This window comes from Narcine bancroftii, assembly GCF_036971445.1.
Source record: "Narcine bancroftii isolate sNarBan1 chromosome 14 unlocalized genomic scaffold, sNarBan1.hap1 SUPER_14_unloc_1, whole genome shotgun sequence".
Classification (NCBI taxonomy): domain Eukaryota; kingdom Metazoa; phylum Chordata; class Chondrichthyes; order Torpediniformes; family Narcinidae; genus Narcine; species Narcine bancroftii.
In genome coordinates, this window is record NW_027211810.1 from 378,353 (window position 1) to 450,441 (window position 72,089).

The following is a 72,089-nucleotide window of genomic DNA, read 5'->3' on the forward strand; positions in this document are numbered from 1 at the left end:
GAAATTACAAACATAAAGATAAATGCTTTTTTGAGAAATGATTAAACATGGTTTCACATCTATGAATTTTCATGTTTAAATATTAAGACCACGTAAAAAGTTTGAAGAAGTTGGAAAATGTACTTTACATGCAAAAAGCAAAATGTAGATAAAGAAATTTCCATTTAAATTTCAATCGCAAAACGGAAATAAATGCTAATATGGAGCTAGAAACATTGAAATAAATGTTTTTTAGCAAATGAATAAACAGTTTTCTCAGCTATGAAGTACATTGTATACAGTTTAACAGCACATGTAAAAAGTTTGTCAGAGGTTGTAAAAGTAGTTTTCTACAAGCAACTATAATGTAGACTTGAAATTCACATATAGATTTCAATTTTGAAAAGAATAATATAAATGGTAAAATTAAATTAGATACATAAAAATAAATGTTTTTTGAGAAATATTTAAACATGGTTTCACATCTATGAATTTGCATGTTTAACTATTAAGACCACGTTAAAGTTTAAAGAAGTTGGAAAATGTACTTTACACACAGAAAGCAAAATGTAGATAAAGAAATTCGCTTTTAAATTTCAATCTCAAAGCATGGAAATAAATGCTAATATAAAGCTAGAAACATTGAAATAATTGTTTTTTTAGCAAAAGATTAAACATAGTTTTCTCAGTTATGAAGTACATTGTATACAGTTTAACAGCACATGTAAAAAGTTTGTCAGAGGTTTTTAAAGTACCTTTCTACAAGAAAATAAAATGTAGATCCATAAACTCACTACTACATTGTAATTTTAAAAACAATAACTTAAATGCTAAAATGAAACTACAAACGTTAAAAGAAATGCTTTTTTTGAGAATTGTTTAAACATGGTTTTTAATCTATGAATTATCATGTTTAAATTTTAAGACCACGTTAAAAGTTTAAAGAAGTTGGAAAATGTACTTTTCATGCAGAAAGCAAAATGTAGATAAAGAAATTCGCATTTATATTACAATCTTAAAACATGGAAATAAATGCTAATATGGAGCTAAAACATTGAAATAAATCTTTTTCAGCAAAAGATTAAACTTGGTTTTCTCAGCTATGAAGTACAATGCATACAGTTTAACAGCACATGTAAAAAGTTTGTCAGAGGTTTTAATAGTACCTTGCTACAAGAAAATAAAATTTAGATCCATAAATTCACTACTACATATCAATTTTAAAAACAATAACATAAATGTTAAATTGAACCGACAATCATTAAAATAAATGCATTTTTGAGAAATGTTTAAACATAGTTTCACATCTATGAATTTTCATGTTTAAGTATTAATAGTTTTTCTAAAACTTTTAACAAAGTTTAAAATTATAGTTTACAACCTGAAAAGAAAATGTAGATAAAGAAATACACGTTTAAATTTCAATTAGAAAAAGTAAAAATAACTGCTAAAATAAATGTTCACACATTGAAATAAATGCATTTTATTTAAAGATAAAACATAGGTTTCTCATCTATGAACTTACTTGTTAATATATAAACAGTACATGAAAAACGTTCTTCAGAGGTTGTAAAGTATATTTCTACAAGCATCTAAAATGTAGACTTAAAATTCACATCCAGATTTCAATTTTGAAAAGCATAAAATAAATGGTAAAAGGAAATTACAAACATAGAAAGAAAAGCTTTTTTGAGAAATGTTTAAACATGGTTTCACAACTATGAAACAACACATGCAAAAAAGTACTTTTCTACAAGAAATCAAAAGAATAATATAAATGGTGAAATGAAATTACAAACATAAAGATAAATGCTTTTTTGAGAAATGATTAAACATGGTTTCACATCTATGAATTTTCATGTTTAAATATTAAGACCACGTAAAAAGTTTGAAGAAGTTGGAAAATGTACTTTACATGCAAAAAGCAAAATGTAGATAAAGAAATTTCCATTTAAATTTCAATCGCAAAACGGAAATAAATGCTAATATGGAGCTAGAAACATTGAAATAAATGTTTTTTAGCAAATGAATAAACAGTTTTCTCAGCTATGAAGTACATTGTATACAGTTTAACAGCACATGTAAAAAGTTTGTCAGAGGTTGTAAAAGTAGTTTTCTACAAGCAACTATAATGTAGACTTGAAATTCACATATAGATTTCAATTTTGAAAAGAATAATATAAATGGTAAAATTAAATTAGATACATAAAAATAAATGTTTTTTGAGAAATATTTAAACATGGTTTCACATCTATGAATTTGCATGTTTAACTATTAAGACCACGTTAAAGTTTAAAGAAGTTGGAAAATGTACTTTACACACAGAAAGCAAAATGTAGATAAAGAAATTCGCTTTTAAATTTCAATCTCAAAGCATGGAAATAAATGCTAATATAAAGCTAGAAACATTGAAATAATTGTTTTTTTAGCAAAAGATTAAACATAGTTTTCTCAGTTATGAAGTACATTGTATACAGTTTAACAGCACATGTAAAAAGTTTGTCAGAGGTTTTTAAAGTACCTTTCTACAAGAAAATAAAATGTAGATCCATAAACTCACTACTACATTGTAATTTTAAAAACAATAACTTAAATGCTAAAATGAAACTACAAACGTTAAAAGAAATGCTTTTTTTGAGAATTGTTTAAACATGGTTTTTAATCTATGAATTATCATGTTTAAATTTTAAGACCACGTTAAAAGTTTAAAGAAGTTGGAAAATGTACTTTTCATGCAGAAAGCAAAATGTAGATAAAGAAATTCGCATTTATATTACAATCTTAAAACATGGAAATAAATGCTAATATGGAGCTAAAACATTGAAATAAATCTTTTTCAGCAAAAGATTAAACTTGGTTTTCTCAGCTATGAAGTACAATGCATACAGTTTAACAGCACATGTAAAAAGTTTGTCAGAGGTTGTAAAAGTAGTTTTCTACAAGCAACTATAATGTAGACTTGAAATTCACATATAGATTTCAATTTTGAAAAGAATAATATAAATGGTAAAATTAAATTAGATACATAAAAATAAATGTTTTTTGAGAAATATTTAAACATGGTTTCACATCTATGAATTTGCATGTTTAACTATTAAGACCACGTTAAAGTTTAAAGAAGTTGGAAAATGTACTTTACACACAGAAAGCAAAATGTAGATAAAGAAATTCGCTTTTAAATTTCAATCTCAAAGCATGGAAATAAATGCTAATATAAAGCTAGAAACATTGAAATAAATGTTTTTTTAGCAAAAGATTAAACATAGTTTTCTCAGTTATGAAGTACATTGTATACAGTTTAACAGCACATGTAAAAAGTTTGTCAGAGGTTTTTAAAGTACCTTTCTACAAGAAAATAAAATGTAGATCCATAAACTCACTACTACATTGTAATTTTAAAAACAATAACTTAAATGCTAAAATGAAACTACAAACGTTAAAAGAAATGCTTTTTTTGAGAATTGTTTAAACATGGTTTTTAATCTATGAATTATCATGTTTAAATATTAAGACCACGTTAAAAGTTTAAAGAAGTTGGAAAATGTACTTTTCATGCAGAAAGCAAAATGTAGATAAAGAAATTCGCATTTATATTACAATCTTAAAACATGGAAATAAATGCTAATATGGAGCTAAAACATTGAAATAAATCTTTTTCAGCAAAAGATTAAACTTGGTTTTCTCAGCTATGAAGTACAATGCATACAGTTTAACAGCACATGTAAAAAGTTTGTCAGAGGTTTTAATAGTACCTTGCAACAAGAAAATAAAATTTAGATCCATAAATTCACTACTACATGTCAATTTTAATAACAATAACATAAATGTTAAATTGAACCGACAATCATTAAAATAAATGCATTTTTGAGAAATGTTTAAACATAGTTTCACATCTATGAATTTTCATGTTTAAGTATTAATAGTTTTTGTAAAACTTTTAACAAAGTTTAAAAATATAGTTTACAACCTGAAAAGAAAATGTAGATAAAGAAATACACGTTTAAATTTCAATTAGAAAAAGTAAAAATAACTGCTAAAATAAATGTTCACACATTGAAATAAATGCATTTTATGGAAATATAAAACATAGGTTTCTCATCTATGAACTTACTTGTTAATATATAAACAGTACATGAAAAACGTTCTTCAGAGGTTGTAAAGTATATTTCTACAAGCATCTAAAATGTAGACTTAAAATTCACATCCAGATTTCAATTTTGAAAAGCATAATATAAATGGTAAAAGGAAATTACAAACATAGAAAGAAAAGCTTTTTTGAGAAATGTTTAAACATGGTTTCACAACTATGAAACAACACATGCAAAAAAGTACTTTTCTACAAGAAATAAAAAGAATAATATAAATGGTGAAATGAAATTACAAACATAAAGATAAATGCTTTTTTGAGAAATGATTAAACATGGTTTCACATCTATGAATTTTCATGTTTAAATATTAAGACCACGTAAAAAGTTTGAAGAAGTTGGAAAATGTACTTTACATGCAAAAACCAAAATGTAGATAAAGAAATTTCCATTTAAATTTCAATCGCAAAACGGAAATAAATGCTAATATGGAGCTAGAAACATTGAAATAAATGTTTTTTAGCAAATGAATAAACAGTTTTCTCAGCTATGAAGTACATTGTATACAGTTTAACAGCACATGTAAAAAGTTTGTCAGAGGTTGTAAAAGTAGTTTTCTACAAGCAACTATAATGTAGACTTGAAATTCACATATAGATTTCAATTTTGAAAAGAATAATATAAATGGTAAAATTAAATTAGATACATAAAAATAAATGTTTTTTGAGAAATATTTAAACATGGTTTCACATCTATGAATTTGCATGTTTAACTATTAAGACCACGTTAAAGTTTAAAGAAGTTGGAAAATGTACTTTACACACAGAAAGCAAAATGTAGATAAAGAAATTCGCTTTTAAATTTCAATCTCAAAACATGGAAATAAATGCTAATATAAAGCTAGAAACATTGAAATAAATGTTTTTTTAGCAAAAGATTAAACAGTTTTCTCAGTTATGAAGTACATTGTATACAGTTTAACAGCACATGTAAAAAGTTTGTCAGAGGTTTTAAAAGTACCTTTCTACAAGAAAATAAAATGTAGATCCATAAACTCACTACTACATTGTAATTTTAAAAACAATAACTTAAATGCTAAAATGAAACTACAAACGTTAAAAGAAATACTTTTTTTGAGAATTGTTTAAACATGGTTTTTAATCTATGAATTATCATGTTTAAATATTAAGACCACGTTAAAAGTTTAAAGAAGTTGGAAAATGTACTTTTCATGCAGAAAGCAAAATGTAGATAAAGAAATTCGCATTTATATTACAATCTTAAAACATGGAAATAAATGCTAATATGGAGCTAAAACATTGAAATAAATCTTTTTCAGCAAAAGATTAAACTTGGTTTTCTCAGCTATGAAGTACAATGCATACAGTTTAACAGCACATGTAAAAAGTTTGTCAGAGGTTTTAATAGTACCTTGCAACAAGAAAATAAAATTTAGATCCATAAATTCACTACTACATGTCAATTTTAAAAACAATAACATAAATGTTAAATTGAACCGACAATCATTAAAATAAATGCATTTTTGAGAAATGTTTAAACATAGTTTCACATCTATGAATTTTCATGTTTAAGTATTAATAGTTTTTGTAAAACTAACAAAGTTTAAAAATATAGTTTACAACCTGAAAAGAAAATGTAGATAAAGAAATACACGTTTAAATTTCAATTAGAAAAAGTAAAAATAACTGCTAAAATAAATGTTCACACATTGAAATAAATGCATTTTATGGAAAGATAAAACATAGGTTTCTCATCTATGAACTTACTTGTTAATATATAAACAGTACATGAAAAACGTTCTTCAGAGGTTGTAAAGTATATTTCTACAAGCATCTAAAATGTCGACTTAAAATTCACATCCAGATTTCAATTTTGAAAAGCATAAAATAAATGGTAAAAGGAAATTACAAGCATAGAAAGAAAAGCTTTTTTGAGAAATGTTTAAACATGGTTTCACAACTATGAAACAACACATGCAAAAAAGTACTTTTCTACAAGAAATCAAAAGAATAATATAAATGGTGAAATGAAATTACAAACATAAAGATAAATGCTTTTTTGAGAAATGATTAAACATGGTTTCACATCTATGAATTTTCATGTTTAAATATTAAGACCACGTAAAAAGTTTGAAGAAGTTGGAAAATGTACTTTACATGCAAAAAGCAAAATGTAGATAAAGAAATTTCCATTTAAATTTCAATCGCAAAACGGAAATAAATGCTAATATGGAGCTAGAAACATTGAAATAAATGTTTTTTAGCAAATGAATAAACAGTTTTCTCAGCTATGAAGTACATTGTATACAGTTTAACAGCACATGTAAAAAGTTTGTCAGAGGTTGTAAAAGTAGTTTTCTACAAGCAACTATAATGTAGACTTGAAATTCACATATAGATTTCAATTTTGAAAAGAATAATATAAATGGTAAAATTAAATTAGATACATAAAAATAAATGTTTTTTGAGAAATATTTAAACATGGTTTCACATCTATGAATTTGCATGTTTAACTATTAAGACCACGTTAAAGTTTAAAGAAGTTGGAAAATGTACTTTACACACAGAAAGCAAAATGTAGATAAAGAAATTCGCTTTTAAATTTCAATCTCAAAGCATGGAAATAAATGCTAATATAAAGCTAGAAACATTGAAATAAATGTTTTTTTAGCAAAAGATTAAACATAGTTTTCTCAGTTATGAAGTACATTGTATACAGTTTAACAGCACATGTAAAAAGTTTGTCAGAGGTTTTTAAAGTACCTTTCTACAAGAAAATAAAATGTAGATCCATAAACTCACTACTACATTGTAATTTTAAAAACAATAACTTAAATGCTAAAATGAAACTACAAACGTTAAAAGAAATGCTTTTTTTGAGAATTGTTTAAACATGGTTTTTAATCTATGAATTATCATGTTTAAATATTAAGACCACGTTAAAAGTTTAAAGAAGTTGGAAAATGTACTTTTCATGCAGAAAGCAAAATGTAGATAAAGAAATTCGCATTTATATTACAATCTTAAAACATGGAAATAAATGCTAATATGGAGCTAAAACATTGAAATAAATCTTTTTCAGCAAAAGATTAAACTTGGTTTTCTCAGCTATGAAGTACAATGCATACAGTTTAACAGCACATGTAAAAAGTTTGTCAGAGGTTTTAATAGTACCTTGCAACAAGAAAATAAAATTTAGATCCATAAATTCACTACTACATGTCAATTTTAATAACAATAACATAAATGTTAAATTGAACCGACAATCATTAAAATAAATGCATTTTTGAGAAATGTTTAAACATAGTTTCACATCTATGAATTTTCATGTTTAAGTATTAATAGTTTTTGTAAAACTTTTAACAAAGTTTAAAAATATAGTTTACAACCTGAAAAGAAAATGTAGATAAAGAAATACACGTTTAAATTTCAATTAGAAAAAGTAAAAATAACTGCTAAAATAAATGTTCACACATTGAAATAAATGCATTTTATGGAAAGATAAAACATAGGTTTCTCATCTATGAACTTACTTGTTAATATATAAACAGTACATGAAAAACGTTCTTCAGAGGTTGTAAAGTATATTTCTACAAGCATCTAAAATGTAGACTTAAAATTCACATCCAGATTTCAATTTTGAAAAGCATAATATAAATGGTAAAAGGAAATTACAAACATAGAAAGAAAAGCTTTTTTGAGAAATGTTTAAACATGGTTTCACAACTATGAAACAACACATGCAAAAAAGTACTTTTCTACAAGAAATCAAAAGAATAATATAAATGGTGAAATGAAATTACAAACATAAAGATAAATGCTTTTTTGAGAAATGATTAAACATGGTTTCACATCTATGAATTTTCATGTTTAAATATTAAGACCACGTAAAAAGTTTGAAGAAGTTGGAAAATGTACTTTACATGCAAAAACCAAAATGTAGATAAAGAAATTTCCATTTAAATTTCAATCGCAAAACGGAAATAAATGCTAATATGGAGCTAGAAACATTGAAATAAATGTTTTTTAGCAAATGAATAAACAGTTTTCTCAGCTATGAAGTACATTGTATACAGTTTAACAGCACATGTAAAAAGTTTGTCAGAGGTTGTAAAAGTAGTTTTCTACAAGCAACTATAATGTAGACTTGAAATTCACATATAGATTTCAATTTTGAAAAGAATAATATAAATGGTAAAATTAAATTAGATACATAAAAATAAATGTTTTTTGAGAAATATTTAAACATGGTTTCACATCTATGAATTTGCATGTTTAACTATTAAGACCACGTTAAAGTTTAAAGAAGTTGGAAAATGTACTTTACACACAGAAAGCAAAATGTAGATAAAGAAATTCGCTTTTAAATTTCAATCTCAAAACATGGAAATAAATGCTAATATAAAGCTAGAAACATTGAAATAAATGTTTTTTTAGCAAAAGATTAAACAGTTTTCTCAGTTATGAAGTACATTGTATACAGTTTAACAGCACATGTAAAAAGTTTGTCAGAGGTTTTAAAAGTACCTTTCTACAAGAAAATAAAATGTAGATCCATAAACTCACTACTACATTGTAATTTTAAAAACAATAACTTAAATGCTAAAATGAAACTACAAACGTTAAAAGAAATGCTTTTTTTGAGAATTGTTTAAACATGGTTTTTAATCTATGAATTATCATGTTTAAATATTAAGACCACGTTAAAAGTTTAAAGAAGTTGGAAAATGTACTTTTCATGCAGAAAGCAAAATGTAGATAAAGAAATTCGCATTTATATTACAATCTTAAAACATGGAAATAAATGCTAATATGTAGCTAAAACATTGAAATAAATCTTTTTCAGCAAAAGATTAAACTTGGTTTTCTCAGCTATGAAGTACAATGCATACAGTTTAACAGCACATGTAAAAAGTTTGTCAGAGGTTTTAATAGTACCTTGCAACAAGAAAATAAAATTTAGATCCATAAATTCACTACTACATGTCAATTTTAATAACAATAACATAAATGTTAAATTGAACCGACAATCATTAAAATAAATGCATTTTTGAGAAATGTTTAAACATAGTTTCACATCTATGAATTTTCATGTTTAAGTATTAATAGTTTTTGTAAAACTTTTAACAAAGTTTAAAAATATAGTTTACAACCTGAAAAGAAAATGTAGATAAAGAAATACACGTTTAAATTTCAATTAGAAAAAGTAAAAATAACTGCTAAAATAAATGTTCACACATTGAAATAAATGCATTTTATGGAAAGATAAAACATAGGTTTCTCATCTATGAACTTACTTGTTAATATATAAACAGTACATGAAAAACGTTCTTCAGAGGTTGTAAAGTATATTTCTACAAGCATCTAAAATGTCGACTTAAAATTCACATCCAGATTTCAATTTTGAAAAGCATAAAATAAATGGTAAAAGGAAATTACAAACATAGAAAGAAAAGCTTTTTTGAGAAATGTTTAAACATGGTTTCACAACTATGAAACAACACATGCAAAAAAGTACTTTTCTACAAGAAATCAAAAGAATAATATAAATGGTGAAATGAAATTACAAACATAAAGATAAATGCTTTTTTGAGAAATGATTAAACATGGTTTCACATCTATGAATTTTCATGTTTAAATATTAAGACCACGTAAACAGTTTGAAGAAGTTGGAAAATGTACTTTACATGCAAAAAGCAAAATGTAGATAAAGAAATTTCCATTTAAATTTCAATCGCAAAACGGAAATAAATGCTAATATGGAGCTAGAAACATTGAAATAAATGTTTTTTAGCAAATGAATAAACAGTTTTCTCAGCTATGAAGTACATTGTATACAGTTTAACAGCACATGTAAAAAGTTTGTCAGAGGTTGTAAAAGTAGTTTTCTACAAGCAACTATAATGTAGACTTGAAATTCACATATAGATTTCAATTTTGAAAAGAATAATATAAATGGTAAAATTAAATTAGATACATAAAAATAAATGTTTTTTGAGAAATATTTAAACATGGTTTCACATCTATGAATTTGCATGTTTAACTATTAAGACCACGTTAAAGTTTAAAGAAGTTGGAAAATGTACTTTACACACAGAAAGCAAAATGTAGATAAAGAAATTCGCTTTTAAATTTCAATCTCAAAGCATGGAAATAAATGCTAATATAAAGCTAGAAACATTGAAATAAATGTTTTTTTAGCAAAAGATTAAACATAGTTTTCTCAGTTATGAAGTACATTGTATACAGTTTAACAGCACATGTAAAAAGTTTGTCAGAGGTTTTTAAAGTACCTTTCTACAAGAAAATAAAATGTAGATCCATAAACTCACTACTACATTGTAATTTTAAAAACAATAACTTAAATGCTAAAATGAAACTACAAACGTTAAAAGAAATGCTTTTTTTGAGAATTGTTTAAACATGGTTTTTAATCTATGAATTATCATGTTTAAATATTAAGACCACGTTAAAAGTTTAAAGAAGTTGGAAAATGTACTTTTCATGCAGAAAGCAAAATGTAGATAAAGAAATTCGCATTTATATTACAATCTTAAAACATGGAAATAAATGCTAATATGGAGCTAAAACATTGAAATAAATCTTTTTCAGCAAAAGATTAAACTTGGTTTTCTCAGCTATGAAGTACAATGCATACAGTTTAACAGCACATGTAAAAAGTTTGTCAGAGGTTTTAATAGTACCTTGCAACAAGAAAATAAAATTTAGATCCATAAATTCACTACTACATGTCAATTTTAATAACAATAACATAAATGTTAAATTGAACCGACAATCATTAAAATAAATGCATTTTTGAGAAATGTTTAAACATAGTTTCACATCTATGAATTTTCATGTTTAAGTATTAATAGTTTTTGTAAAACTTTGAACAAAGTTTAAAAATATAGTTTACAACCTGAAAAGAAAATGTAGATAAAGAAATACACGTTTAAATTTCAATTAGAAAAAGTAAAAATAACTGCTAAAATAAATGTTCACACATTGAAATAAATGCATTTTATGGAAAGATAAAACATAGGTTTCTCATCTATGAACTTACTTGTTAATATATAAACAGTACATGAAAAACGTTCTTCAGAGGTTGTAAAGTATATTTCTACAAGCATCTAAAATGTCGACTTAAAATTCACATCCAGATTTCAATTTTGAAAAGCATAAAATAAATGGTAAAAGGAAATTACAAACATAGAAAGAAAAGCTTTTTTGAGAAATGTTTAAACATGGTTTCACAACTATGAAACAACACATGCAAAAAAGTACTTTTCTACAAGAAATCAAAAGAATAATATAAATGGTGAAATGAAATTACAAACATAAAGATAAATGCTTTTTTGAGAAATGATTAAACATGGTTTCACATCTATGAATTTTCATGTTTAAATATTAAGACCACGTAAAAAGTTTGAAGAAGTTGGAAAATGTACTTTACATGCAAAAAGCAAAATGTAGATAAAGAAATTTCCATTTAAATTTCAATCGCAAAACGGAAATAAATGCTAATATGGAGCTAGAAACATTGAAATAAATGTTTTTTAGCAAATGAATAAACAGTTTTCTCAGCTATGAAGTACATTGTATACAGTTTAACAGCACATGTAAAAAGTTTGTCAGAGGTTGTAAAAGTAGTTTTCTACAAGCAACTATAATGTAGACTTGAAATTCACATATAGATTTCAATTTTGAAAAGAATAATATAAATGGTAAAATTAAATTAGATACATAAAAATAAATGTTTTTTGAGAAATATTTAAACATGGTTTCACATCTATGAATTTGCATGTTTAACTATTAAGACCACGTTAAAGTTTAAAGAAGTTGGAAAATGTACTTTACACACAGAAAGCAAAATGTAGATAAAGAAATTCGCTTTTAAATTTCAATCTCAAAGCATGGAAATAAATGCTAATATAAAGCTAGAAACATTGAAATAAATGTTTTTTTAGCAAAAGATTAAACATAGTTTTCTCAGTTATGAAGTACATTGTATACAGTTTAACAGCACATGTAAAAAGTTTGTCAGAGGTTTTTAAAGTACCTTTCTACAAGAAAATAAAATGTAGATCCATAAACTCACTACTACATTGTAATTTTAAAAACAATAACTTAAATGCTAAAATGAAACTACAAACGTTAAAAGAAATGCTTTTTTTGAGAATTGTTTAAACATGGTTTTTAATCTATGAATTATCATGTTTAAATATTAAGACCACGTTAAAAGTTTAAAGAAGTTGGAAAATGTACTTTTCATGCAGAAAGCAAAATGTAGATAAAGAAATTCGCATTTATATTACAATCTTAAAACATGGAAATAAATGCTAATATGGAGCTAAAACATTGAAATAAATCTTTTTCAGCAAAAGATTAAACTTGGTTTTCTCAGCTATGAAGTACAATGCATACAGTTTAACAGCACATGTAAAAAGTTTGTCAGAGGTTTTAATAGTACCTTGCAACAAGAAAATAAAATTTAGATCCATAAATTCACTACTACATGTCAATTTTAATAACAATAACATAAATGTTAAATTGAACCGACAATCATTAAAATAAATGCATTTTTGAGAAATGTTTAAACATAGTTTCACATCTATGAATTTTCATGTTTAAGTATTAATAGTTTTTGTAAAACTTTTAACAAAGTTTAAAAATATAGTTTACAACCTGAAAAGAAAATGTAGATAAAGAAATACACGTTTAAATTTCAATTAGAAAAAGTAAAAATAACTGCTAAAATAAATGTTCACACATTGAAATAAATGCATTTTATGGAAATATAAAACATAGGTTTCTCATCTATGAACTTACTTGTTAATATATAAACAGTACATGAAAAACGTTCTTCAGAGGTTGTAAAGTATATTTCTACAAGCATCTAAAATGTAGACTTAAAATTCACATCCAGATTTCAATTTTGAAAAGCATAATATAAATGGTAAAAGGAAATTACAAACATAGAAAGAAAAGCTTTTTTGAGAAATGTTTAAACATGGTTTCACAACTATGAAACAACACATGCAAAAAAGTACTTTTCTACAAGAAATCAAAAGAATAATATAAATGGTGAAATGAAATTACAAACATAAAGATAAATGCTTTTTTGAGAAATGATTAAACATGGTTTCACATCTATGAATTTTCATGTTTAAATATTAAGACCACGTAAAAAGTTTGAAGAAGTTGGAAAATGTACTTTACATGCAAAAACCAAAATGTAGATAAAGAAATTTCCATTTAAATTTCAATCGCAAAACGGAAATAAATGCTAATATGGAGCTAGAAACATTGAAATAAATGTTTTTTAGCAAATGAATAAACAGTTTTCTCAGCTATGAAGTACATTGTATACAGTTTAACAGCACATGTAAAAAGTTTGTCAGAGGTTGTAAAAGTAGTTTTCTACAAGCAACTATAATGTAGACTTGAAATTCACATATAGATTTCAATTTTGAAAAGAATAATATAAATGGTAAAATTAAATTAGATACATAAAAATAAATGTTTTTTGAGAAATATTTAAACATGGTTTCACATCTATGAATTTGCATGTTTAACTATTAAGACCACGTTAAAGTTTAAAGAAGTTGGAAAATGTACTTTACACACAGAAAGCAAAATGTAGATAAAGAAATTCGCTTTTAAATTTCAATCTCAAAGCATGGAAATAAATGCTAATATAAAGCTAGAAACATTGAAATAAATGTTTTTTTAGCAAAAGATTAAACATAGTTTTCTCAGTTATGAAGTACATTGTATACAGTTTAACAGCACATGTAAAAAGTTTGTCAGAGGTTTTTAAAGTACCTTTCTACAAGAAAATAAAATGTAGATCCATAAACTCACTACTACATTGTAATTTTAAAAACAATAACTTAAATGCTAAAATGAAACTACAAACGTTAAAAGAAATGCTTTTTTTGAGAATTGTTTAAACATGGTTTTTAATCTATGAATTATCATGTTTAAATATTAAGACCACGTTAAAAGTTTAAAGAAGTTGGAAAATGTACTTTTCATGCAGAAAGCAAAATGTAGATAAAGAAATTCGCATTTATATTACAATCTTAAAACATGGAAATAAATGCTAATATGGAGCTAAAACATTGAAATAAATCTTTTTCAGCAAAAGATTAAACTTGGTTTTCTCAGCTATGAAGTACAATGCATACAGTTTAACAGCACATGTAAAAAGTTTGTCAGAGGTTTTAATAGTACCTTGCAACAAGAAAATAAAATTTAGATCCATAAATTCACTACTACATGTCAATTTTAATAACAATAACATAAATGTTAAATTGAACCGACAATCATTAAAATAAATGCATTTTTGAGAAATGTTTAAACATAGTTTCACATCTATGAATTTTCATGTTTAAGTATTAATAGTTTTTGTAAAACTTTTAACAAAGTTTAAAAATATAGTTTACAACCTGAAAAGAAAATGTAGATAAAGAAATACACGTTTAAATTTCAATTAGAAAAAGTAAAAATAACTGCTAAAATAAATGTTCACACATTGAAATAAATGCATTTTATGGAAATATAAAACATAGGTTTCTCATCTATGAACTTACTTGTTAATATATAAACAGTACATGAAAAACGTTCTTCAGAGGTTGTAAAGTATATTTCTACAAGCATCTAAAATGTAGACTTAAAATTCACATCCAGATTTCAATTTTGAAAAGCATAATATAAATGGTAAAAGGAAATTACAAACATAGAAAGAAAAGCTTTTTTGAGAAATGTTTAAACATGGTTTCACAACTATGAAACAACACATGCAAAAAAGTACTTTTCTACAAGAAATAAAAAGAATAATATAAATGGTGAAATGAAATTACAAACATAAAGATAAATGCTTTTTTGAGAAATGATTAAACATGGTTTCACATCTATGAATTTTCATGTTTAAATATTAAGACCACGTAAAAAGTTTGAAGAAGTTGGAAAATGTACTTTACATGCAAAAACCAAAATGTAGATAAAGAAATTTCCATTTAAATTTCAATCGCAAAACGGAAATAAATGCTAATATGGAGCTAGAAACATTGAAATAAATGTTTTTTAGCAAATGAATAAACAGTTTTCTCAGCTATGAAGTACATTGTATACAGTTTAACAGCACATGTAAAAAGTTTGTCAGAGGTTGTAAAAGTAGTTTTCTACAAGCAACTATAATGTAGACTTGAAATTCACATATAGATTTCAATTTTGAAAAGAATAATATAAATGGTAAAATTAAATTAGATACATAAAAATAAATGTTTTTTGAGAAATATTTAAACATGGTTTCACATCTATGAATTTGCATGTTTAACTATTAAGACCACGTTAAAGTTTAAAGAAGTTGGAAAATGTACTTTACACACAGAAAGCAAAATGTAGATAAAGAAATTCGCTTTTAAATTTCAATCTCAAAACATGGAAATAAATGCTAATATAAAGCTAGAAACATTGAAATAAATGTTTTTTTAGCAAAAGATTAAACAGTTTTCTCAGTTATGAAGTACATTGTATACAGTTTAACAGCACATGTAAAAAGTTTGTCAGAGGTTTTAAAAGTACCTTTCTACAAGAAAATAAAATGTAGATCCATAAACTCACTACTACATTGTAATTTTAAAAACAATAACTTAAATGCTAAAATGAAACTACAAACGTTAAAAGAAATACTTTTTTTGAGAATTGTTTAAACATGGTTTTTAATCTATGAATTATCATGTTTAAATATTAAGACCACGTTAAAAGTTTAAAGAAGTTGGAAAATGTACTTTTCATGCAGAAAGCAAAATGTAGATAAAGAAATTCGCATTTATATTACAATCTTAAAACATGGAAATAAATGCTAATATGGAGCTAAAACATTGAAATAAATCTTTTTCAGCAAAAGATTAAACTTGGTTTTCTCAGCTATGAAGTACAATGCATACAGTTTAACAGCACATGTAAAAAGTTTGTCAGAGGTTTTAATAGTACCTTGCAACAAGAAAATAAAATTTAGATCCATAAATTCACTACTACATGTCAATTTTAAAAACAATAACATAAATGTTAAATTGAACCGACAATCATTAAAATAAATGCATTTTTGAGAAATGTTTAAACATAGTTTCACATCTATGAATTTTCATGTTTAAGTATTAATAGTTTTTGTAAAACTAACAAAGTTTAAAAATATAGTTTACAACCTGAAAAGAAAATGTAGATAAAGAAATACACGTTTAAATTTCAATTAGAAAAAGTAAAAATAACTGCTAAAATAAATGTTCACACATTGAAATAAATGCATTTTATGGAAAGATAAAACATAGGTTTCTCATCTATGAACTTACTTGTTAATATATAAACAGTACATGAAAAACGTTCTTCAGAGGTTGTAAAGTATATTTCTACAAGCATCTAAAATGTCGACTTAAAATTCACATCCAGATTTCAATTTTGAAAAGCATAAAATAAATGGTAAAAGGAAATTACAAGCATAGAAAGAAAAGCTTTTTTGAGAAATGTTTAAACATGGTTTCACAACTATGAAACAACACATGCAAAAAAGTACTTTTCTACAAGAAATCAAAAGAATAATATAAATGGTGAAATGAAATTACAAACATAAAGATAAATGCTTTTTTGAGAAATGATTAAACATGGTTTCACATCTATGAATTTTCATGTTTAAATATTAAGACCACGTAAAAAGTTTGAAGAAGTTGGAAAATGTACTTTACATGCAAAAAGCAAAATGTAGATAAAGAAATTTCCATTTAAATTTCAATCGCAAAACGGAAATAAATGCTAATATGGAGCTAGAAACATTGAAATAAATGTTTTTTAGCAAATGAATAAACAGTTTTCTCAGCTATGAAGTACATTGTATACAGTTTAACAGCACATGTAAAAAGTTTGTCAGAGGTTGTAAAAGTAGTTTTCTACAAGCAACTATAATGTAGACTTGAAATTCACATATAGATTTCAATTTTGAAAAGAATAATATAAATGGTAAAATTAAATTAGATACATAAAAATAAATGTTTTTTGAGAAATATTTAAACATGGTTTCACATCTATGAATTTGCATGTTTAACTATTAAGACCACGTTAAAGTTTAAAGAAGTTGGAAAATGTACTTTACACACAGAAAGCAAAATGTAGATAAAGAAATTCGCTTTTAAATTTCAATCTCAAAGCATGGAAATAAATGCTAATATAAAGCTAGAAACATTGAAATAAATGTTTTTTTAGCAAAAGATTAAACATAGTTTTCTCAGTTATGAAGTACATTGTATACAGTTTAACAGCACATGTAAAAAGTTTGTCAGAGGTTTTTAAAGTACCTTTCTACAAGAAAATAAAATGTAGATCCATAAACTCACTACTACATTGTAATTTTAAAAACAATAACTTAAATGCTAAAATGAAACTACAAACGTTAAAAGAAATGCTTTTTTTGAGAATTGTTTAAACATGGTTTTTAATCTATGAATTATCATGTTTAAATATTAAGACCACGTTAAAAGTTTAAAGAAGTTGGAAAATGTACTTTTCATGCAGAAAGCAAAATGTAGATAAAGAAATTCGCATTTATATTACAATCTTAAAACATGGAAATAAATGCTAATATGGAGCTAAAACATTGAAATAAATCTTTTTCAGCAAAAGATTAAACTTGGTTTTCTCAGCTATGAAGTACAATGCATACAGTTTAACAGCACATGTAAAAAGTTTGTCAGAGGTTTTAATAGTACCTTGCAACAAGAAAATAAAATTTAGATCCATAAATTCACTACTACATGTCAATTTTAATAACAATAACATAAATGTTAAATTGAACCGACAATCATTAAAATAAATGCATTTTTGAGAAATGTTTAAACATAGTTTCACATCTATGAATTTTCATGTTTAAGTATTAATAGTTTTTGTAAAACTTTTAACAAAGTTTAAAAATATAGTTTACAACCTGAAAAGAAAATGTAGATAAAGAAATACACGTTTAAATTTCAATTAGAAAAAGTAAAAATAACTGCTAAAATAAATGTTCACACATTGAAATAAATGCATTTTATGGAAAGATAAAACATAGGTTTCTCATCTATGAACTTACTTGTTAATATATAAACAGTACATGAAAAACGTTCTTCAGAGGTTGTAAAGTATATTTCTACAAGCATCTAAAATGTAGACTTAAAATTCACATCCAGATTTCAATTTTGAAAAGCATAATATAAATGGTAAAAGGAAATTACAAACATAGAAAGAAAAGCTTTTTTGAGAAATGTTTAAACATGGTTTCACAACTATGAAACAACACATGCAAAAAAGTACTTTTCTACAAGAAATCAAAAGAATAATATAAATGGTGAAATGAAATTACAAACATAAAGATAAATGCTTTTTTGAGAAATGATTAAACATGGTTTCACATCTATGAATTTTCATGTTTAAATATTAAGACCACGTAAAAAGTTTGAAGAAGTTGGAAAATGTACTTTACATGCAAAAAGCAAAATGTAGATAAAGAAATTTCCATTTAAATTTCAATCGCAAAACGGAAATAAATGCTAATATGGAGCTAGAAACATTGAAATAAATGTTTTTTAGCAAATGAATAAACAGTTTTCTCAGCTATGAAGTACATTGTATACAGTTTAACAGCACATGTAAAAAGTTTGTCAGAGGTTGTAAAAGTAGTTTTCTACAAGCAACTATAATGTAGACTTGAAATTCACATATAGATTTCAATTTTGAAAAGAATAATATAAATGGTAAAATTAAATTAGATACATAAAAATAAATGTTTTTTGAGAAATATTTAAACATGGTTTCACATCTATGAATTTGCATGTTTAACTATTAAGACCACGTTAAAGTTTAAAGAAGTTGGAAAATGTACTTTACACACAGAAAGCAAAATGTAGATAAAGAAATTCGCTTTTAAATTTCAATCTCAAAGCATGGAAATAAATGCTAATATAAAGCTAGAAACATTGAAATAAATGTTTTTTTAGCAAAAGATTAAACATAGTTTTCTCAGTTATGAAGTACATTGTATACAGTTTAACAGCACATGTAAAAAGTTTGTCAGAGGTTTTTAAAGTACCTTTCTACAAGAAAATAAAATGTAGATCCATAAACTCACTACTACATTGTAATTTTAAAAACAATAACTTAAATGCTAAAATGAAACTACAAACGTTAAAAGAAATGCTTTTTTTGAGAATTGTTTAAACATGGTTTTTAATCTATGAATTATCATGTTTAAATATTAAGACCACGTTAAAAGTTTAAAGAAGTTGGAAAATGTACTTTTCATGCAGAAAGCAAAATGTAGATAAAGAAATTCGCATTTATATTACAATCTTAAAACATGGAAATAAATGCTAATATGGAGCTAAAACATTGAAATAAATCTTTTTCAGCAAAAGATTAAACTTGGTTTTCTCAGCTATGAAGTACAATGCATACAGTTTAACAGCACATGTAAAAAGTTTGTCAGAGGTTTTAATAGTACCTTGCAACAAGAAAATAAAATTTAGATCCATAAATTCACTACTACATGTCAATTTTAATAACAATAACATAAATGTTAAATTGAACCGACAATCATTAAAATAAATGCATTTTTGAGAAATGTTTAAACATAGTTTCACATCTATGAATTTTCATGTTTAAGTATTAATAGTTTTTGTAAAACTTTTAACAAAGTTTAAAAATATAGTTTACAACCTGAAAAGAAAATGTAGATAAAGAAATACACGTTTAAATTTCAATTAGAAAAAGTAAAAATAACTGCTAAAATAAATGTTCACACATTGAAATAAATGCATTTTATGGAAAGATAAAACATAGGTTTCTCATCTATGAACTTACTTGTTAATATATAAACAGTACATGAAAAACGTTCTTCAGAGGTTGTAAAGTATATTTCTACAAGCATCTAAAATGTAGACTTAAAATTCACATCCAGATTTCAATTTTGAAAAGCATAATATAAATGGTAAAAGGAAATTACAAACATAGAAAGAAAAGCTTTTTTGAGAAATGTTTAAACATGGTTTCACAACTATGAAACAACACATGCAAAAAAGTACTTTTCTACAAGAAATCAAAAGAATAATATAAATGGTGAAATGAAATTACAAACATAAAGATAAATGCTTTTTTGAGAAATGATTAAACATGGTTTCACATCTATGAATTTTCATGTTTAAATATTAAGACCACGTAAAAAGTTTGAAGAAGTTGGAAAATGTACTTTACATGCAAAAACCAAAATGTAGATAAAGAAATTTCCATTTAAATTTCAATCGCAAAACGGAAATAAATGCTAATATGGAGCTAGAAACATTGAAATAAATGTTTTTTAGCAAATGAATAAACAGTTTTCTCAGCTATGAAGTACATTGTATACAGTTTAACAGCACATGTAAAAAGTTTGTCAGAGGTTGTAAAAGTAGTTTTCTACAAGCAACTATAATGTAGACTTGAAATTCACATATAGATTTCAATTTTGAAAAGAATAATATAAATGGTAAAATTAAATTAGATACATAAAAATAAATGTTTTTTGAGAAATATTTAAACATGGTTTCACATCTATGAATTTGCATGTTTAACTATTAAGACCACGTTAAAGTTTAAAGAAGTTGGAAAATGTACTTTACACACAGAAAGCAAAATGTAGATAAAGAAATTCGCTTTTAAATTTCAATCTCAAAGCATGGAAATAAATGCTAATATAAAGCTAGAAACATTGAAATAAATGTTTTTTTAGCAAAAGATTAAACATAGTTTTCTCAGTTATGAAGTACATTGTATACAGTTTAACAGCACATGTAAAAAGTTTGTCAGAGGTTTTTAAAGTACCTTTCTACAAGAAAATAAAATGTAGATCCATAAACTCACTACTACATTGTAATTTTAAAAACAATAACTTAAATGCTAAAATGAAACTACAAACGTTAAAAGAAATGCTTTTTTTGAGAATTGTTTAAACATGGTTTTTAATCTATGAATTATCATGTTTAAATATTAAGACCACGTTAAAAGTTTAAAGAAGTTGGAAAATGTACTTTTCATGCAGAAAGCAAAATGTAGATAAAGAAATTCGCATTTATATTACAATCTTAAAACATGGAAATAAATGCTAATATGGAGCTAAAACATTGAAATAAATCTTTTTCAGCAAAAGATTAAACTTGGTTTTCTCAGCTATGAAGTACAATGCATACAGTTTAACAGCACATGTAAAAAGTTTGTCAGAGGTTTTAATAGTACCTTGCAACAAGAAAATAAAATTTAGATCCATAAATTCACTACTACATGTCAATTTTAATAACAATAACATAAATGTTAAATTGAACCGACAATCATTAAAATAAATGCATTTTTGAGAAATGTTTAAACATAGTTTCACATCTATGAATTTTCATGTTTAAGTATTAATAGTTTTTGTAAAACTTTTAACAAAGTTTAAAAATATAGTTTACAACCTGAAAAGAAAATGTAGATAAAGAAATACACGTTTAAATTTCAATTAGAAAAAGTAAAAATAACTGCTAAAATAAATGTTCACACATTGAAATAAATGCATTTTATGGAAAGATAAAACATAGGTTTCTCATCTATGAACTTACTTGTTAATATATAAACAGTACATGAAAAACGTTCTTCAGAGGTTGTAAAGTATATTTCTACAAGCATCTAAAATGTCGACTTAAAATTCACATCCAGATTTCAATTTTGAAAAGCATAAAATAAATGGTAAAAGGAAATTACAAACATAGAAAGAAAAGCTTTTTTGAGAAATGTTTAAACATGGTTTCACAACTATGAAACAACACATGCAAAAAAGTACTTTTCTACAAGAAATCAAAAGAATAATATAAATGGTGAAATGAAATTACAAACATAAAGATAAATGCTTTTTTGAGAAATGATTAAACATGGTTTCACATCTATGAATTTTCATGTTTAAATATTAAGACCACGTAAAAAGTTTGAAGAAGTTGGAAAATGTACTTTACATGCAAAAAGCAAAATGTAGATAAAGAAATTTCCATTTAAATTTCAATCGCAAAACGGAAATAAATGCTAATATGGAGCTAGAAACATTGAAATAAATGTTTTTTAGCAAATGAATAAACAGTTTTCTCAGCTATGAAGTACATTGTATACAGTTTAACAGCACATGTAAAAAGTTTGTCAGAGGTTGTAAAAGTAGTTTTCTACAAGCAACTATAATGTAGACTTGAAATTCACATATAGATTTCAATTTTGAAAAGAATAATATAAATGGTAAAATTAAATTAGATACATAAAAATAAATGTTTTTTGAGAAATATTTAAACATGGTTTCACATCTATGAATTTGCATGTTTAACTATTAAGACCACGTTAAAGTTTAAAGAAGTTGGAAAATGTACTTTACACACAGAAAGCAAAATGTAGATAAAGAAATTCGCTTTTAAATTTCAATCTCAAAGCATGGAAATAAATGCTAATATAAAGCTAGAAACATTGAAATAAATGTTTTTTTAGCAAAAGATTAAACATAGTTTTCTCAGTTATGAAGTACATTGTATACAGTTTAACAGCACATGTAAAAAGTTTGTCAGAGGTTTTTAAAGTACCTTTCTACAAGAAAATAAAATGTAGATCCATAAACTCACTACTACATTGTAATTTTAAAAACAATAACTTAAATGCTAAAATGAAACTACAAACGTTAAAAGAAATGCTTTTTTTGAGAATTGTTTAAACATGGTTTTTAATCTATGAATTATCATGTTTAAATATTAAGACCACGTTAAAAGTTTAAAGAAGTTGGAAAATGTACTTTTCATGCAGAAAGCAAAATGTAGATAAAGAAATTCGCATTTATATTACAATCTTAAAACATGGAAATAAATGCTAATATGGAGCTAAAACATTGAAATAAATCTTTTTCAGCAAAAGATTAAACTTGGTTTTCTCAGCTATGAAGTACAATGCATACAGTTTAACAGCACATGTAAAAAGTTTGTCAGAGGTTTTAATAGTACCTTGCAACAAGAAAATAAAATTTAGATCCATAAATTCACTACTACATGTCAATTTTAATAACAATAACATAAATGTTAAATTGAACCGACAATCATTAAAATAAATGCATTTTTGAGAAATGTTTAAACATAGTTTCACATCTATGAATTTTCATGTTTAAGTATTAATAGTTTTTGTAAAACTTTTAACAAAGTTTAAAAATATAGTTTACAACCTGAAAAGAAAATGTAGATAAAGAAATACACGTTTAAATTTCAATTAGAAAAAGTAAAAATAACTGCTAAAATAAATGTTCACACATTGAAATAAATGCATTTTATGGAAAGATAAAACATAGGTTTCTCATCTATGAACTTACTTGTTAATATATAAACAGTACATGAAAAACGTTCTTCAGAGGTTGTAAAGTATATTTCTACAAGCATCTAAAATGTAGACTTAAAATTCACATCCAGATTTCAATTTTGAAAAGCATAATATAAATGGTAAAAGGAAATTACAAACATAGAAAGAAAAGCTTTTTTGAGAAATGTTTAAACATGGTTTCACAACTATGAAACAACACATGCAAAAAAGTACTTTTCTACAAGAAATCAAAAGAATAATATAAATGGTGAAATGAAATTACAAACATAAAGATAAATGCTTTTTTGAGAAATGATTAAACATGGTTTCACATCTATGAATTTTCATGTTTAAATATTAAGACCACGTAAAAAGTTTGAAGAAGTTGGAAAATGTACTTTACATGCAAAAAGCAAAATGTAGATAAAGAAATTTCCATTTAAATTTCAATCGCAAAACGGAAATAAATGCTAATATGGAGCTAGAAACATTGAAATAAATGTTTTTTAGCAAATGAATAAACAGTTTTCTCAGCTATGAAGTACATTGTATACAGTTTAACAGCACATGTAAAAAGTTTGTCAGAGGTTGTAAAAGTAGTTTTCTACAAGCAACTATAATGTAGACTTGAAATTCACATATAGATTTCAATTTTGAAAAGAATAATATAAATGGTAAAATTAAATTAGATACATAAAAATAAATGTTTTTTGAGAAATATTTAAACATGGTTTCACATCTATGAATTTGCATGTTTAACTATTAAGACCACGTTAAAGTTTAAAGAAGTTGGAAAATGTACTTTACACACAGAAAGCAAAATGTAGATAAAGAAATTCGCTTTTAAATTTCAATCTCAAAGCATGGAAATAAATGCTAATATAAAGCTAGAAACATTGAAATAAATGTTTTTTTAGCAAAAGATTAAACATAGTTTTCTCAGTTATGAAGTACATTGTATACAGTTTAACAGCACATGTAAAAAGTTTGTCAGAGGTTTTTAAAGTACCTTTCTACAAGAAAATAAAATGTAGATCCATAAACTCACTACTACATTGTAATTTTAAAAACAATAACTTAAATGCTAAAATGAAACTACAAACGTTAAAAGAAATGCTTTTTTTGAGAATTGTTTAAACATGGTTTTTAATCTATGAATTATCATGTTTAAATATTAAGACCACGTTAAAAGTTTAAAGAAGTTGGAAAATGTACTTTTCATGCAGAAAGCAAAATGTAGATAAAGAAATTCGCATTTATATTACAATCTTAAAACATGGAAATAAATGCTAATATGGAGCTAAAACATTGAAATAAATCTTTTTCAGCAAAAGATTAAACTTGGTTTTCTCAGCTATGAAGTACAATGCATACAGTTTAACAGCACATGTAAAAAGTTTGTCAGAGGTTTTAATAGTACCTTGCAACAAGAAAATAAAATTTAGATCCATAAATTCACTACTACATGTCAATTTTAATAACAATAACATAAATGTTAAATTGAACCGACAATCATTAAAATAAATGCATTTTTGAGAAATGTTTAAACATAGTTTCACATCTATGAATTTTCATGTTTAAGTATTAATAGTTTTTGTAAAACTTTTAACAAAGTTTAAAAATATAGTTTACAACCTGAAAAGAAAATGTAGATAAAGAAATACACGTTTAAATTTCAATTAGAAAAAGTAAAAATAACTGCTAAAATAAATGTTCACACATTGAAATAAATGCATTTTATGGAAAGATAAAACATAGGTTTCTCATCTATGAACTTACTTGTTAATATATAAACAGTACATGAAAAACGTTCTTCAGAGGTTGTAAAGTATATTTCTACAAGCATCTAAAATGTCGACTTAAAATTCACATCCAGATTTCAATTTTGAAAAGCATAAAATAAATGGTAAAAGGAAATTACAAGCATAGAAAGAAAAGCTTTTTTGAGAAATGTTTAAACATGGTTTCACAACTATGAAACAACACATGCAAAAAAGTACTTTTCTACAAGAAATCAAAAGAATAATATAAATGGTGAAATGAAATTACAAACATAAAGATAAATGCTTTTTTGAGAAATGATTAAACATGGTTTCACATCTATGAATTTTCATGTTTAAATATTAAGACCACGTAAAAAGTTTGAAGAAGTTGGAAAATGTACTTTACATGCAAAAAGCAAAATGTAGATAAAGAAATTTCCATTTAAATTTCAATCGCAAAACGGAAATAAATGCTAATATGGAGCTAGAAACATTGAAATAAATGTTTTTTAGCAAATGAATAAACAGTTTTCTCAGCTATGAAGTACATTGTATACAGTTTAACAGCACATGTAAAAAGTTTGTCAGAGGTTGTAAAAGTAGTTTTCTACAAGCAACTATAATGTAGACTTGAAATTCACATATAGATTTCAATTTTGAAAAGAATAATATAAATGGTAAAATTAAATTAGATACATAAAAATAAATGTTTTTTGAGAAATATTTAAACATGGTTTCACATCTATGAATTTGCATGTTTAACTATTAAGACCACGTTAAAGTTTAAAGAAGTTGGAAAATGTACTTTACACACAGAAAGCAAAATGTAGATAAAGAAATTCGCTTTTAAATTTCAATCTCAAAGCATGGAAATAAATGCTAATATAAAGCTAGAAACATTGAAATAAATGTTTTTTTAGCAAAAGATTAAACATAGTTTTCTCAGTTATGAAGTACATTGTATACAGTTTAACAGCACATGTAAAAAGTTTGTCAGAGGTTTTTAAAGTACCTTTCTACAAGAAAATAAAATGTAGATCCATAAACTCACTACTACATTGTAATTTTAAAAACAATAACTTAAATGCTAAAATGAAACTACAAACGTTAAAAGAAATGCTTTTTTTGAGAATTGTTTAAACATGGTTTTTAATCTATGAATTATCATGTTTAAATATTAAGACCACGTTAAAAGTTTAAAGAAGTTGGAAAATGTACTTTTCATGCAGAAAGCAAAATGTAGATAAAGAAATTCGCATTTATATTACAATCTTAAAACATGGAAATAAATGCTAATATGGAGCTAAAACATTGAAATAAATCTTTTTCAGCAAAAGATTAAACTTGGTTTTCTCAGCTATGAAGTACAATGCATACAGTTTAACAGCACATGTAAAAAGTTTGTCAGAGGTTTTAATAGTACCTTGCAACAAGAAAATAAAATTTAGATCCATAAATTCACTACTACATGTCAATTTTAATAACAATAACATAAATGTTAAATTGAACCGACAATCATTAAAATAAATGCATTTTTGAGAAATGTTTAAACATAGTTTCACATCTATGAATTTTCATGTTTAAGTATTAATAGTTTTTGTAAAACTTTTAACAAAGTTTAAAAATATAGTTTACAACCTGAAAAGAAAATGTAGATAAAGAAATACACGTTTAAATTTCAATTAGAAAAAGTAAAAATAACTGCTAAAATAAATGTTCACACATTGAAATAAATGCATTTTATGGAAAGATAAAACATAGGTTTCTCATCTATGAACTTACTTGTTAATATATAAACAGTACATGAAAAACGTTCTTCAGAGGTTGTAAAGTATATTTCTACAAGCATCTAAAATGTCGACTTAAAATTCACATCCAGATTTCAATTTTGAAAAGCATAAAATAAATGGTAAAAGGAAATTACAAACATAGAAAGAAAAGCTTTTTTGAGAAATGTTTAAACATGGTTTCACAACTATGAAACAACACATGCAAAAAAGTACTTTTCTACAAGAAATCAAAAGAATAATATAAATGGTGAAATGAAATTACAAACATAAAGATAAATGCTTTTTTGAGAAATGATTAAACATGGTTTCACATCTATGAATTTTCATGTTTAAATATTAAGACCACGTAAAAAGTTTGAAGAAGTTGGAAAATGTACTTTACATGCAAAAAGCAAAATGTAGATAAAGAAATTTCCATTTAAATTTCAATCGCAAAACGGAAATAAATGCTAATATGGAGCTAGAAACATTGAAATAAATGTTTTTTAGCAAATGAATAAACAGTTTTCTCAGCTATGAAGTACATTGTATACAGTTTAACAGCACATGTAAAAAGTTTGTCAGAGGTTGTAAAAGTAGTTTTCTACAAGCAACTATAATGTAGACTTGAAATTCACATATAGATTTCAATTTTGAAAAGAATAATATAAATGGTAAAATTAAATTAGATACATAAAAATAAATGTTTTTTGAGAAATATTTAAACATGGTTTCACATCTATGAATTTGCATGTTTAACTATTAAGACCACGTTAAAGTTTAAAGAAGTTGGAAAATGTACTTTACACACAGAAAGCAAAATGTAGATAAAGAAATTCGCTTTTAAATTTCAATCTCAAAACATGGAAATAAATGCTAATATAAAGCTAGAAACATTGAAATAAATGTTTTTTTAGCAAAAGATTAAACAGTTTTCTCAGTTATGAAGTACATTGTATACAGTTTAACAGCACATGTAAAAAGTTTGTCAGAGGTTTTAAAATTACCTTTCTACAAGAAAATAAAATGTAGATCCATAAACTCACTACTACATTGTAATTTTAAAAACAATAACTTAAATGCTAAAATGAAACTACAAACGTTAAAAGAAATGCTTTTTTTGAGAATTGTTTAAACATGGTTTTTAATCTATGAATTATCATGTTTAAATATTAAGACCACGTTAAAAGTTTAAAGAAGTTGGAAAATGTACTTTTCATGCAGAAAGCAAAATGTAGATAAAGAAATTCGCATTTATATTACAATCTTAAAACATGGAAATAAATGCTAATATGGAGCTAAAACATTGAAATAAATCTTTTTCAGCAAAAGATTAAACTTGGTTTTCTCAGCTATGAAGTACAATGCATACAGTTTAACAGCACATGTAAAAAGTTTGTCAGAGGTTTTAATAGTACCTTGCAACAAGAAAATAAAATTTAGATCCATAAATTCACTACTACATGTCAATTTTAATAACAATAACATAAATGTTAAATTGAACCGACAATCATTAAAATAAATGCATTTTTGAGAAATGTTTAAACATAGTTTCACATCTATGAATTTTCATGTTTAAGTATTAATAGTTTTTGTAAAACTTTTAACAAAGTTTAAAAATATAGTTTACAACCTGAAAAGAAAATGTAGATAAAGAAATACACGTTTAAATTTCAATTAGAAAAAGTAAAAATAACTGCTAAAATAAATGTTCACACATTGAAATAAATGCATTTTATGGAAAGATAAAACATAGGTTTCTCATCTATGAACTTACTTGTTAATATATAAACAGTACATGAAAAACGTTCTTCAGAGGTTGTAAAGTATATTTCTACAAGCATCTAAAATGTCGACTTAAAATTCACATCCAGATTTCAATTTTGAAAAGCATAAAATAAATGGTAAAAGGAAATTACAAACATAGAAAGAAAAGCTTTTTTGAGAAATGTTTAAACATGGTTTCACAACTATGAAACAACACATGCAAAAAAGTACTTTTCTACAAGAAATCAAAAGAATAATATAAATGGTGAAATGAAATTACAAACATAAAGATAAATGCTTTTTTGAGAAATGATTAAACATGGTTTCACATCTATGAATTTTCATGTTTAAATATTAAGACCACGTAAAAAGTTTGAAGAAGTTGGAAAATGTACTTTACATGCAAAAAGCAAAATGTAGATAAAGAAATTTCCATTTAAATTTCAATCGCAAAACGGAAATAAATGCTAATATGGAGCTAGAAACATTGAAATAAATGTTTTTTAGCAAATGAATAAACAGTTTTCTCAGCTATGAAGTACATTGTATACAGTTTAACAGCACATGTAAAAAGTTTGTCAGAGGTTGTAAAAGTAGTTTTCTACAAGCAACTATAATGTAGACTTGAAATTCACATATAGATTTCAATTTTGAAAAGAATAATATAAATGGTAAAATTAAATTAGATACATAAAAATAAATGTTTTTTGAGAAATATTTAAACATGGTTTCACATCTATGAATTTGCATGTTTAACTATTAAGACCACGTTAAAGTTTAAAGAAGTTGGAAAATGTACTTTACACACAGAAAGCAAAATGTAGATAAAGAAATTCGCTTTTAAATTTCAATCTCAAAGCATGGAAATAAATGCTAATATAAAGCTAGAAACATTGAAATAAATGTTTTTTTAGCAAAAGATTAAACATAGTTTTCTCAGTTATGAAGTACATTGTATACAGTTTAACAGCACATGTAAAAAGTTTGTCAGAGGTTTTTAAAGTACCTTTCTACAAGAAAATAAAATGTAGATCCATAAACTCACTACTACATTGTAATTTTAAAAACAATAACTTAAATGCTAAAATGAAACTACAAACGTTAAAAGAAATGCTTTTTTTGAGAATTGTTTAAACATGGTTTTTAATCTATGAATTATCATGTTTAAATATTAAGACCACGTTAAAAGTTTAAAGAAGTTGGAAAATGTACTTTTCATGCAGAAAGCAAAATGTAGATAAAGAAATTCGCATTTATATTACAATCTTAAAACATGGAAATAAATGCTAATATGGAGCTAAAACATTGAAATAAATCTTTTTCAGCAAAAGATTAAACTTGGTTTTCTCAGCTATGAAGTACAATGCATACAGTTTAACAGCACATGTAAAAAGTTTGTCAGAGGTTTTAATAGTACCTTGCAACAAGAAAATAAAATTTAGATCCATAAATTCACTACTACATGTCAATTTTAATAACAATAACATAAATGTTAAATTGAACCGACAATCATTAAAATAAATGCATTTTTGAGAAATGTTTAAACATAGTTTCACATCTATGAATTTTCATGTTTAAGTATTAATAGTTTTTGTAAAACTTTTAACAAAGTTTAAAAATATAGTTTACAACCTGAAAAGAAAATGTAGATAAAGAAATACACGTTTAAATTTCAATTAGAAAAAGTAAAAATAACTGCTAAAATAAATGTTCACACATTGAAATAAATGCATTTTATGGAAAGATAAAACATAGGTTTCTCATCTATGAACTTACTTGTTAATATATAAACAGTACATGAAAAACGTTCTTCAGAGGTTGTAAAGTATATTTCTACAAGCATCTAAAATGTCGACTTAAAATTCACATCCAGATTTCAATTTTGAAAAGCATAAAATAAATGGTAAAAGGAAATTACAAACATAGAAAGAAAAGCTTTTTTGAGAAATGTTTAAACATGGTTTCACAACTATGAAACAACACATGCAAAAAAGTACTTTTCTACAAGAAATCAAAAGAATAATATAAATGGTGAAATGAAATTACAAACATAAAGATAAATGCTTTTTTGAGAAATGATTAAACATGGTTTCACATCTATGAATTTTCATGTTTAAATATTAAGACCACGTAAAAAGTTTGAAGAAGTTGGAAAATGTACTTTACATGCAAAAAGCAAAATGTAGATAAAGAAATTTCCATTTAAATTTCAATCGCAAAACGGAAATAAATGCTAATATGGAGCTAGAAACATTGAAATAAATGTTTTTTAGCAAATGAATAAACAGTTTTCTCAGCTATGAAGTACATTGTATACAGTTTAACAGCACATGTAAAAAGTTTGTCAGAGGTTGTAAAAGTAGTTTTCTACAAGCAACTATAATGTAGACTTGAAATTCACATATAGATTTCAATTTTGAAAAGAATAATATAAATGGTAAAATTAAATTAGATACATAAAAATAAATGTTTTTTGAGAAATATTTAAACATGGTTTCACATCTATGAATTTGCATGTTTAACTATTAAGACCACGTTAAAGTTTAAAGAAGTTGGAAAATGTACTTTACACACAGAAAGCAAAATGTAGATAAAGAAATTCGCTTTTAAATTTCAATCTCAAAGCATGGAAATAAATGCTAATATAAAGCTAGAAACATTGAAATAAATGTTTTTTTAGCAAAAGATTAAACATAGTTTTCTCAGTTATGAAGTACATTGTATACAGTTTAACAGCACATGTAAAAAGTTTGTCAGAGGTTTTTAAAGTACCTTTCTACAAGAAAATAAAATGTAGATCCATAAACTCACTACTACATTGTAATTTTAAAAACAATAACTTAAATGCTAAAATGAAACTACAAACGTTAAAAGAAATGCTTTTTTTGAGAATTGTTTAAACATGGTTTTTAATCTATGAATTATCATGTTTAAATATTAAGACCACGTTAAAAGTTTAAAGAAGTTGGAAAATGTACTTTTCATGCAGAAAGCAAAATGTAGATAAAGAAATTCGCATTTATATTACAATCTTAAAACATGGAAATAAATGCTAATATGGAGCTAAAACATTGAAATAAATCTTTTTCAGCAAAAGATTAAACTTGGTTTTCTCAGCTATGAAGTACAATGCATACAGTTTAACAGCACATGTAAAAAGTTTGTCAGAGGTTTTAATAGTACCTTGCAACAAGAAAATAAAATTTAGATCCATAAATTCACTACTACATGTCAATTTTAATAACAATAACATAAATGTTAAATTGAACCGACAATCATTAAAATAAATGCATTTTTGAGAAATGTTTAAACATAGTTTCACATCTATGAATTTTCATGTTTAAGTATTAATAGTTTTTGTAAAACTTTTAACAAAGTTTAAAAATATAGTTTACAACCTGAAAAGAAAATGTAGATAAAGAAATACACGTTTAAATTTCAATTAGAAAAAGTAAAAATAACTGCTAAAATAAATGTTCACACATTGAAATAAATGCATTTTATGGAAAGATAAAACATAGGTTTCTCATCTATGAACTTACTTGTTAATATATAAACAGTACATGAAAAACGTTCTTCAGAGGTTGTAAAGTATATTTCTACAAGCATCTAAAATGTCGACTTAAAATTCACATCCAGATTTCAATTTTGAAAAGCATAAAATAAATGGTAAAAGGAAATTACAAACATAGAAAGAAAAGCTTTTTTGAGAAATGTTTAAACATGGTTTCACAACTATGAAACAACACATGCAAAAAAGTACTTTTCTACAAGAAATCAAAAGAATAATATAAATGGTGAAATGAAATTACAAACATAAAGATAAATGCTTTTTTGAGAAATGATTAAACATGGTTTCACATCTATGAATTTTCATGTTTAAATATTAAGACCACGTAAAAAGTTTGAAGAAGTTGGAAAATGTACTTTACATGCAAAAAGCAAAATGTAGATAAAGAAATTTCCATTTAAATTTCAATCGCAAAACGGAAATAAATGCTAATATGGAGCTAGAAACATTGAAATAAATGTTTTTTAGCAAATGAATAAACAGTTTTCTCAGCTATGAAGTACATTGTATACAGTTTAACAGCACATGTAAAAAGTTTGTCAGAGGTTGTAAAAGTAGTTTTCTACAAGCAACTATAATGTAGACTTGAAATTCACATATAGATTTCAATTTTGAAAAGAATAATATAAATGGTAAAATTAAATTAGATACATAAAAATAAATGTTTTTTGAGAAATATTTAAACATGGTTTCACATCTATGAATTTGCATGTTTAACTATTAAGACCACGTTAAAGTTTAAAGAAGTTGGAAAATGTACTTTACACACAGAAAGCAAAATGTAGATAAAGAAATTCGCTTTTAAATTTCAATCTCAAAGCATGGAAATAAATGCTAATATAAAGCTAGAAACATTGAAATAAATGTTTTTTTAGCAAAAGATTAAACATAGTTTTCTCAGTTATGAAGTACATTGTATACAGTTTAACAGCACATGTAAAAAGTTTGTCAGAGGTTTTTAAAGTACCTTTCTACAAGAAAATAAAATGTAGATCCATAAACTCACTACTACATTGTAATTTTAAAAACAATAACTTAAATGCTAAAATGAAACTACAAACGTTAAAAGAAATGCTTTTTTTGAGAATTGTTTAAACATGGTTTTTAATCTATGAATTATCATGTTTAAATATTAAGACCACGTTAAAAGTTTAAAGAAGTTGGAAAATGTACTTTTCATGCAGAAAGCAAAATGTAGATAAAGAAATTCGCATTTATATTACAATCTTAAAACATGGAAATAAATGCTAATATGGAGCTAAAACATTGAAATAAATCTTTTTCAGCAAAAGATTAAACTTGGTTTTCTCAGCTATGAAGTACAATGCATACAGTTTAACAGCACATGTAAAAAGTTTGTCAGAGGTTTTAATAGTACCTTGCAACAAGAAAATAAAATTTAGATCCATAAATTCACTACTACATGTCAATTTTAATAACAATAACATAAATGTTAAATTGAACCGACAATCATTAAAATAAATGCATTTTTGAGAAATGTTTAAACATAGTTTCACATCTATGAATTTTCATGTTTAAGTATTAATAGTTTTTGTAAAACTTTTAACAAAGTTTAAAAATATAGTTTACAACCTGAAAAGAAAATGTAGATAAAGAAATACACGTTTAAATTTCAATTAGAAAAAGTAAAAATAACTGCTAAAATAAATGTTCACACATTGAAATAAATGCATTTTATGGAAAGATAAAACATAGGTTTCTCATCTATGAACTTACTTGTTAATATATAAACAGTACATGAAAAACGTTCTTCAGAGGTTGTAAAGTATATTTCTACAAGCATCTAAAATGTCGACTTAAAATTCACATCCAGATTTCAATTTTGAAAAGCATAAAATAAATGGTAAAAGGAAATTACAAACATAGAAAGAAAAGCTTTTTTGAGAAATGTTTAAACATGGTTTCACAACTATGAAACAACACATGCAAAAAAGTACTTTTCTACAAGAAATCAAAAGAATAATATAAATGGTGAAATGAAATTACAAACATAAAGATAAATGCTTTTTTGAGAAATGATTAAACATGGTTTCACATCTATGAATTTTCATGTTTAAATATTAAGACCACGTAAAAAGTTTGAAGAAGTTGGAAAATGTACTTTACATGCAAAAAGCAAAATGTAGATAAAGAAATTTCCATTTAAATTTCAATCGCAAAACGGAAATAAATGCTAATATGGAGCTAGAAACATTGAAATAAATGTTTTTTAGCAAATGAATAAACAGTTTTCTCAGCTATGAAGTACATTGTATACAGTTTAACAGCACATGTAAAAAGTTTGTCAGAGGTTGTAAAAGTAGTTTTCTACAAGCAACTATAATGTAGACTTGAAATTCACATATAGATTTCAATTTTGAAAAGAATAATATAAATGGTAAAATTAAATTAGATACATAAAAATAAATGTTTTTTGAGAAATATTTAAACATGGTTTCACATCTATGAATTTGCATGTTTAACTATTAAGACCACGTTAAAGTTTAAAGAAGTTGGAAAATGTACTTTACACACAGAAAGCAAAATGTAGATAAAGAAATTCGCTTTTAAATTTCAATCTCAAAACATGGAAATAAATGCTAATATAAAGCTAGAAACATTGAAATAAATGTTTTTTTAGCAAAAGATTAAACAGTTTTCTCAGTTATGAAGTACATTGTATACAGTTTAACAGCACATGTAAAAAGTTTGTCAGAGGTTTTAAAATTACCTTTCTACAAGAAAATAAAATGTAGATCCATAAACTCACTACTACATTGTAATTTTAAAAACAATAACTTAAATGCTAAAATGAAACTACAAACGTTAAAAGAAATGCTTTTTTTGAGAATTGTTTAAACATGGTTTTTAATCTATGAATTATCATGTTTAAATATTAAGACCACGTTAAAAGTTTAAAGAAGTTGGAAAATGTACTTTTCATGCAGAAAGCAAAATGTAGATAAAGAAATTCGCATTTATATTACAATCTTAAAACATGGAAATAAATGCTAATATGGAGCTAAAACATTGAAATAAATCTTTTTCAGCAAAAGATTAAACTTGGTTTTCTCAGCTATGAAGTACAATGCATACAGTTTAACAGCACATGTAAAAAGTTTGTCAGAGGTTTTAATAGTACCTTGCAACAAGAAAATAAAATTTAGATCCATAAATTCACTACTACATGTCAATTTTAATAACAATAACATAAATGTTAAATTGAACCGACAATCATTAAAATAAATGCATTTTTGAGAAATGTTTAAACATAGTTTCACATCTATGAATTTTCATGTTTAAGTATTAATAGTTTTTGTAAAACTTTTAACAAAGTTTAAAAATATAGTTTACAACCTGAAAAGAAAATGTAGATAAAGAAATACACGTTTAAATTTCAATTAGAAAAAGTAAAAATAACTGCTAAAATAAATGTTCACACATTGAAATAAATGCATTTTATGGAAAGATAAAACATAGGTTTCTCATCTATGAACTTACTTGTTAATATATAAACAGTACATGAAAAACGTTCTTCAGAGGTTGTAAAGTATATTTCTACAAGCATCTAAAATGTCGACTTAAAATTCACATCCAGATTTCAATTTTGAAAAGCATAAAATAAATGGTAAAAGGAAATTACAAACATAGAAAGAAAAGCTTTTTTGAGAAATGTTTAAACATGGTTTCACAACTATGAAACAACACATGCAAAAAAGTACTTTTCTACAAGAAATCAAAAGAATAATATAAATGGTGAAATGAAATTACAAACATAAAGATAAATGCTTTTTTGAGAAATGATTAAACATGGTTTCACATCTATGAATTTTCATGTTTAAATATTAAGACCACGTAAAAAGTTTGAAGAAGTTGGAAAATGTACTTTACATGCAAAAAGCAAAATGTAGATAAAGAAATTTCCATTTAAATTTCAATCGCAAAACGGAAATAAATGCTAATATGGAGCTAGAAACATTGAAATAAATGTTTTTTAGCAAATGAATAAACAGTTTTCTCAGCTATGAAGTACATTGTATACAGTTTAACAGCACATGTAAAAAGTTTGTCAGAGGTTGTAAAAGTAGTTTTCTACAAGCAACTATAATGTAGACTTGAAATTCACATATAGATTTCAATTTTGAAAAGAATAATATAAATGGTAAAATTAAATTAGATACATAAAAATAAATGTTTTTTGAGAAATATTTAAACATGGTTTCACATCTATGAATTTGCATGTTTAACTATTAAGACCACGTTAAAGTTTAAAGAAGTTGGAAAATGTACTTTACACACAGAAAGCAAAATGTAGATAAAGAAATTCGCTTTTAAATTTCAATCTCAAAGCATGGAAATAAATGCTAATATAAAGCTAGAAACATTGAAATAAATGTTTTTTTAGCAAAAGATTAAACATAGTTTTCTCAGTTATGAAGTACATTGTATACAGTTTAACAGCACATGTAAAAAGTTTGTCAGAGGTTTTTAAAGTACCTTTCTACAAGAAAATAAAATGTAGATCCATAAACTCACTACTACATTGTAATTTTAAAAACAATAACTTAAATGCTAAAATGAAACTACAAACGTTAAAAGAAATGCTTTTTTTGAGAATTGTTTAAACATGGTTTTTAATCTATGAATTATCATGTTTAAATATTAAGACCACGTTAAAAGTTTAAAGAAGTTGGAAAATGTACTTTTCATGCAGAAAGCAAAATGTAGATAAAGAAATTCGCATTTATATTACAATCTTAAAACATGGAAATAAATGCTAATATGGAGCTAAAACATTGAAATAAATCTTTTTCAGCAAAAGATTAAACTTGGTTTTCTCAGCTATGAAGTACAATGCATACAGTTTAACAGCACATGTAAAAAGTTTGTCAGAGGTTTTAATAGTACCTTGCAACAAGAAAATAAAATTTAGATCCATAAATTCACTACTACATGTCAATTTTAATAACAATAACATAAATGTTAAATTGAACCGACAATCATTAAAATAAATGCATTTTTGAGAAATGTTTAAACATAGTTTCACATCTATGAATTTTCATGTTTAAGTATTAATAGTTTTTGTAAAACTTTTAACAAAGTTTAAAAATATAGTTTACAACCTGAAAAGAAAATGTAGATAAAGAAATACACGTTTAAATTTCAATTAGAAAAAGTAAAAATAACTGCTAAAATAAATGTTCACACATTGAAATAAATGCATTTTATGGAAAGATAAAACATAGGTTTCTCATCTATGAACTTACTTGTTAATATATAAACAGTACATGAAAAACGTTCTTCAGAGGTTGTAAAGTATATTTCTACAAGCATCTAAAATGTCGACTTAAAATTCACATCCAGATTTCAATTTTGAAAAGCATAAAATAAATGGTAAAAGGAAATTACAAACATAGAAAGAAAAGCTTTTTTGAGAAATGTTTAAACATGGTTTCACAACTATGAAACAACACATGCAAAAAAGTACTTTTCTACAAGAAATCAAAAGAATAATATAAATGGTGAAATGAAATTACAAACATAAAGATAAATGCTTTTTTGAGAAATGATTAAACATGGTTTCACATCTATGAATTTTCATGTTTAAATATTAAGACCACGTAAAAAGTTTGAAGAAGTTGGAAAATGTACTTTACATGCAAAAAGCAAAATGTAGATAAAGAAATTTCCATTTAAATTTCAATCGCAAAACGGAAATAAATGCTAATATGGAGCTAGAAACATTGAAATAAATGTTTTTTAGCAAATGAATAAACAGTTTTCTCAGCTATGAAGTACATTGTATACAGTTTAACAGCACATGTAAAAAGTTTGTCAGAGGTTGTAAAAGTAGTTTTCTACAAGCAACTATAATGTAGACTTGAAATTCACATATAGATTTCAATTTTGAAAAGAATAATATAAATGGTAAAATTAAATTAGATACATAAAAATAAATGTTTTTTGAGAAATATTTAAACATGGTTTCACATCTATGAATTTGCATGTTTAACTATTAAGACCACGTTAAAGTTTAAAGAAGTTGGAAAATGTACTTTACACACAGAAAGCAAAATGTAGATAAAGAAATTCGCTTTTAAATTTCAATCTCAAAGCATGGAAATAAATGCTAATATAAAGCTAGAAACATTGAAATAAATGTTTTTTTAGCAAAAGATTAAACATAGTTTTCTCAGTTATGAAGTACATTGTATACAGTTTAACAGCACATGTAAAAAGTTTGTCAGAGGTTTTTAAAGTACCTTTCTACAAGAAAATAAAATGTAGATCCATAAACTCACTACTACATTGTAATTTTAAAAACAATAACTTAAATGCTAAAATGAAACTACAAACGTTAAAAGAAATGCTTTTTTTGAGAATTGTTTAAACATGGTTTTTAATCTATGAATTATCATGTTTAAATATTAAGACCACGTTAAAAGTTTAAAGAAGTTGGAAAATGTACTTTTCATGCAGAAAGCAAAATGTAGATAAAGAAATTCGCATTTATATTACAATCTTAAAACATGGAAATAAATGCTAATATGGAGCTAAAACATTGAAATAAATCTTTTTCAGCAAAAGATTAAACTTGGTTTTCTCAGCTATGAAGTACAATGCATACAGTTTAACAGCACATGTAAAAAGTTTGTCAGAGGTTTTAATAGTACCTTGCAACAAGAAAATAAAATTTAGATCCATAAATTCACTACTACATGTCAATTTTAATAACAATAACATAAATGTTAAATTGAACCGACAATCATTAAAATAAATGCATTTTTGAGAAATGTTTAAACATAGTTTCACATCTATGAATTTTCATGTTTAAGTATTAATAGTTTTTGTAAAACTTTTAACAAAGTTTAAAAATATAGTTTACAACCTGAAAAGAAAATGTAGATAAAGAAATACACGTTTAAATTTCAATTAGAAAAAGTAAAAATAACTGCTAAAATAAATGTTCACACATTGAAATAAATGCATTTTATGGAAAGATAAAACATAGGTTTCTCATCTATGAACTTACTTGTTAATATATAAACAGTACATGAAAAACGTTCTTCAGAGGTTGTAAAGTATATTTCTACAAGCATCTAAAATGTCGACTTAAAATTCACATCCAGATTTCAATTTTGAAAAGCATAAAATAAATGGTAAAAGGAAATTACAAACATAGAAAGAAAAGCTTTTTTGAGAAATGTTTAAACATGGTTTCACAACTATGAAACAACACATGCAAAAAAGTACTTTTCTACAAGAAATCAAAAGAATAATATAAATGGTGAAATGAAATTACAAACATAAAGATAAATGCTTTTTTGAGAAATGATTAAACATGGTTTCACATCTATGAATTTTCATGTTTAAATATTAAGACCACGTAAAAAGTTTGAAGAAGTTGGAAAATGTACTTTACATGCAAAAAGCAAAATGTAGATAAAGAAATTTCCATTTAAATTTCAATCGCAAAACGGAAATAAATGCTAATATGGAGCTAGAAACATTGAAATAAAAGTTTTTTAGCAAATGAATAAACAGTTTTCTCAGCTATGAAGTACATTGTATACAGTTTAACAGCACATGTAAAAAGTTTGTCAGAGGTTGTAAAAGTAGTTTTCTACAAGCAACTATAATGTAGACTTGAAATTCACATATAGATTTCAATTTTGAAAAGAATAATATAAATGGTAAAATTAAATTAGATACATAAAAATAAATGTTTTTTGAGAAATATTTAAACATGGTTTCACATCTATGAATTTGCATGTTTAACTATTAAGACCACGTTAAAGTTTAAAGAAGTTGGAAAATGTACTTTACACACAGAAAGCAAAATGTAGATAAAGAAATTCGCTTTTAAATTTCAATCTCAAAGCATGGAAATAAATGCTAATATAAAGCTAGAAACATTGAAATAAATGTTTTTTTAGCAAAAGATTAAACATAGTTTTCTCAGTTATGAAGTACATTGTATACAGTTTAACAGCACATGTAAAAAGTTTGTCAGAGGTTTTTAAAGTACCTTTCTACAAGAAAATAAAATGTAGATCCATAAACTCACTACTACATTGTAATTTTAAAAACAATAACTTAAATGCTAAAATGAAACTACAAACGTTAAAAGAAATGCTTTTTTTGAGAATTGTTTAAACATGGTTTTTAATCTATGAATTATCATGTTTAAATATTAAGACCACGTTAAAAGTTTAAAGAAGTTGGAAAATGTACTTTTCATGCAGAAAGCAAAATGTAGATAAAGAAATTCGCATTTATATTACAATCTTAAAACATGGAAATAAATGCTAATATGGAGCTAAAACATTGAAATAAATCTTTTTCAGCAAAAGATTAAACTTGGTTTTCTCAGCTATGAAGTACAATGCATACAGTTTAACAGCACATGTAAAAAGTTTGTCAGAGGTTTTAATAGTACCTTGCAACAAGAAAATAAAATTTAGATCCATAAATTCACTACTACATGTCAATTTTAATAACAATAACATAAATGTTAAATTGAACCGACAATCATTAAAATAAATGCATTTTTGAGAAATGTTTAAACATAGTTTCACATCTATGAATTTTCATGTTTAAGTATTAATAGTTTTTGTAAAACTTTTAACAAAGTTTAAAAATATAGTTTACAACCTGAAAAGAAAATGTAGATAAAGAAATACACGTTTAAATTTCAATTAGAAAAAGTAAAAATAACTGCTAAAATAAATGTTCACACATTGAAATAAATGCATTTTATGGAAAGATAAAACATAGGTTTCTCATCTATGAACTTACTTGTTAATATATAAACAGTACATGAAAAACGTTCTTCAGAGGTTGTAAAGTATATTTCTACAAGCATCTAAAATGTCGACTTAAAATTCACATCCAGATTTCAATTTTGAAAAGCATAAAATAAATGGTAAAAGGAAATTACAAACATAGAAAGAAAAGCTTTTTTGAGAAATGTTTAAACATGGTTTCACAACTATGAAACAACACATGCAAAAAAGTACTTTTCTACAAGAAATCAAAAGAATAATATAAATGGTGAAATGAAATTACAAACATAAAGATAAATGCTTTTTTGAGAAATGATTAAACATGGTTTCACATCTATGAATTTTCATGTTTAAATATTAAGACCACGTAAAAAGTTTGAAGAAGTTGGAAAATGTACTTTACATGCAAAAAGCAAAATGTAGATAAAGAAATTTCCATTTAAATTTCAATCGCAAAACGGAAATAAATGCTAATATGGAGCTAGAAACATTGAAATAAATGTTTTTTAGCAAATGAATAAACAGTTTTCTCAGCTATGAAGTACATTGTATACAGTTTAACAGCACATGTAAAAAGTTTGTCAGAGGTTGTAAAAGTAGTTTTCTACAAGCAACTATAATGTAGACTTGAAATTCACATATAGATTTCAATTTTGAAAAGAATAATATAAATGGTAAAATTAAATTAGATACATAAAAATAAATGTTTTTTGAGAAATATTTAAACATGGTTTCACATCTATGAATTTGCATGTTTAACTATTAAGACCACGTTAAAGTTTAAAGAAGTTGGAAAATGTACTTTACACACAGAAAGCAAAATGTAGATAAAGAAATTCGCTTTTAAATTTCAATCTCAAAGCATGGAAATAAATGCTAATATAAAGCTAGAAACATTGAAATAAATGTTTTTTTAGCAAAAGATTAAACATAGTTTTCTCAGTTATGAAGTACATTGTATACAGTTTAACAGCACATGTAAAAAGTTTGTCAGAGGTTTTTAAAGTACCTTTCTACAAGAAAATAAAATGTAGATCCATAAACTCACTACTACATTGTAATTTTAAAAACAATAACTTAAATGCTAAAATGAAACTACAAACGTTAAAAGAAATGCTTTTTTTGAGAATTGTTTAAACATGGTTTTTAATCTATGAATTATCATGTTTAAATATTAAGACCACGTTAAAAGTTTAAAGAAGTTGGAAAATGTACTTTTCATGCAGAAAGCAAAATGTAGATAAAGAAATTCGCATTTATATTACAATCTTAAAACATGGAAATAAATGCTAATATGGAGCTAAAACATTGAAATAAATCTTTTTCAGCAAAAGATTAAACTTGGTTTTCTCAGCTATGAAGTACAATGCATACAGTTTAACAGCACATGTAAAAAGTTTGTCAGAGGTTTTAATAGTACCTTGCAACAAGAAAATAAAATTTAGATCCATAAATTCACTACTACATGTCAATTTTAATAACAATAACATAAATGTTAAATTGAACCGACAATCATTAAAATAAATGCATTTTTGAGAAATGTTTAAACATAGTTTCACATCTATGAATTTTCATGTTTAAGTATTAATAGTTTTTGTAAAACTTTTAACAAAGTTTAAAAATATAGTTTACAACCTGAAAAGAAAATGTAGATAAAGAAATACACGTTTAAATTTCAATTAGAAAAAGTAAAAATAACTGCTAAAATAAATGTTCACACATTGAAATAAATGCATTTTATGGAAAGATAAAACATAGGTTTCTCATCTATGAACTTACTTGTTAATATATAAACAGTACATGAAAAACGTTCTTCAGAGGTTGTAAAGTATATTTCTACAAGCATCTAAAATGTCGACTTAAAATTCACATCCAGATTTCAATTTTGAAAAGCATAAAATAAATGGTAAAAGGAAATTACAAACATAGAAAGAAAAGCTTTTTTGAGAAATGTTTAAACATGGTTTCACAACTATGAAACAACACATGCAAAAAAGTACTTTTCTACAAGAAATCAAAAGAATAATATAAATGGTGAAATGAAATTACAAACATAAAGATAAATGCTTTTTTGAGAAATGATTAAACATGGTTTCACATCTATGAATTTTCATGTTTAAATATTAAGACCACGTAAAAAGTTTGAAGAAGTTGGAAAATGTACTTTACATGCAAAAAGCAAAATGTAGATAAAGAAATTTCCATTTAAATTTCAATCGCAAAACGGAAATAAATGCTAATATGGAGCTAGAAACATTGAAATAAATGTTTTTTAGCAAATGAATAAACAGTTTTCTCAGCTATGAAGTACATTGTATACAGTTTAACAGCACATGTAAAAAGTTTGTCAGAGGTTGTAAAAGTAGTTTTCTACAAGCAACTATAATGTAGACTTGAAATTCACATATAGATTTCAATTTTGAAAAGAATAATATAAATGGTAAAATTAAATTAGATACATAAAAATAAATGTTTTTTGAGAAATATTTAAACATGGTTTCACATCTATGAATTTGCATGTTTAACTATTAAGACCACGTTAAAGTTTAAAGAAGTTGGAAAATGTACTTTACACACAGAAAGCAAAATGTAGATAAAGAAATTCGCTTTTAAATTTCAATCTCAAAGCATGGAAATAAATGCTAATATAAAGCTAGAAACATTGAAATAAATGTTTTTTTAGCAAAAGATTAAACATAGTTTTCTCAGTTATGAAGTACATTGTATACAGTTTAACAGCACATGTAAAAAGTTTGTCAGAGGTTTTTAAAGTACCTTTCTACAAGAAAATAAAATGTAGATCCATAAACTCACTACTACATTGTAATTTTAAAAACAATAACTTAAATGCTAAAATGAAACTACAAACGTTAAAAGAAATGCTTTTTTTGAGAATTGTTTAAACATGGTTTTTAATCTATGAATTATCATGTTTAAATATTAAGACCACGTTAAAAGTTTAAAGAAGTTGGAAAATGTACTTTTCATGCAGAAAGCAAAATGTAGATAAAGAAATTCGCATTTATATTACAATCTTAAAACATGGAAATAAATGCTAATATGGAGCTAAAACATTGAAATAAATCTTTTTCAGCAAAAGATTAAACTTGGTTTTCTCAGCTATGAAGTACAATGCATACAGTTTAACAGCACATGTAAAAAGTTTGTCAGAGGTTTTAATAGTACCTTGCAACAAGAAAATAAAATTTAGATCCATAAATTCACTACTACATGTCAATTTTAATAACAATAACATAAATGTTAAATTGAACCGACAATCATTAAAATAAATGCATTTTTGAGAAATGTTTAAACATAGTTTCACATCTATGAATTTTCATGTTTAAGTATTAATAGTTTTTGTAAAACTTTTAACAAAGTTTAAAAATATAGTTTACAACCTGAAAAGAAAATGTAGATAAAGAAATACACGTTTAAATTTCAATTAGAAAAAGTAAAAATAACTGCTAAAATAAATGTTCACACATTGAAATAAATGCATTTTATGGAAAGATAAAACATAGGTTTCTCATCTATGAACTTACTTGTTAATATATAAACAGTACATGAAAAACGTTCTTCAGAGGTTGTAAAGTATATTTCTACAAGCATCTAAAATGTCGACTTAAAATTCACATCCAGATTTCAATTTTGAAAAGCATAAAATAAATGGTAAAAGGAAATTACAAACATAGAAAGAAAAGCTTTTTTGAGAAATGTTTAAACATGGTTTCACAACTATGAAACAACACATGCAAAAAAGTACTTTTCTACAAGAAATCAAAAGAATAATATAAATGGTGAAATGAAATTACAAACATAAAGATAAATGCTTTTTTGAGAAATGATTAAACATGGTTTCACATCTATGAATTTTCATGTTTAAATATTAAGACCACGTAAAAAGTTTGAAGAAGTTGGAAAATGTACTTTACATGCAAAAAGCAAAATGTAGATAAAGAAATTTCCATTTAAATTTCAATCGCAAAACGGAAATAAATGCTAATATGGAGCTAGAAACATTGAAATAAAAGTTTTTTAGCAAATGAATAAACAGTTTTCTCAGCTATGAAGTACATTGTATACAGTTTAACAGCACATGTAAAAAGTTTGTCAGAGGTTGTAAAAGTAGTTTTCTACAAGCAACTATAATGTAGACTTGAAATTCACATATAGATTTCAATTTTGAAAAGAATAATATAAATGGTAAAATTAAATTAGATACATAAAAATAAATGTTTTTTGAGAAATATTTAAACATGGTTTCACATCTATGAATTTGCATGTTTAACTATTAAGACCACGTTAAAGTTTAAAGAAGTTGGAAAATGTACTTTACACACAGAAAGCAAAATGTAGATAAAGAAATTCGCTTTTAAATTTCAATCTCAAAGCATGGAAATAAATGCTAATATAAAGCTAGAAACATTGAAATAAATGTTTTTTTAGCAAAAGATTAAACATAGTTTTCTCAGTTATGAAGTACATTGTATACAGTTTAACAGCACATGTAAAAAGTTTGTCAGAGGTTTTTAAAGTACCTTTCTACAAGAAAATAAAATGTAGATCCATAAACTCACTACTACATTGTAATTTTAAAAACAATAACTTAAATGCTAAAATGAAACTACAAACGTTAAAAGAAATGCTTTTTTTGAGAATTGTTTAAACATGGTTTTTAATCTATGAATTATCATGTTTAAATATTAAGACCACGTTAAAAGTTTAAAGAAGTTGGAAAATGTACTTTTCATGCAGAAAGCAAAATGTAGATAAAGAAATTCGCATTTATATTACAATCTTAAAACATGGAAATAAATGCTAATATGGAGCTAAAACATTGAAATAAATCTTTTTCAGCAAAAGATTAAACTTGGTTTTCTCAGCTATGAAGTACAATGCATACAGTTTAACAGCACATGTAAAAAGTTTGTCAGAGGTTTTAATAGTACCTTGCAACAAGAAAATAAAATTTAGATCCATAAATTCACTACTACATGTCAATTTTAATAACAATAACATAAATGTTAAATTGAACCGACAATCATTAAAATAAATGCATTTTTGAGAAATGTTTAAACATAGTTTCACATCTATGAATTTTCATGTTTAAGTATTAATAGTTTTTGTAAAACTTTTAACAAAGTTTAAAAATATAGTTTACAACCTGAAAAGAAAATGTAGATAAAGAAATACACGTTTAAATTTCAATTAGAAAAAGTAAAAATAACTGCTAAAATAAATGTTCACACATTGAAATAAATGCATTTTATGGAAAGATAAAACATAGGTTTCTCATCTATGAACTTACTTGTTAATATATAAACAGTACATGAAAAACGTTCTTCAGAGGTTGTAAAGTATATTTCTACAAGCATCTAAAATGTCGACTTAAAATTCACATCCAGATTTCAATTTTGAAAAGCATAAAATAAATGGTAAAAGGAAATTACAAACATAGAAAGAAAAGCTTTTTTGAGAAATGTTTAAACATGGTTTCACAACTATGAAACAACACATGCAAAAAAGTACTTTTCTACAAGAAATCAAAAGAATAATATAAATGGTGAAATGAAATTACAAACATAAAGATAAATGCTTTTTTGAGAAATGATTAAACATGGTTTCACATCTATGAATTTTCATGTTTAAATATTAAGACCACGTAAAAAGTTTGAAGAAGTTGGAAAATGTACTTTACATGCAAAAAGCAAAATGTAGATAAAGAAATTTCCATTTAAATTTCAATCGCAAAACGGAAATAAATGCTAATATGGAGCTAGAAACATTGAAATAAATGTTTTTTAGCAAATGAATAAACAGTTTTCTCAGCTATGAAGTACATTGTATACAGTTTAACAGCACATGTAAAAAGTTTGTCAGAGGTTGTAAAAGTAGTTTTCTATAAGCAACTATAATGTAGACTTGAAATTCACATATAGATTTCAATTTTGAAAAGAATAATATAAATGGTAAAATTAAATTAGATACATAAAAATAAATGTTTTTTGAGAAATATTTAAACATGGTTTCACATCTATGAATTTGCATGTTTAACTATTAAGACCACGTTAAAGTTTAAAGAAGTTGGAAAATGTACTTTACACACAGAAAGCAAAATGTAGATAAAGAAATTCGCTTTTAAATTTCAATCTCAAAGCATGAAAATAAATGCTAATATAAAGCTAGAAACATTGAAATAAATGTTTTTTTAGCAAAAGATTAAACATAGTTTTCTCAGTTATGAAGTACATTGTATACAGTTTAACAGCACGTAAAAAGTTTGTGAGAGGTTTTTAAAGTACCTTTCTACAAGAAAATAAAATGTAGATCCATAAACTCACTACTACATTGTAATTTTAAAAACAATAACTTAAATGCTAAAATGAAAGTACAAACGTTAAAAGAAATGCTTTTTTTGAGAATTGTTTAAACATGGTTTTTAATCTATGAATTATCATGTTTAAATATTAAGACCACGTTAAAAGTTTAAAGAAGTTGGAAAATGTACTTTTCATGCAGAAAGCAAACTGTAGATAAAGAAATTCGCATTTATATTACAATCTTAAAACATGGAAATAAATGCTAATATGGAGCTAAAACATTGAAATAAATCTTTTTCAGCAAAAGATTAAACTTGGTTTTCTCAGCTATGAAGTACAATGCATACAGTTTAACAGCACATGTAAAAAGTTTGTCAGAGGTTTTAATAGTACCTTGCAACAAGAAAATAAAATTTAGATCCATAAATTCACTACTACATGTCAATTTTAATAACAATAACATAAATGTTAAATTGAACCGACAATCATTAAAATAAATGCATTTTTGAGAAATGTTTAAACATAGTTTCACATCTATGAATTTTCATGTTTAAGTATTAATAGTTTTTGTAAAACTTTTAACAAAGTTTAAAAATATAGTTTACAACCTGAAAAGAAAATGTAGATAAAGAAATACACGTTTAAATTTCAATTAGAAAAAGTAAAAATAACTGCTAAAATAAATGTTCACACATTGAAATAAATGCATTTTATGGAAAGATAAAACATAGGTTTCTCATCTATGAACTTACTTGTTAATATATAAACAGTACATGAAAAACGTTCTTCAGAGGTTGTAAAGTATATTTCTACAAGCATCTAAAATGTCGACTTAAAATTCACATCCAGATTTCAATTTTGAAAAGCATAAAATAAATGGTAAAAGGAAATTACAAACATAGAAAGAAAAGCTTTTTTGAGAAATGTTTAAACATGGTTTCACAACTATGAAACAACACATGCAAAAAAGTACTTTTCTACAAGAAATCAAAAGAATAATATAAATGGTGAAATGAAATTACAAACATAAAGATAAATGCTTTTTTGAGAAATGATTAAACATGGTTTCACATCTATGAATTTTCATGTTTAAATATTAAGACCACGTAAAAAGTTTGAAGAAGTTGGAAAATGTACTTTACATGCAAAAACCAAAATGTAGATAAAGAAATTTCCATTTAAATTTCAATCGCAAAACGGAAATAAATGCTAATATGGAGCTAGAAACATTGAAATAAATGTTTTTTAGCAAATGAATAAACAGTTTTCTCAGTTATGAAGTACATTGTATACAGTTTAACAGCACATGTAAAAAGTTTGTCAGAGGTTTTTAAAGTACCTTTCTACAAGAAAATAAAATGTAGATCCATAAACTCACTACTACATTGTAATTTTAAAAACAATAACTTAAATGCTAAAATGAAACTACAAACGTTAAAAGAAATGCTTTTTTTGAGAATTGTTTAAACATGGTTTTTAATCTATGAATTATCATGTTTAAATATTAAGACCACGTTAAAAGTTTAAAGAAGTTGGAAAATGTACTTTTCATGCAGAAAGCAAACTGTAGATAAAGAAATTCGCATTTATATTACAATCTTAAAACATGGAAATAAATGCTAATATGGAGCTAAAACATTGAAATAAATCTTTTTCAGCAAAAGATTAAACTTGGTTTTCTCAGCTATGAAGTACAATGCATACAGTTTAACAGCACATGTAAAAAGTTTGTCAGAGGTTTTAATAGTACCTTGCAACAAGAAAATAAAATTTAGATCCATAAATTCACTACTACATGTCAATTTTAAAAACAATAACATAAATGTTAAATTGAACCGACAATCATTAAAATAAATGCATTTTTGAGAAATGTTTAAACATAGTTTCACATCTATGAATTTTCATGTTTAAGTATTAATAGTTTTTGTAAAACTAACAAAGTTTAAAAATATAGTTTACAACCTGAAAAGAAAATGTAGATAAAGAAATACACGTTTAAATTTCAATTAGAAAAAGTAAAAATAACTGCTAAAATAAATGTTCACACATTGAAATAAATGCATTTTATGGAAAGATAAAACATAGGTTTCTCATCTATGAACTTACTTGTTAATATATAAACAGTACATGAAAAACGTTCTTCAGAGGTTGTAAAGTATATTTCTACAAGCATCTAAAATGTCGACTTAAAATTCACATCCAGATTTCAATTTTGAAAAGCATAAAATAAATGGTAAAAGGAAATTACAAGCATAGAAAGAAAAGCTTTTTTGAGAAATGTTTAAACATGGTTTCACAACTATGAAACAACACATGCAAAAAAGTACTTTTCTACAAGAAATCAAAAGAATAATATAAATGGTGAAATGAAATTACAAACATAAAGATAAATGCTTTTTTGAGAAATGATTAAACATGGTTTCACATCTATGAATTTTCATGTTTAAATATTAAGACCACGTAAAAAGTTTGAAGAAGTTGGAAAATGTACTTTACATGCAAAAAGCAAAATGTAGATAAAGAAATTTCCATTTAAATTTCAATCGCAAAACGGAAATAAATGCTAATATGGAGCTAGAAACATTGAAATAAATGTTTTTTAGCAAATGAATAAACAGTTTTCTCAGCTATGAAGTACATTGTATACAGTTTAACAGCACATGTAAAAAGTTTGTCAGAGGTTGTAAAAGTAGTTTTCTACAAGCAACTATAATGTAGACTTGAAATTCACATATAGATTTCAATTTTGAAAAGAATAATATAAATGGTAAAATTAAATTAGATACATAATAATAAATGTTTTTTGAGAAATATTTAAACATGGTTTCACATCTATGAATTTGCATGTTTAACTATTAAGACCACGTTAAAGTTTAAAGAAGTTGGAAAATGTACTTTACACACAGAAAGCAAAATGTAGATAAAGAAATTCGCTTTTAAATTTCAATCTCAAAGCATGGAAATAAATGCTAATATAAAGCTAGAAACATTGAAATAAATGTTTTTTTAGCAAAAGATTAAACATAGTTTTCTCAGTTATGAAGTACATTGTATACAGTTTAACAGCACATGTAAAAAGTTTGTCAGAGGTTTTTAAAGTACCTTTCTACAAGAAAATAAAATGTAGATCCATAAACTCACTACTACATTGTAATTTTAAAAACAATAACTTAAATGCTAAAATGAAACTACAAACGTTAAAAGAAATGCTTTTTTTGAGAATTGTTTAAACATGGTTTTTAATCTATGAATTATCATGTTTAAATATTAAGACCACGTTAAAAGTATAAAGAAGTTGGAAAATGTACTTTTCATGCAGAAAGCAAAATGTAGATAAAGAAATTCGCATTTATATTACAATCTTAAAACATGGAAATAAATGCTAATATGGAGCTAAAACATTGAAATAAATCTTTTTCAGCAAAAGATTAAACTTGGTTTTCTCAGCTATGAAGTACAATGCATACAGTTTAACAGCACATGTAAAAAGTTTGTCAGAGGTTTTAATAGTACCTTGCAACAAGAAAATAAAATTAAGATCCATAAATTCACTACTACATGTCAATTTTAAAAACAATAACATAAATGTTAAATTGAACCGACAATCATTAAAATAAATGCATTTTTGAGAAATGTTTAAACATAGTTTCACATCTATGAATTTTCATGTTTAAGTATTAATAGTTTTTGTAAAACTTTTAACAAAGTTTAAAAATATAGTTTACAACCTGAAAAGAAAATGTCGATAAAGAAATACACGTTTAAATTTCAATTAGAAAAAGTAAAAATAACTGCTAAAATAAATGTTCACACATTGAAATAAATGCATTTTATGGAAAGATAAAACATAGGTTTCTCATCTATGAACTTACTTGTTAATATATAAACAGTACATGAAAAACGTTCTTCAGAGGTTGTAAAGTATATTTCTACAAGCATCTAAAATGTAGACTTAAAATTCACATCCAGATTTCAATTTTGAAAAGCATAAAATAAATGGTAAAAGGAAATTACAAACATAGAAAGAAAAGCTTTTTTGAGAAATGCAAAAAAGTACTTTTCTACAAGAAATCAAAAGAATAATATAAATGGTGAAATGAAATTACAAACATAAAGATAAATGCTTTTTTGAGAAATGATTAAACATGGTTTCACATCTATGAATTTTCATGTTTAAATATTAAGACCACGTAAAAAGTTTGAAGAAGTTGGAAAATGTACTTTACATGCAAAAAGCAAAATGTAGATAAAGAAATTTCCATTTAAATTTCAATCGCAAAACGGAAATAAATGCTAATATGGAGCTAGAAACATTGAAATAAATGTTTTTTAGCAAATGAATAAACAGTTTTCTCAGCTATGAAGTACATTGTATACAGTTTAACAGCACATGTAAAAAGTTTGTCAGAGGTTGTAAAAGTAGTTTTCTACAAGCAACTATAATGTAGACTTGAAATTCACATATAGATTTCAATTTTGAAAAGAATAATATAAATGGTAAAATTAAATTAGATACATAAAAATAAATGTTTTATGAGAAATATTTAAACATGGTTTCACATCTATGAATTTGCATGTTTAACTATTAAGACCACGTTAAAGTTTAAAGAAGTTGGAAAATGTACTTTACACACAGAAAGCAAAATGTAGATAAAGAAATTCGCTTTTACATTTCAATCTCAAAGCATGGAAATAAATGCTAATATAAAGCTAGAAACATTGAAATAAATGTTTTTTTAGCAAAAGATTAAACATAGTTTTCTCAGTTATGAAGTACATTGTATACAGTTTAACAGCACATGTAAAAAGTTTGTCAGAGGTTTTTAAAGTACCTTTCTACAAGAAAATAAAATGTAGATCCATAAACTCACTACTACATTGTAATTTTAAAAACAATAACTTAAATGCTAAAATGAAAGTACAAACGTTAAAAGAAATGCTTTTTTTGAGAATTGTTTAAACATGGTTTTTAATCTATGAATTATCATGTTTAAATATTAAGACCACGTTAAAAGTTTAAAGAAGTTGGAAAATGTACTTTTCATGCAGAAAGCAAACTGTAGATAAAGAAATTCGCATTTATATTACAATCTTAAAACATGGAAATAAATGCTAATATGGAGCTAAAACATTGAAATAAATCTTTTTCAGCAAAAGATTAAACTTGGTTTTCTCAGCTATGAAGTACAATGCATACAGTTTAACAGCACATGTAAAAAGTTTGTCAGAGGTTTTAATAGTACCTTGCAACAAGAAAATAAAATTTAGATCCATAAATTCACTACTACATGTCAATTTTAAAAACAATAACATAAATGTTAAATTGAACCGACAATCATTAAAATAAATGCATTTTTGAGAAATGTTTAAACATAGTTTCACATCTATGAATTTTCATGTTTAAGTATTAATAGTTTTTGTAAAACTAACAAAGTTTAAAAATATAGTTTACAACCTGAAAAGAAAATGTAGATAAAGAAATACACGTTTAAATTTCAATTAGAAAAAGTAAAAATAACTGCTAAAATAAATGTTCACACATTGAAATAAATGCATTTTATGGAAAGATAAAACATAGGTTTCTCATCTATGAACTTACTTGTTAATATATAAACAGTACATGAAAAACGTTCTTCAGAGGTTGTAAAGTATATTTCTACAAGCATCTAAAATGTCGACTTAAAATTCACATCCAGATTTCAATTTTGAAAAGCATAAAATAAATGGTAAAAGGAAATTACAAGCATAGAAAGAAAAGCTTTTTTGAGAAATGTTTAAACATGGTTTCACAACTATGAAACAACACATGCAAAAAAGTACTTTTCTACAAGAAATCAAAAGAATAATATAAATGGTGAAATGAAATTACAAACATAAAGATAAATGCTTTTTTGAGAAATGATTAAACATGGTTTCACATCTATGAATTTTCATGTTTAAATATTAAGACCACGTAAAAAGTTTGAAGAAGTTGGAAAATGTACTTTACATGCAAAAAGCAAAATGTAGATAAAGAAATTTCCATTTAAATTTCAATCGCAAAACGGAAATAAATGCTAATATGGAGCTAGAAACATTGAAATAAATGTTTTTTAGCAAATGAATAAACAGTTTTCTCAGCTATGAAGTACATTGTATACAGTTTAACAGCACATGTAAAAAGTTTGTCAGAGGTTGTAAAAGTAGTTTTCTACAAGCAACTATAATGTAGACTTGAAATTCACATATAGATTTCAATTTTGAAAAGAATAATATAAATGGTAAAATTAAATTAGATACATAAAAATAAATGTTTTTTGAGAAATATTTAAACATGGTTTCACATCTATGAATTTGCATGTTTAACTATTAAGACCACGTTAAAGTTTAAAGAAGTTGGAAAATGTACTTTACACACAGAAAGCAAAATGTAGATAAAGAAATTCGCTTTTAAATTTCAATCTCAAAGCATGGAAATAAATGCTAATATAAAGCTAGAAACATTGAAATAAATGTTTTTTTAGCAAAAGATTAAACATAGTTTTCTCAGTTATGAAGTACATTGTATACAGTTTAACAGCACATGTAAAAAGTTTGTCAGAGGTTTTTAAAGTACCTTTCTACAAGAAAATAAAATGTAGATCCATAAACTCACTACTACATTGTAATTTTAAAAACAATAACTTAAATGCTAAAATGAAACTACAAACGTTAAAAGAAATGCTTTTTTTGAGAATTGTTTAAACATGGTTTTTAATCTATGAATTATCATGTTTAAATATTAAGACCACGTTAAAAGTTTAAAGAAGTTGGAAAATGTACTTTTCATGCAGAAAGCAAAATGTAGATAAAGAAATTCGCATTTATATTACAATCTTAAAACATGGAAATAAATGCTAATATGGAGCTAAAACATTGAAATAAATCTTTTTCAGCAAAAGATTAAACTTGGTTTTCTCAGCTATGAAGTACAATGCATACAGTTTAACAGCACATGTAAAAAGTTTGTCAGAGGTTTTAATAGTACCTTGCAACAAGAAAATAAAATTTAGATCCATAAATTCACTACTACATGTCAATTTTAAAAACAATAACATAAATGTTAAATTGAACCGACAATCATTAAAATAAATGCATTTTTGAGAAATGTTTAAACATAGTTTCACATCTATGAATTTTCATGTTTAAGTATTAATAGTTTTTGTAAAACTTTTAACAAAGTTTAAAAATATAGTTTACAACCTGAAAAGAAAATGTCGATAAAGAAATACACGTTTAAATTTCAATTAGAAAAAGTAAAAATAACTGCTAAAATAAATGTTCACACATTGAAATAAATGCATTTTATGGAAAGATAAAACATAGGTTTCTCATCTATGAACTTACTTGTTAATATATAAACAGTACATGAAAAACGTTCTTCAGAGGTTGTAAAGTATATTTCTACAAGCATCTAAAATGTAGACTTAAAATTCACATCCAGATTTCAATTTTGAAAAGCATAAAATAAATGGTAAAAGGAAATTACAAACATAGAAAGAAAAGCTTTTTTGAGAAATGCAAAAAAGTACTTTTCTACAAGAAATCAAAAGAATAATATAAATGGTGAAATGAAATTACAAACATAAAGATAAATGCTTTTTTGAGAAATGATTAAACATGGTTTCACATCTATGAATTTTCATGTTTAAATATTAAGACCACGTAAAAAGTTTGAAGAAGTTGGAAAATGTACTTTACATGCAAAAAGCAAAATGTAGATAAAGAAATTTCCATTTAAATTTCAATCGCAAAACGGAAATAAATGCTAATATGGAGCTAGAAACATTGAAATAAATGTTTTTTAGCAAATGAATAAACAGTTTTCTCAGCTATGAAGTACATTGTATACAGTTTAACAGCACATGTAAAAAGTTTGTCAGAGGTTGTAAAAGTAGTTTTCTACAAGCAACTATAATGTAGACTTGAAATTCACATATAGATTTCAATTTTGAAAAGAATAATATAAATGGTAAAATTAAATTAGATACATAAAAATAAATGTTTTTTGAGAAATATTTAAACATGGTTTCACATCTATGAATTTGCATGTTTAACTATTAAGACCACGTTAAAGTTTAAAGAAGTTGGAAAATGTACTTTACACACAGAAAGCAAAATGTAGATAAAGAAATTCGCTTTTAAATTTCAATCTCAAAGCATGAAAATAAATGCTAATATAAAGCTAGAAACATTGAAATAAATGTTTTTTTAGCAAAAGATTAAACATAGTTTTCTCAGTTATGAAGTACATTGTATACAGTTTAACAGCACGTAAAATGTTTGTGAGAGGTTTTTAAAGTACCTTTCTACAAGAAAATAAAATGTAGATCCATAAACTCACTACTACATTGTAATTTTAAAAACAATAACTTAAATGCTAAAATGAAACTACAAACGTTAAAAGAAATGCTTTTTTTGAGAATTGTTTAAACATGGTTTTTAATCTATGAATTATCATGTTTAAATATTAAGACCACGTTAAAAGTTTAAAGAAGTTGGAAAATGTACTTTTCATGCAGAAAGCAAAATGTAGATAAAGAAATTCGCATTTATATTACAATCTTAAAACATGGAAATAAATGCTAATATGGAGCTAAAACATTGAAATAAATCTTTTTCAGCAAAAGATTAAACTTGGTTTTCTCAGCTATGAAGTACAATGCATACAGTTTAACAGCACATGTAAAAAGTTTGTCAGAGGTTTTAATAGTACCTTGCAACAAGAAAATAAAATTTAGATCCATAAATTCACTACTACATGTCAATTTTAAAAACAATAACATAAATGTTAAATTGAACCGACAATCATTAAAATAAATGCATTTTTGAGAAATGTTTAAACATAGTTTCACATCTATGAATTTTCATGTTTAAGTATTAATAGTTTTTGTAAAACTTTTAACAAAGTTTAAAAATATAGTTTACAACCTGAAAAGAAAATGTCGATAAAGAAATACACGTTTAAATTTCAATTAGAAAAAGTAAAAATAACTGCTAAAATAAATGTTCACACATTGAAATAAATGCATTTTATGGAAAGATAAAACATAGGTTTCTCATCTATGAACTTACTTGTTAATATATAAACAGTACATGAAAAACGTTCTTCAGAGGTTGTAAAGTATATTTCTACAAGCATCTAAAATGTAGACTTAAAATTCACATCCAGATTTCAATTTTGAAAAGCATAAAATAAATGGTAAAAGGAAATTACAAGCATAGAAAGAAAAGCTTTTTTGAGAAATGTTTAAACATGGTTTCACAACTATGAAACAACACATGCAAAAAAGTACTTTTCTACAAGAAATCAAAAGAATAATATAAATGGTGAAATGAAATTACAAACATAAAGATAAATGCTTTTTTGAGAAATGATTAAACATGGTTTCACATCTATGAATTTTCATGTTTAAATATTAAGACCACGTAAAAAGTTTGAAGAAGTTGGAAAATGTACTTTACATGCAAAAAGCAAAATGTAGATAAAGAAATTTCCATTTAAATTTCAATCGCAAAACGGAAATAAATGCTAATATGGAGCTAGAAACATTGAAATAAATGTTTTTTAGCAAATGAATAAACAGTTTTCTCAGCTATGAAGTACATTGTATACAGTTTAACAGCACATGTAAAAAGTTTGTCAGAGGTTGTAAAAGTAGTTTTCTACAAGCAACTATAATGTAGACTTGAAATTCACATATAGATTTCAATTTTGAAAAGAATAATATAAATGGTAAAATTAAATTAGATACATAAAAATAAATGTTTTTTGAGAAATATTTAAACATGGTTTCACATCTATGAATTTGCATGTTTAACTATTAAGACCACGTTAAAGTTTAAAGATGTTGGAAAATGTACTTTACACACAGAAAGCAAAATGTAGATAAAGAAATTCGCTTTTAAATTTCAATCTCAAAGCATGGAAATAAATGCTAATATAAAGCTAGAAACATTGAAATAAATGTTTTTTTAGCAAAAGATTAAACATAGTTTTCTCAGTTATGAAGTACATTGTATACAGTTTAACAGCACATGTAAAAAGTTTGTCAGAGGTTTTTAAAGTACCTTTCTACAAGAAAATAAAATGTAGATCCATAAACTCACTACTACATTGTAATTTTAAAAACAATAACTTAAATGCTAAAATGAAACTACAAACGTTAAAAGAAATGCTTTTTTTGAGAATTGTTTAAACATGGTTTTTAATCTATGAATTATCATGTTTAAATATTAAGACCACGTTAAAAGTTTAAAGAAGTTGGAAAAAGTACTTTTCATGCAGAAAGCAAAATGTAGATAAAGAAATTCGCATTTATATTACAATCTTAAAACATGGAAATAAATGCTAATATGGAGCTAAAACATTGAAATAAATCTTTTTCAGCAAAAGATTAAACTTGGTTTTCTCAGCTATGAAGTACAATGCATACAGTTTAACAGCACATGTAAAAAGTTTGTCAGAGGTTTTAATAGTACCTTGCAACAAGAAAATAAAATTTAGATCCATAAATTCACTACTACATGTCAATTTTAAAAACAATAACATAAATGTTAAATTGAACCGACAATCATTAAAATAAATGCATTTTTGAGAAATGTTTAAACATAGTTTCACATCTATGAATTTTCATGTTTAAGTATTAATAGTTTTTGTAAAACTTTTAACAAAGTTTAAAAATATAGTTTACAACCTGAAAAGAAAATGTAGATAAAGAAATACACGTTTAAATTTCAATTAGAAAAAGTAAAAATAACTGCTAAAATAAATGTTCACACATTGAAATAAATGCATTTTATGGAAAGATAAAACATAGGTTTCTCATCTATGAACTTACTTGTTAATATATAAACAGTACATGAAAAACGTTCTTCAGAGGTTGTAAAGTATATTTCTACAAGCATCTAAAATGTCGACTTAAAATTCACATCCAGATTTCAATTTTGAAAAGCATAAAATAAATGGTAAAAGGAAATTACAAACATAGAAAGAAAAGCTTTTTTGAGAAATGTTTAAACATGGTTTCACAACTATGAAACAACACATGCAAAAAAGTACTTTTCTACAAGAAATCAAAAGAATAATATAAATGGTGAAATGAAATTACAAACATAAAGATAAATGCTTTTTTGAGAAATGATTAAACATGGTTTCACATCTATGAATTTTCATGTTTAAATATTAAGACCACGTAAAAAGTTTGAAGAAGTTGGAAAATGTACTTTACATGCAAAAACCAAAATGTAGATAAAGAAATTTCCATTTAAATTTCAATCGCAAAACGGAAATAAATGCTAATATGGAGCTAGAAACATTGAAATAAATGTTTTTTAGCAAATGAATAAACAGTTTTCTCAGCTATGAAGTACATTGTATACAGTTTAACAGCACATGTAAAAAGTTTGTCAGAGGTTGTAAAAGTAGTTTTCTACAAGCAACTATAATGTAGACTTGAAATTCACATATAGATTTCAATTTTGAAAAGAATAATATAAATGGTAAAATTAAATTAGATACATAAAAATAAATGTTTTATGAGAAATATTTAAACATGGTTTCACATCTATGAATTTGCATGTTTAACTATTAAGACCACGTTAAAGTTTAAAGAAGTTGGAAAATGTACTTTACACACAGAAAGCAAAATGTAGATAAAGAAATTCGCTTTTACATTTCAATCTCAAAGCATGGAAATAAATGCTAATATAAAGCTAGAAACATTGAAATAAATGTTTTTTTAGCAAAAGATTAAACATAGTTTTCTCAGTTATGAAGTACATTGTATACAGTTTAACAGCACATGTAAAAAGTTTGTCAGAGGTTTTTAAAGTACCTTTCTACAAGAAAATAAAATGTAGATCCATAAACTCACTACTACATTGTAATTTTAAAAACAATAACTTAAATGCTAAAATGAAAGTACAAACGTTAAAAGAAATGCTTTTTTTGAGAATTGTTTAAACATGGTTTTTAATCTATGAATTATCATGTTTAAATATTAAGACCACGTTAAAAGTTTAAAGAAGTTGGAAAATGTACTTTTCATGCAGAAAGCAAACTGTAGATAAAGAAATTCGCATTTATATTACAATCTTAAAACATGGAAATAAATGCTAATATGGAGCTAAAACATTGAAATAAATCTTTTTCAGCAAAAGATTAAACTTGGTTTTCTCAGCTATGAAGTACAATGCATACAGTTTAACAGCACATGTAAAAAGTTTGTCAGAGGTTTTAATAGTACCTTGCAACAAGAAAATAAAATTTAGATCCATAAATTCACTACTACATGTCAATTTTAAAAACAATAACATAAATGTTAAATTGAACCGACAATCATTAAAATAAATGCATTTTTGAGAAATGTTTAAACATAGTTTCACATCTATGAATTTTCATGTTTAAGTATTAATAGTTTTTGTAAAACTAACAAAGTTTAAAAATATAGTTTACAACCTGAAAAGAAAATGTAGATAAAGAAATACACGTTTAAATTTCAATTAGAAAAAGTAAAAATAACTGCTAAAATAAATGTTCACACATTGAAATAAATGCATTTTATGGAAAGATAAAACATAGGTTTCTCATCTATGAACTTACTTGTTAATATATAAACAGTACATGAAAAACGTTCTTCAGAGGTTGTAAAGTATATTTCTACAAGCATCTAAAATGTCGACTTAAAATTCACATCCAGATTTCAATTTTGAAAAGCATAAAATAAATGGTAAAAGGAAATTACAAGCATAGAAAGAAAAGCTTTTTTGAGAAATGTTTAAACATGGTTTCACAACTATGAAACAACACATGCAAAAAAGTACTTTTCTACAAGAAATCAAAAGAATAATATAAATGGTGAAATGAAATTACAAACATAAAGATAAATGCTTTTTTGAGAAATGATTAAACATGGTTTCACATCTATGAATTTTCATGTTTAAATATTAAGACCACGTAAAAAGTTTGAAGAAGTTGGAAAATGTACTTTACATGCAAAAACCAAAATGTAGATAAAGAAATTTCCATTTAAATTTCAATCGCAAAACGGAAATAAATGCTAATATGGAGCTAGAAACATTGAAATAAATGTTTTTTAGCAAATGAATAAACAGTTTTATCAGCTATGAAGTACATTGTATACAGTTTAACAGCACATGTAAAAAGTTTGTCAGAGGTTGTAAAAGTAGTTTTCTACAAGCAACTATAATGTAGACTTGAAATTCACATATAGATTTCAATTTTGAAAAGAATAATATAAATGGTAAAATTAAATTAGATACATAAAAATAAATGTTTTTTGAGAAATATTTAAACATGGTTTCACATCTATGAATTTGCATGTTTAACTATTAAGACCACGTTAAAGTTTAAAGAAGTTGGAAAATGTACTTTACACACAGAAAGCAAAATGTAGATAAAGAAATTCGCTTTTAAATTTCAATCTCAAAGCATGGAAATAAATGCTAATATAAAGCTAGAAACATTGAAATAAATGTTTTTTTAGCAAAAGATTAAACATAGTTTTCTCAGTTATGAAGTACATTGTATACAGTTTAACAGCACATGTAAAAAGTTTGTCAGAGGTTTTTAAAGTACCTTTCTACAAGAAAATAAAATGTAGATCCATAAACTCACTACTACATTGTAATTTTAAAAACAATAACTTAAATGCTAAAATGAAACTACAAACGTTAAAAGAAATGCTTTTTTTGAGAATTGTTTAAACATGGTTTTTAATCTATGAATTATCATGTTTAAATATTAAGACCACGTTAAAAGTTTAAAGAAGTTGGAAAATGTACTTTTCATGCAGAAAGCAAAATGTAGATAAAGAAATTCGCATTTATATTACAATCTTAAAACATGGAAATAAATGCTAATATGGAGCTAAAACATTGAAATAAATCTTTTTCAGCAAAAGATTAAACTTGGTTTTCTCAGCTATGAAGTACAATGCATACAGTTTAACAGCACATGTAAAAAGTTTGTCAGAGGTTTTAATAGTACCTTGCAACAAGAAAATAAAATTTAGATCCATAAATTCACTACTACATGTCAATTTTAATAACAATAACATAAATGTTAAATTGAACCGACAATCATTAAAATAAATGCATTTTTGAGAAATGTTTAAACATAGTTTCACATCTATGAATTTTCATGTTTAAGTATTAATAGTTTTTGTAAAACTAACAAAGTTTAAAAATATAGTTTACAACCTGAAAAGAAAATGTAGATAAAGAAATACACGTTTAAATTTCAATTAGAAAAAGTAAAAATAACTGCTAAAATAAATGTTCACACATTGAAATAAATGCATTTTATGGAAAGATAAAACATAGGTTTCTCATCTATGAACTTACTTGTTAATATATAAACAGTACATGAAAAACGTTCTTCAGAGGTTGTAAAGTATATTTCTACAAGCATCTAAAATGTCGACTTAAAATTCACATCCAGATTTCAATTTTGAAAAGCATAAAATAAATGGTAAAAGGAAATTACAAGCATAGAAAGAAAAGCTTTTTTGAGAAATGTTTAAACATGGTTTCACAACTATGAAACAACACATGCAAAAAAGTACTTTTCTACAAGAAATCAAAAGAATAATATAAATGGTGAAATGAAATTACAAACATAAAGATAAATGCTTTTTTGAGAAATGATTAAACATGGTTTCACATCTATGAATTTTCATGTTTAAATATTAAGACCACGTAAAAAGTTTGAAGAAGTTGGAAAATGTACTTTACATGCAAAAAGCAAAATGTAGATAAAGAAATTTCCATTTAAATTTCAATCGCAAAACGGAAATAAATGCTAATATGGAGCTAGAAACATTGAAATAAATGTTTTTTAGCAAATGAATAAACAGTTTTCTCAGCTATGAAGTACATTGTATACAGTTTAACAGCACATGTAAAAAGTTTGTCAGAGGTTGTAAAAGTAGTTTTCTACAAGCAACTATAATGTAGACTTGAAATTCACATATAGATTTCAATTTTGAAAAGAATAATATAAATGGTAAAATTAAATTAGATACATAAAAATAAATGTTTTTTGAGAAATATTTAAACATGGTTTCACATCTATGAATTTGCATGTTTAACTATTAAGACCACGTTAAAGTTTAAAGATGTTGGAAAATGTACTTTACACACAGAAAGCAAAATGTAGATAAAGAAATTCGCTTTTAAATTTCAATCTCAAAGCATGGAAATAAATGCTAATATAAAGCTAGAAACATTGAAATAAATGTTTTTTTAGCAAAAGATTAAACATAGTTTTCTCAGTTATGAAGTACATTGTATACAGTTTAACAGCACATGTAAAAAGTTTGTCAGAGGTTTTTAAAGTACCTTTCTACAAGAAAATAAAATGTAGATCCATAAACTCACTACTACATTGTAATTTTAAAAACAATAACTTAAATGCTAAAATGAAACTACAAACGTTAAAAGAAATGCTTTTTTTGAGAATTGTTTAAACATGGTTTTTAATCTATGAATTATCATGTTTAAATATTAAGACCACGTTAAAAGTTTAAAGAAGTTGGAAAATGTACTTTTCATGCAGAAAGCAAAATGTAGATAAAGAAATTCGCATTTATATTACAATCTTAAAACATGGAAATAAATGCTAATATGGAGCTAAAACATTGAAATAAATCTTTTTCAGCAAAAGATTAAACTTGGTTTTCTCAGCTATGAAGTACAATGCATACAGTTTAACAGCACATGTAAAAAGTTTGTCAGAGGTTTTAATAGTACCTTGCAACAAGAAAATAAAATTTAGATCCATAAATTCACTACTACATGTCAATTTTAAAAACAATAACATAAATGTTAAATTGAACCGACAATCATTAAAATAAATGCATTTTTGAGAAATGTTTAAACATAGTTTCACATCTATGAATTTTCATGTTTAAGTATTAATAGTTTTTGTAAAACTTTTAACAAAGTTTAAAAATATAGTTTACAACCTGAAAAGAAAATGTAGATAAAGAAATACACGTTTAAATTTCAATTAGAAAAAGTAAAAATAACTGCTAAAATAAATGTTCACACATTGAAATAAATGCATTTTATGGAAAGATAAAACATAGGTTTCTCATCTATGAACTTACTTGTTAATATATAAACAGTACATGAAAAACGTTCTTCAGAGGTTGTAAAGTATATTTCTACAAGCATCTAAAATGTCGACTTAAAATTCACATCCAGATTTCAATTTTGAAAAGCATAAAATAAATGGTAAAAGGAAATTACAAACATAGAAAGAAAAGCTTTTTTGAGAAATGTTTAAACATGGTTTCACAACTATGAAACAACACATGCAAAAAAGTACTTTTCTACAAGAAATCAAAAGAATAATATAAATGGTGAAATGAAATTACAAACATAAAGATAAATGCTTTTTTGAGAAATGATTAAACATGGTTTCACATCTATGAATTTTCATGTTTAAATATTAAGACCACGTAAAAAGTTTGAAGAAGTTGGAAAATGTACTTTACATGCAAAAACCAAAATGTAGATAAAGAAATTTCCATTTAAATTTCAATCGCAAAACGGAAATAAATGCTAATATGGAGCTAGAAACATTGAAATAAATGTTTTTTAGCAAATGAATAAACAGTTTTCTCAGCTATGAAGTACATTGTATACAGTTTAACAGCACATGTAAAAAGTTTGTCAGAGGTTGTAAAAGTAGTTTTCTACAAGCAACTATAATGTAGACTTGAAATTCACATATAGATTTCAATTTTGAAAAGAATAATATAAATGGTAAAATTAAATTAGATACATAAAAATAAATGTTTTATGAGAAATATTTAAACATGGTTTCACATCTATGAATTTGCATGTTTAACTATTAAGACCACGTTAAAGTTTAAAGAAGTTGGAAAATGTACTTTACACACAGAAAGCAAAATGTAGATAAAGAAATTCGCTTTTACATTTCAATCTCAAAGCATGGAAATAAATGCTAATATAAAGCTAGAAACATTGAAATAAATGTTTTTTTAGCAAAAGATTAAACATAGTTTTCTCAGTTATGAAGTACATTGTATACAGTTTAACAGCACATGTAAAAAGTTTGTCAGAGGTTTTTAAAGTACCTTTCTACAAGAAAATAAAATGTAGATCCATAAACTCACTACTACATTGTAATTTTAAAAACAATAACTTAAATGCTAAAATGAAAGTACAAACGTTAAAAGAAATGCTTTTTTTGAGAATTGTTTAAACATGGTTTTTAATCTATGAATTATCATGTTTAAATATTAAGACCACGTTAAAAGTTTAAAGAAGTTGGAAAATGTACTTTTCATGCAGAAAGCAAACTGTAGATAAAGAAATTCGCATTTATATTACAATCTTAAAACATGGAAATAAATGCTAATATGGAGCTAAAACATTGAAATAAATCTTTTTCAGCAAAAGATTAAACTTGGTTTTCTCAGCTATGAAGTACAATGCATACAGTTTAACAGCACATGTAAAAAGTTTGTCAGAGGTTTTAATAGTACCTTGCAACAAGAAAATAAAATTTAGATCCATAAATTCACTACTACATGTCAATTTTAAAAACAATAACATAAATGTTAAATTGAACCGACAATCATTAAAATAAATGCATTTTTGAGAAATGTTTAAACATAGTTTCACATCTATGAATTTTCATGTTTAAGTATTAATAGTTTTTGTAAAACTAACAAAGTTTAAAAATATAGTTTACAACCTGAAAAGAAAATGTAGATAAAGAAATACACGTTTAAATTTCAATTAGAAAAAGTAAAAATAACTGCTAAAATAAATGTTCACACATTGAAATAAATGCATTTTATGGAAAGATAAAACATAGGTTTCTCATCTATGAACTTACTTGTTAATATATAAACAGTACATGAAAAACGTTCTTCAGAGGTTGTAAAGTATATTTCTACAAGCATCTAAAATGTCGACTTAAAATTCACATCCAGATTTCAATTTTGAAAAGCATAAAATAAATGGTAAAAGGAAATTACAAGCATAGAAAGAAAAGCTTTTTTGAGAAATGTTTAAACATGGTTTCACAACTATGAAACAACACATGCAAAAAAGTACTTTTCTACAAGAAATCAAAAGAATAATATAAATGGTGAAATGAAATTACAAACATAAAGATAAATGCTTTTTTGAGAAATGATTAAACATGGTTTCACATCTATGAATTTTCATGTTTAAATATTAAGACCACGTAAAAAGTTTGAAGAAGTTGGAAAATGTACTTTACATGCAAAAACCAAAATGTAGATAAAGAAATTTCCATTTAAATTTCAATCGCAAAACGGAAATAAATGCTAATATGGAGCTAGAAACATTGAAATAAATGTTTTTTAGCAAATGAATAAACAGTTTTATCAGCTATGAAGTACATTGTATACAGTTTAACAGCACATGTAAAAAGTTTGTCAGAGGTTGTAAAAGTAGTTTTCTACAAGCAACTATAATGTAGACTTGAAATTCACATATAGATTTCAATTTTGAAAAGAATAATATAAATGGTAAAATTAAATTAGATACATAAAAATAAATGTTTTTTGAGAAATATTTAAACATGGTTTCACATCTATGAATTTGCATGTTTAACTATTAAGACCACGTTAAAGTTTAAAGAAGTTGGAAAATGTACTTTACACACAGAAAGCAAAATGTAGATAAAGAAATTCGCTTTTAAATTTCAATCTCAAAGCATGGAAATAAATGCTAATATAAAGCTAGAAACATTGAAATAAATGTTTTTTTAGCAAAAGATTAAACATAGTTTTCTCAGTTATGAAGTACATTGTATACAGTTTAACAGCACATGTAAAAAGTTTGTCAGAGGTTTTTAAAGTACCTTTCTACAAGAAAATAAAATGTAGATCCATAAACTCACTACTACATTGTAATTTTAAAAACAATAACTTAAATGCTAAAATGAAACTACAAACGTTAAAAGAAATGCTTTTTTTGAGAATTGTTTAAACATGGTTTTTAATCTATGAATTATCATGTTTAAATATTAAGACCACGTTAAAAGTTTAAAGAAGTTGGAAAATGTACTTTTCATGCAGAAAGCAAAATGTAGATAAAGAAATTCGCATTTATATTACAATCTTAAAACATGGAAATAAATGCTAATATGGAGCTAAAACATTGAAATAAATCTTTTTCAGCAAAAGATTAAACTTGGTTTTCTCAGCTATGAAGTACAATGCATACAGTTTAACAGCACATGTAAAAAGTTTGTCAGAGGTTTTAATAGTACCTTGCAACAAGAAAATAAAATTTAGATCCATAAATTCACTACTACATGTCAATTTTAATAACAATAACATAAATGTTAAATTGAACCGACAATCATTAAAATAAATGCATTTTTGAGAAATGTTTAAACATAGTTTCACATCTATGAATTTTCATGTTTAAGTATTAATAGTTTTTGTAAAACTAACAAAGTTTAAAAATATAGTTTACAACCTGAAAAGAAAATGTAGATAAAGAAATACACGTTTAAATTTCAATTAGAAAAAGTAAAAATAACTGCTAAAATAAATGTTCACACATTGAAATAAATGCATTTTATGGAAAGATAAAACATAGGTTTCTCATCTATGAACTTACTTGTTAATATATAAACAGTACATGAAAAACGTTCTTCAGAGGTTGTAAAGTATATTTCTACAAGCATCTAAAATGTCGACTTAAAATTCACATCCAGATTTCAATTTTGAAAAGCATAAAATAAATGGTAAAAGGAAATTACAAGCATAGAAAGAAAAGCTTTTTTGAGAAATGTTTAAACATGGTTTCACAACTATGAAACAACACATGCAAAAAAGTACTTTTCTACAAGAAATCAAAAGAATAATATAAATGGTGAAATGAAATTACAAACATAAAGATAAATGCTTTTTTGAGAAATGATTAAACATGGTTTCACATCTATGAATTTTCATGTTTAAATATTAAGACCACGTAAAAAGTTTGAAGAAGTTGGAAAATGTACTTTACATGCAAAAAGCAAAATGTAGATAAAGAAATTTCCATTTAAATTTCAATCGCAAAACGGAAATAAATGCTAATATGGAGCTAGAAATATTGAAATAAATGTTTTTTAGCAAATGAATAAACAGTTTTCTCAGCTATGAAGTACATTGTATACAGTTTAACAGCACATGTAAAAAGTTTGTCAGAGGTTGTAAAAGTAGTTTTCTACAAGCAACTATAATGTAGACTTGAAATTCACATATAGATTTCAATTTTGAAAAGAATAATATAAATGGTAAAATTAAATTAGATACATAAAAATAAATGTTTTTTGAGAAATATTTAAACATGGTTTCACATCTATGAATTTGCATGTTTAACTATTAAGACCACGTTAAAGTTTAAAGAAGTTGGAAAATGTACTTTACACACAGAAAGCAAAATGTAGATAAAGAAATTCGCTTTTAAATTTCAATCTCAAAGCATGGAAATAAATGCTAATATAAAGCTAGAAACATTGAAATAAATGTTTTTTTAGCAAAAGATTAAACATAGTTTTCTCAGTTATGAAGTACATTGTATACAGTTTAACAGCACATGTAAAAAGTTTGTCAGAGGTTTTTAAAGTACCTTTCTACAAGAAAATAAAATGTAGATCCATAAACTCACTACTACATTGTAATTTTAAAAACAATAACTTAAATGCTAAAATGAAACTACAAACGTTAAAAGAAATGCTTTTTTTGAGAATTGTTTAAACATGGTTTTTAATCTATGAATTATCATGTTTAAATATTAAGACCACGTTAAAAGTTTAAAGAAGTTGGAAAATGTACTTTTCATGCAGAAAGCAAAATGTAGATAAAGAAATTCGCATTTATATTACAATCTTAAAACATGGAAATAAATGCTAATATGGAGCGAAAACATTGAAATAAATCTTTTTCAGCAAAAGATTAAACTTGGTTTTCTCAGCTATGAAGTACAATGCATACAGTTTAACAGCACATGTAAAAAGTTTGTCAGAGGTTTTAATAGTACCTTGCAACAAGAAAATAAAATTTAGATCCATAAATTCACTACTACATGTCAATTTTAATAACAATAACATAAATGTTAAATTGAACCGACAATCATTAAAATAAATGCATTTTTGAGAAATGTTTAAACATAGTTTCACATCTATGAATTTTCATGTTTAAGTATTAATAGTTTTTGTAAAACTTTTAACAAAGTTTAAAAATATAGTTTACAACCTGAAAAGAAAATGTAGATAAAGAAATACACGTTTAAATTTCAATTAGAAAAAGTAAAAATAACTGCTAAAATAAATGTTCACACATTGAAATAAATGCATTTTATGGAAAGATAAAACATAGGTTTCTCATCTATGAACTTACTTGTTAATATATAAACAGTACATGAAAAACGTTCTTCAGAGGTTGTAAAGTATATTTCTACAAGCATCTAAAATGTCGACTTAAAATTCACATCCAGATTTCAATTTTGAAAAGCATAAAATAAATGGTAAAAGGAAATTACAAACATAGAAAGAAAAGCTTTTTTGAGAAATGTTTAAACATGGTTTCACAACTATGAAACAACACATGCAAAAAAGTACTTTTCTACAAGAAATCAAAAGAATAATATAAATGGTGAAATGAAATTACAAACATAAAGATAAATGCTTTTTTGAGAAATGATTAAACATGGTTTCACATCTATGAATTTTCATGTTTAAATATTAAGACCACGTAAAAAGTTTGAAGAAGTTGGAAAATGTACTTTACATGCAAAAAGCAAAATGTAGATAAAGAAATTTCCATTTAAATTTCAATCGCAAAACGGAAATAAATGCTAATATGGAGCTAGAAACATTGAAATAAATGTTTTTTAGCAAATGAATAAACAGTTTTCTCAGCTATGAAGTACATTGTATACAGTTTAACAGCACATGTAAAAAGTTTGTCAGAGGTTGTAAAAGTAGTTTTCTACAAGCAACTATAATGTAGACTTGAAATTCACATATAGATTTCAATTTTGAAAAGAATAATATAAATGGTAAAATTAAATAGATACATAAAAATAAATGTTTTTTGAGAAATATTTAAACATGGTTTCACATCTATGAATTTGCATGTTTAACTATTAAGACCACGTTAAAGTTTAAAGAAGTTGGAAAATGTACTTTACACACAGAAAGCAAAATGTAGATAAAGAAATTCGCTTTTAAATTTCAATCTCAAAACATGGAAATAAATGCTAATATAAAGCTAGAAACATTGAAATAAATGTTTTTTTAGCAAAAGATTAAACAGTTTTCTCAGTTATGAAGTACATTGTATACAGTTTAACAGCACATGTAAAAAGTTTGTCAGAGGTTTTAAAATTACCTTTCTACAAGAAAATAAAATGTAGATCCATAAACTCACTACTACATTGTAATTTTAAAAACAATAACTTAAATGCTAAAATGAAACTACAAACGTTAAAAGAAATGCTTTTTTTGAGAATTGTTTAAACATGGTTTTTAATCTATGAATTATCATGTTTAAATATTAAGACCACGTTAAAAGTTTAAAGAAGTTGGAAAATGTACTTTTCATGCAGAAAGCAAAATGTAGATAAAGAAATTCGCATTTATATTACAATCTTAAAACATGGAAATAAATGCTAATATGGAGCTAAAACATTGAAATAAATCTTTTTCAGCAAAAGATTAAACTTGGTTTTCTCAGCTATGAAGTACAATGCATACAGTTTAACAGCACATGTAAAAAGTTTGTCAGAGGTTTTAATAGTACCTTGCAACAAGAAAATAAAATTTAGATCCATAAATTCACTACTACATGTCAATTTTAATAACAATAACATAAATGTTAAATTGAACCGACAATCATTAAAATAAATGCATTTTTGAGAAATGTTTAAACATAGTTTCACATCTATGAATTTTCATGTTTAAGTATTAATAGTTTTTGTAAAACTAACAAAGTTTAAAAATATAGTTTACAACCTGAAAAGAAAATGTAGATAAAGAAATACACGTTTAAATTTCAATTAGAAAAAGTAAAAATAACTGCTAAAATAAATGTTCACACATTGAAATAAATGCATTTTATGGAAAGATAAAACATAGGTTTCTCATCTATGAACTTACTTGTTAATATATAAACAGTACATGAAAAACGTTCTTCAGAGGTTGTAAAGTATATTTCTACAAGCATCTAAAATGTAGACTTAAAATTCACATCCAGATTTCAATTTTGAAAAGCATAATATAAATGGTAAAAGGAAATTACAAACATAGAAAGAAAAGCTTTTTTGAGAAATTTTTAAACATGGTTTCACAACTATGAAACAACACATGCAAAAAAGTACTTTTCTACAAGAAATCAAAAGAATAATATAAATGGTGAAATGAAATTACAAACATAAAGATAAATGCTTTTTTGAGAAATGATTAAACATGGTTTCACATCTATGAATTTTCATGTTTAAATATTAAGACCACGTAAAAAGTTTGAAGAAGTTGGAAAATGTACTTTACATGCAAAAACCAAAATGTAGATAAAGAAATTTCCATTTAAATTTCAATCGCAAAACGGAAATAAATGCTAATATGGAGCTAGAAACATTGAAATAAATGTTTTTTAGCAAATGAATAAACAGTTTTCTCAGCTATGAAGTACATTGTATACAGTTTAACAGCACATGTAAAAAGTTTGTCAGAGGTTGTAAAAGTAGTTTTCTACAAGCAACTATAATGTAGACTTGAAATTCACATATAGATTTCAATTTTGAAAAGAATAATATAAATGGTAAAATTAAATTAGATACATAAAAATAAATGTTTTTTGAGAAATATTTAAACATGGTTTCACATCTATGAATTTGCATGTTTAACTATTAAGACCACGTTAAAGTTTAAAGAAGTTGGAAAATGTACTTTACACACAGAAAGCAAAATGTAGATAAAGAAATTCGCTTTTAAATTTCAATCTCAAAGCATGGAAATAAATGCTAATATAAAGCTAGAAACATTGAAATAAATGTTTTTTTAGCAAAAGATTAAACATAGTTTTCTCAGTTATGAAGTACATTGTATACAGTTTAACAGCACATGTAAAAAGTTTGTCAGAGGTTTTTAAAGTACCTTTCTACAAGAAAATAAAATGTAGATCCATAAACTCACTACTACATTGTAATTTTAAAAACAATAACTTAAATGCTAAAATGAAACTACAAACGTTAAAAGAAATGCTTTTTTTGAGAATTGTTTAAACATGGTTTTTAATCTATGAATTATCATGTTTAAATATTAACACCACGTTAAAAGTTTAAAGAAGTTGGAAAATGTACTTTTCATGCAGAAAGCAAAATGTAGATAAAGAAATTCGCATTTATATTACAATCTTAAAACATGGAAATAAATGCTAATATGGAGCTAAAACATTGAAATAAATCTTTTTCAGCAAAAGATTAAACTTGGTTTTCTCAGCTATGAAGTACAATGCATACAGTTTAACAGCACATGTAAAAAGTTTGTCAGAGGTTTTAATAGTACCTTGCAACA